Below are 65,650 nucleotides of genomic sequence, written 5' to 3'. Positions count from 1 at the left end.
TCAGTCAGAGATCAACCTTTATCAGACACCGGAGAATCCACACCGGGGAGACGCCTTACACGTGCTCCGAGTGCGGGAAAAGCTTCAGCCAGAGCTCGACCCTCATCACACATTGGAGAATCCACATGGAAGAGGCCCCCTACGCATGCTCCGAGTGCGGGAAACGTTTCAGTCACAGCTCTGCCCTTATTAGACATCTGAGGATCCACACGGGAGAGACCCCCTACCCGTGCTCCGAGTGCGGGAAACGTTTCAGCCACAGCTCTGCCCTTACCACGCACTGGAGGATCCACACGGGGGAGACGCCCTACACGTGCTCCGAGTGCGGGAAACGCTTCAGGCGGAGCTCCGGCCTCCGCACCCACTGGCGGATCCACACGGGGGAGACGCCCTACATGTGCTCCGAGTGTGGGAAAAGCTTCAGCCACAGCTCTACCCTGACCACCCACCGGAGAATCCACACCGGGGAGACGCCCTACGCCTGCGCCGAGTGTGGGAAACGCTTCCGGCAGAGATCCAGTCTCATCACGCACCGGAGGATTCACACCGGAGAGACGCCCTACGCCTGCGCCGAGTGTGGGAAAAGCTTCCGGCAGAGCTCAAACCTGATATCACATCAGAGAATCCACACGGGGGAGACACGCTGAACGGGCTCTGAGTTCAGGAAAAGCTTCCGTCATGAGTCATCTTCTCTTAGACACCAGAGAATGCCCACGGGGGACAGACTCTATACATGCTCCGAGTGTGGGAAAAGCTAAGCCCGGCCCTCCTTAGGCATCTGAGAATCCACACTTGAGAGACACCCTACATCAGTAGCTCCCAACCAGGATGACGGAGGTCTTCCAGGGGGACATTAACTCATCTCGACAGTTGCCTAGCCTTACAACAGGCGACGTAAAAAGCACGAGCGAAGTCAGGACACACTAAAATTTCCTACGGACAATGACTTGTTTGTACGGCTCTATAGGCTGTACACTGAAATGCAAGGACCATATTTATATTCCAATTCATTTATTTCATGATGCTATGGTAAAAAGGAGAACATCCGCACATTTTGAGTATTAGTGTGGCTGGGACACTTTTGTATTTGTAGCTCTGGTTTTGTAAGCATGTCGTTTTTAAGTGAGGGGCAAACTGGCGGGAGGCAAGAGAAATCCGACTCCGGAAAGGGGGACAGGGGTCTGCACAGAGGGAGAGCCCTGCCCTATGGAGAGCTCTCATCTTATCACAAATCAGAGACTCCTCATGGGCAAGAGACCCAACGTAGGCCGGGGCAGGCTGTGCCTCCCCAAATAAGCCCAGCGTGGCTCCACCCACGCTCCGCCCAGAAGGCCCCCTCCTGCTTGCCCTTCCCCCTGGGCCATAGCCCAGGCAGGCTGGTCGCTCCTCTTCAGGGAAGCGTGCTGGGGCTGGGGATAAGGTGAGGGTGGCCATGGGCGGCCGGCGGACAGGACTTGGGGTGGCTGGGGCCACACAGCACTGAGGGGCCCCGGGTGCTGTCAGGGGAAGGGGAGCAGGAGGAGCGGGGCCGGCCGGGAGCTAGCCTCCCCATGCCCACAAGCAAGTCCGCACGGGAGAGGAATGCCACGAATGTCCCGACTAAGCCTCGCCAAAGATTTTTTTTTTCCCTTTTAAATGCATTTGCTCATTCCCACACAGCACCCGGTAAGGCTCTTTGCACCATTGCCTGAACCGTGGCCTCTCGTCTCCTGCAGGTGCATGGCTAGGCTTGACCACAACGAGCTCCACTGAGGTGAAAACGACCTGTCCCTTGTCTCCACTCCGCTTGCACGTGGAGTTAGCTGCTGACGTGAGCTATCGTGATGTGAACACACACATGTAGCTGCAGTGCGGATATAAACCCCGGTACAGAGAATGGGGTTCGCTTTCCCCTTGACCTGACCTAATCCCCATGGCTTTTCCTAGTCTGGACAAACCCTGAGCATCACATCTATACTGTTCCCCATAGTCACAGAGATCTCCCTTTGGCGACAGAAAACAGGTACCAGTTTTCTAATGGGCCGGGTGGGGCTCAACCCCGGCTCTGCCCCAGGACCCACCCCCTGCCTCTTTCCACCCTGCCCCGTCTCGTCCCACTCCATCCCCTTCCCTCCCCCAAGCATGCCTCACCCTCGCTCCCCCCCCCCCCAGCACCTCCTGCACGCCGCAGAACAGCTGATAGTGGCGGGCGGGAGGCACTGGAGGGAGGGGGAGGTTGCCAGTGGGTGCCGAGCACCCACCGTTTTTTCTCCACGGGTGCTCCAACCCCAGAGCACCCACGGCGTCGGCGCCTGTGGGACAGAATGTCCCATTCCCAGTGGTTTGCGCGTTGATCGGCGTTGTGGGGAAAGATTGCAATGTAACGAAAAGCAGCACAGGGGGTAAGCGTCATTTCAGCCTCTCTTTCCCGAGGGAGATCCGGGATTCCCTCCTTCCACATCACCATCAAGATCCCACTTCCCCAGTCTCTGCCCAGCCATCCGCACCAGCCACAACGGAGTTTATAATCCCCACTTTCTACCCCTCCAGCTCCTGCACTGCCACGGGATACACCGTTCGCAGTGCTCTGCGGTGAGTTATCACGCGCTGATCCTAAATCAAACTCACTGAGGGCAGGCGGGAGGTGAAAACGCTGGCGGGGGGATTTGAATGGATCCCAAAAGCAGAGTAATCATTCCCTCTTTTAATCCTGGTTTCCTTCCATCGGAAAAGTATTTCTGAGCTTTTTCCTGCTGAGCCTGCTTCTTTGCAAGGTGGGAACGTTGGCTGTTTTCCCCCATTACCATGATGCTAAAATTTAGGACTGCTGAATAATAATGAAGTGGCTCAGAGTGAAGCAGGTTTGAATGCATCAGAGGAGAATACAATGGGAGAATCTGTTCTGATTTTGAGTCATCAGATGTCACCTGCTCTGGAATTTCATTTTATATGAAATTGAAAGTGTCTGACACCCCTTTGCGTTATGGGGGGGGTGTCCTCTCTTTCCTGATTGGTCAAATATTGGGGTATTAGTTTTGTTTGACAGCATCAGCTCAGATTGATGGGGGGCTATGAGAGAAACGATCATTCCCTTAAAACACACTGACGCCCGGATATTTGCTTCCCAAAGCTGTTGCGGCCCAGAAAGTTACTCCTGAAAATATCACCTTCTTAATCAGATGCTGTTTGCCTATAATTTAGGGTGGCCATGCAATCCCCATCTATATGGAGATGGAGAAAATGGAATGAGCCGTTTTGTGGCGCTTATCCCTTGTAAATGCTGCAACCGTGTATAAAATGAATTGAGTGTTGAATGTGAGAGAGCTCCTGGATTCTGCCTCTTTTTTCATAGATACCCCAGCTTTGGTGGCTGACAGGGACTGTGATCCAGGCCTGTGTCGAGTCCCTAACTTAGATTTGTGCCATCAGATTAAATAAATAAACTGGACGTGTTTGGGGAAGCCGTTCCTCACGATTACTCCTGAGATTTGTGCGGATTCTACTCCTGAGAAATATGAAGTTACCCCCAACCAAGGCCAAGGATTAGACATGAATTTCCGTAGAAGTAGCAGGTATTCAAAGTTGTCCTATGGCCAGGTAAACTCTTTGTATTTAGAACCTGACTCCCTAGCTCAGTGATATTGATTACGGTCCCACAAGTTGTCATGTTTCAGTGGGGAGTGATTGTCCCCTTCCCATTTGGATCTGAAGTGTCATGAGATAATGAGAAACGATTGATATTTCTTCCCGATGAGTCCCAATCTGGCTGCCTTGTTGGACAAGAAGCACGGCCATGCTACACAAGTGATGGTCGCCCACTGGGGAAGGAATTTGTAAGACTCTGAACTCAGGTTGCATGAATGTTGTATTCTACTTCTCTGCTCTTGTCTCTTTGTTCGGCTCTTGTGGTTTATGGATTGGCATCAATTCTCTACCTCCTGCTCCTCTGAATGATTAGAAAGTGTGGAAACAGAGTCTGAGTGCTTTTTCTCATTGTGCCAACCTTCCCACAGAGGGGGAGGAGACTTTCACCCATCTTTAGGGCAAAATACCTGGAGATAAATGAACTCACAAGAAACGGATGGCACCTACATTAGTGCGGAACCCAACTTCACCCAGAGTTCCCGTGGAGGAAATGGGGAATACGAGAAAACTAACACACATGATCCAATTTTGCAGCCTTTGAACGTGTTGTTACCAGTGCAAATGGAATTAAAGATGAAGTGATTTATTACAGAATAAGACACGGATTATGTGATAGATACACTATCATATGGGTTCACAATGAAAGTTATCTTGGGTTCTCTGTTTCTTTGTTTGTTTTCAGGCCTATAAGAAAGGGTGGCTAATCCTGAAAAGTGTATTTGATGTCGTTTACTCCCCCTGGATTAAAGACTTCTGACGTAAAACCTGACTCCAGAGAGGATGAGATGGGGAAATATGAGAACAAGCAGACAGTATAGTACAGACCCGGTATGGCCTTTAATGATTTCAAATGGAATTGATTTTGATAAGCTTGAAAACCAACATTCATGTAAGAGAAAAACGAATTAAGGAGACAAGCCAGGTAGCCTTTGACCAAGTTACACAGCAACAACCACTGAGTTCCCCACTTCTCTTGTTCGCAAAGCAAAGAGAAGAACATCAGAACGGCCAGACTGGGTCAGAGCAAAGGTCCATCTAGCCCAGTGTCCTGTCTTCCGACAGTGGCCAATGCCAGGTGCCCCAGAGGGAATGAACAGAACAGGGAATCATCCAGTGATGCATTCCCATCCCTCAGGAGATGTCGGTATTTAAAATGGCAATGGATCCATGATGCTGGCTTTTCTGTTTATATTGCAACCAGTTATTTGTGTGGGTGCAGAGCTGCCTTTTCCTTTTAAGGAGGCCAGATTTTAGAGCACTGCTGTTTAACCGTCAGGCCAGGCTATGGAAAAAAACACCCCATAATTGACCTTGTGTTTCTTTTCCTTTTGATATTGTGGGGTTCCCACATCCACACTGCATGTGGTTTGCAACAACGGATAGTTTAAGGAAACTACTGTTGTGAAGGCCAAGACTATAACAGGGTTCAAAAAAGAACTTGGTAAGTTCATGAGGGATCGGTCCATCAATGGCTATTAGCCAGGATGGGCAGGGATGGGGGCCTGAGCCTCTGTTTGCCAGAAGCTGGGAACGAGCGACAGGGGATGGATCACTTGGTGATTCCCTGTTCTGTTCATTCCCTCTGGGGCACCTGGCATTGGCCACTGTCGGAAGACAGGACACTGGGCTAGATGGACCTTTGGTCTGAGCCAGTCTGGCCGGTCTTATGTTCTTATGCTGGGCTAAGCAGGACTTTTCCAAATTGACATTGGCTTGAAAATCATCAAGGATAAAGATGAAGGGAAAAGCAGAAGTCCTTCGCTTTTCAGGTCAACAAGCTCTGGAAGAGAGGATGACTTTTCTGGACCCCCTCCCCCAGACTCATCCCCTTTTATGGAAGGAAGTCACCGCATCAAAGGCAGGCCAAGCCAGCTTTGACTAGAGTCTCTGTACCCGAAAAACCTCATGAGCCTGAAGCGCGGGGTCAGCTGCCCCTGGTTCCCCGATGGCAGCTCCAGCTCCTACTCCGGGCGCGTCCAAAGAACGGGAATGCCACAGAGGTCCGACCCCTTGTCGTTATCGGCGCTTCCTGAACTTTCTTCTTCTTCTTCTCTTCTATTTTTGGTCTTTGTTTTTTATTAACTGGGAGACAGCTCAGCGTTTCTGTTATGTTGGGGTGGGGGGGGGGGTGCGCTCAGCATGCGCATGCATGTAAAAGCACCTGTAAAATCCATACAGGGAACGCGATAGAAGGAATAGTTATGCAAATCGAAGGGCTTTTTCACACCCCCGAGCAACATAAATTACATCAACTTAAGCCAGGGTCACCAAACTGTGGGGCGCGCCCCCCTAGAGGGACATTCTGGGGTGGGGGTGGGGCATGGCAGGTCCGGGCCAGCCCCCTTGGGGTGGGGAGGGAGCACCACTCAGCCCCGCCCCGCTCCCAGCTCTGCTCCAGCCCCGTCCCCCCCAGCCACAGTCCTGACTTCTGGCCCCACGCCTGGCCCTATCCCCAGCCTCGGCACGGCTCCACATTGGGCTGTGGGCCCGGCTGCCCGCCCCCACTGCGGCCTGGCTGCGGCTCCTCTCCCACCCCCAGCCTTGGCCCCTGGCTGTGGCTACGGTCCTGGACCCACCCCCAGCTGTGCCCCCAGCCTTGGCCCCTGTACTCCTGTCTGTGCCCCCTCGCCCCCTCCCTGGGAGCCATGGCCCCGCTCCTGGCCCTGGCTCCGGGGTGGGGGCAAGGGGCATGGACAGGGGGAAGAGGGGTGCAACCCTCAACATTTGGGGACCAGTGACTTAAGGGGTAGTGGAGACAAGCCCTTAGTGGTTCTAAGTCTCTGCCCTATGAAATGACTGAAGCTATGATCCTCCTCTGAGAGAGCATTCAAATGCTCTAAGTCGCTGGGTATAAATTGTATAAAATGTGTAAAGTCGCCATGAGATCTGTATCTATATTGGCACATTGCTGGGGGGGGGGCAAGGAGAAGGATTTGTCTACACGGCACTTCTGTTGATACAACTTGTGTTGTCTGGGGAGTGAAAAAACACACAACCCCGACCGACATACGTTTTACTGACGAAAAGCGCCGGTGTGGACAGCACTTTGCCAGCGGGAGATGCTCCCCCCGCCACCCCCTGACAAAGCTACCGCCGCTCATTGAGAGTGGTTTGATTTTGCCGGTGGGAGAGCTCTCTCCCGCCGGCAAAGTCCAGCTACACGGGAGAACTTACAGCCGCACAGCTGTCTGCGGTAAGATAGGAAGTGTAGACAGAGCCTACGGAAAAAACAACCAGGAGTCGTTGTGGCACCTTAGAGTCTCACAAATTTATTTGGGCATTAGCTTTCGTGGAATAAAACCCACTTCATCAGATGCATGGAGTGGAAAATACAATAAGCAGTATATTTGTCACAGCACATGAAAAGATCGGAGTTGCCTTACCAAGTGGGGGGGGGGGTCGTCAGTGTTAATGAGGCCAATTCAATTAAGGTGGACGTCACCCATTCCCAACAGTTGACAAGAAGGGGTGAGTATCAGCAGAGGGAAAATTACTTTTTGTAGTAACCCAGCCACTCCCAGTCTTTAGTTAGGCCTAATTTGACAGTGTCCAGTTTGCAAATTAATTCCAGTTCTGCAGTTTCTCGTTGGAATCTGTTTTTGAAGTTTTTTTTGTTGAAGAATGGCCACTTTTAAGTCTGTTATCGAGTGTCCAGGGAGATTGAAGTGTTCTCCTATTGGTTTTTGAATGTCACAATTCTTGATGTCTGATTTGTGTCCATTTTTTCTTTTGTGTAGAGAATTCTTCTGCCCAAATAAATTTGTTAGTCTCTAAGGTGCCACAAGGACTCCTTGTTGTTTTTGCTCATACAAACTAACACGGCTACCCCTCTGAAACCTATAGCCTAACGAAGAAGCTTTAACTGGCTTTGAGGCGGTTTAAATGTAAGCACTGATTTGGTTTCCGTATTGGGATATTCAGCCAGCCACAGCTGGATTGTACTGCCTAGATAGAGATCACTGATTAGAGTTTATAACTAAATACGCAAGCCTGCTCTTGGGTTCCTGTTTTAGATTTGATCAGGGTTGAATTTCTCTGGTATTAATCTGATGGCTTGGCTTAATTGACGACTGGATTCCAAAGCAATCAATGTACTACTTCGACCTTAACCTGTGTGCCGGTGTAATTTAACCCTTCGTGCGTGGTGTCGTGTGTATGGCAGATTAGCCTTCGTGATGTGGGCACTTGATTTTATTTGTTCACCATTTGAATAAAATGCCTAAAATGGATAATCGAGTCCTGTTTCTTTGAATAGGCAACACGGGCTAGACCCACAGAGAATCGACGCCATCCCAATTAACCATTCGGCACTAACAGAGGGCAGTTGCAGAGCACCTTTATCAGCTCCAGCTGCACCCCATGGGGCCCAGAGCATCAAAAGGGACACTAAACTCCGCACCCAGAGAGTGTGGGTGGGGCCAGTGTTGTTGAGGGAGGTGATCAGAGGGTGTCTCTGAGGAGCAGGGGTGTGTGGGGTGGGGGGTTGTGCCCCTGTGTGGATTAGGGTCAGTGCGTGGTCAGACCTGGTTGGGGGCTCAGGTTTGAAGGGCTGTAAATGGAGGTGAAAAGCTTGTACATTTCATCCACAGTAGGGGGTCAACCATGTAAATGTATGTGTGTTAACGGGGAAGTTCTGAAAGAGGGCAGAGTTAAGGTTATGTGGGAAACCTTAACGGTGTATTTCATGAGTGTGAGTTTTGCTGCAGCTGAGGTTCTGGAAGGGCCCAGTACCCCACCAGGCAACTTGAACTCTGCACTGATGACACTTTTTGCCCTTTAATGCAAGGAGGGGAGGCACTGGCTGCCCACTAGACATCAGCCAGGTATACTCCAGGGCTAAACAATTAGCAAGAAAACAGTAACATTACTCACCAACAAGGACTCCTTTAAAGCAAACCACATAATACCTAACTTCACCGGAGCAGCAAAGGAAAGTGACTCAAAGCCATTCCCTCCGGGGAGAAGTTTCCCCACCTCCATTATGGGCGTCTTTGCTACACGGAAGACGAACAAGAAAAGCAAACTGAATTCACAGGAAGACGTGGGGCAGAGGGGAGGGGAGGGGACAGAGAGGCGCAAGCAGCCGGCGGAGGGCAGGGCCATCTGGGGAACAGGCGGAGCCAGGACAGGAAGAGGGGGAGCGAGGGCGGGGCTTAACCTCCCCTGGCCTTTTATACCCGCCGCCCGCAGCTCGAAGAAAGCCTTTCGTGAGGAGTACTGGATCTGGCCCGTTGATTTCAATGGCACTGCAGTGATAGACGCCAGCCAGAGACCTGGCCCAGATACTTCTTCCCCACTCCCAGCCGGCAGCCCCCAGGAGCGGCTGAGGCCCATCAGCCCCAACGCGTGAAGGCTTTTCACTCTGCGTTGCCTCGTTCCTGCAACTCGGAGGGACATCAGCGCCCCTCTGTCATTAGGGGCTTTCCCTCCCGCTCCCAGTCCGACTCCTAAACGTCCGTGATGCTGGCAGAGCAGGTCCCAGCTCGTGCCCAGTTCCCTGCGCCTCAAGGGAGCCTCCCCGCAAACCTGTCTGTGTCAGTATTGTTAACACCGGTGTTCGATGTATAGCCTGTCTTTAGTGATTAGCCCTGATGACATGCCTGTAAACTGCTGCACGCGACAATCTCACGTCTGATCTCCGTATCCCACGTTGTGAGGTGACATTGACGTGTTTGTCCCTGTGAAGGTGTTGGCTATGAAACCGTACACCACCGGGCAGGAGAGACACAGCATCAAGTGTGAAAGACTAGTTTGCCTGAGCCCGTGTTATCGTGTGTGTGTGTGTGTGTGCGTGCACGTGTGTGTGTGTGTGTGTGTGTGTGTACACAAGGCACAACACATTAATTTAGTAACCCTGAAAACGGTCCCTTCCACCTCCAGGCCTGCTGCAGAATCACTTTCCGCTGGGTAGATTAACCTGCCCCCCCGCCCCCCAATCTCTGTTAGGAAAAGAAAGTTTCTGTGAAAAAAGCCATGTTTTAAAATCAAAGGGCACGACACAAACCGGCCACACGGTGGCGCCACACCATCAGGCGTGAAACGCACCAGGCCCCAGTCTGCACAGTCCTGGTGAAAAGGTGGTGAACTCCCCTCGCCCCTCTTCCCAGATGTGTTTTCCCTCCAGGCCCCAGTCAAAATGAATTCCCGGGGCTGCTGGAAGGGGCCGTTGGGGCTGATGTCCCTCGGCGCACATGCAGCTTTGGCTGGTGCCACGAGCACCCTGGGCCACGCCGGGAACGGAGAACACCCCTCCTCGTGAAATAGTGTTTCCTAATATCCAGCCTAGACCTCCCCATCTGCAACTTGAGACCATGGCTCCTTGTTCTGTCATCTGCCACCACTGAGAACAGCCGAGCTCCATCCTCTTTGGAGCCCCCTTTCCGGGAGTTGAAGGCTGCGATCAAATCCCCCCTCACTCTTCTCTTCTGCAGACTAAATAACCCCAGTTCCCTCAGCCTCTCCTCGTAAGTCCTGTGCCCCAGGCTCCCTGATCATTTCTGTTGCCCTCCGCTGGACTCTCTCCAAATTGTCCACATCCCTTCTGTAGTGGGGGCCCCAAAACTGGCCGCAATCCTCCAGGTGTGGCCGCACCAGTGCCGACTAGAGGGGAATAATCACTTCCCGCGCCAGCGCTCCTGCCAATGCAGCCCAATATGCCGACATATTGACCAGTTTCTCTGGCATTGGAGGCGATCAGGGACACAGCTGTGATGGCCGAGTGGTTAAGGCGTTGGACTCGAAATCCAATGGGGTTTCCCCGCGCAGGTTCGAATCCCGCTCGCAGCGAGGCCTGTGTTTTAGCCACGGTAGCTCAGCAGGGGAATGCGTCCACAGGATTCCCAGAGACGCTCTCAGTTCGCTCCCCAGCCCAAGCAAACCCCCCTCTGCACCTGGGACCCTGCCTCACCCCATGTCCCTGAGCTGTCCTGCAAACTGCCCCGAGGAGCCTCTGCTGCCCCATGGCTCTGCCCTAGCCCTGCCTGCAACTGCTCTGAGTGTGTTGGGAGCTGGGGCAGTGCAGAAACCTCACATGAGAACCGGGGCCTGAGGCTCCGGGCGAGAGACACCCGTGGTGGAAACCACGCGGCCACCCCCTAAATCAGGGGCCTGGTTCAGCCACGCGTCTGAGCTCCCGGGATCCCTCCCACAGAGCCCCGGATCACAGCCTGAAAATCGGCAGGTGACACTGTCCCCCGTTCTCCCTGCCTCAGAGAATCACCCCGGCGGGGCGTGCGGGCACCATGCCTGGCGTGAGCTCTCCTCCCGGCAGTGCTGGGCCCGGCCCAAAGCCCTGAAAGGGGCCGTGCTGCGGGGCTGTTTGCACCATCACCGTGCACGTGCGGCGTGGCCCAGGGTGCTCGTGGCACCAGCCAACGCTGCGTGTGCGCCGAGGGACATCAGCCCCAACGGCCCCTTCCAGCAGCCCCGGGAATTCATTTCAACTGGGGCCTGGAGGGAAAACACATCTGGGAAGAGGGGCGAGGGGAGTTCACCCCCTTTTCACCAGGACTGTGCAGACTGGGGCCTAGTGCGTTACACGCCTGATGGTGTGGCCCCACCGTGCGGCCAGTTTGTGTCATGCCCTTTGATTAAAAATGGCTTTTTTTCACAAAAACTTTTTTTTCCTCACAGACACACAGGGGGGCAGGCTAATTTACCCAGGGCAAGTGATTTTGAGGCAGGTCTGGAGGTGGAAGGGACCATTTTCAGGGTTACTAAATTAATGTGTTGTGTTGTGCCTTCTGGCCACACACACACACACACACACACAAAAAATAAACTTAATTATATGAGCTACCAACACACGTCCCAGAAAGAAACGAACCCCTTTGTGTTCAACGTGAAATGTGCATTTAAATAATTAAATAGAAACTTGGCTCAATTTCCCCTCCCGCCCGGTCTCTTTTCTCTCCAGATCTAGAGCTGGGTGGATTTTCTCTTCCCTTGAAGAATATATTTTTAAATTTTAATCGAAATTTTCAGCAGTTTTTCTTCTTACTTTTTGTTCTGAAATGGAACTCGGGATTCTTGTGTTTTGTCCACTGAAAACTTGAAAGAGTTTTAGGGGGGGTGGGGGCGGGAATATAGAATCTCTGCCACATTGTGTTAATGTGTTTGGTTTATTTCTAAAATGTTCTTTCTGTTCCTTCACTTCCCTTTCCTTCTTCTCATTATTACTGTACTAGAGAGGTGGGCCCAGTCTCAGAGGTTGCAGGGTATCCAGGAATGGACAGTTGAGTTTGACCTTCAGCGCATGAAGAGTTTCAGAGTAACAGCCGTGTTAGTCTGTATTCGCAAAAAGAAAAGGAGGACTTGTGGCACCTTAGAGACTAACCAATTTATTTGAGCATAAGCTTTCGTGAGCTAGTGCTCACTTCATTGGATGCAGGTGATGAATCCGATGAAGTGAGCTGTAGCTCACGAAAGCTCATGCTCAAATAAATTGGTTAGTCTCTAAGGTGCCACAAGTCCTCCTTTTCTTTTTAGCGCATGAAGAGTTAATGACACAGTGCTTCTGTCCACCACTAGGTGGTGCTGCGGTTCCCCACAAGCAACTTTCCCTAAATATTAAAAACATTGATTCTAGCAGAGAGGTACACAGTCTATAGAAGGGGTTCTCAGACTGGGGGTCGGGACCCCGCAGGAGGTGGTGAGATTATTACATGGGGGGGCGGGGGCTCGCGAGCTGTCAGCCTCCGCCCCAAACCCCGCTTTGCCTCCAGTGTTTATAATGGTGTTAAATATTTTTAAAGTGTTTTTAATTTATAAGGGGGTGGGGATGTCGCCCTCAGAGGCTTGCGATGTGAAAGGAGTCACCAGCACAAAAGTTTGAGAACCACTGGTCTACAGCTCTCCAGACGCCCAGCTCTGAAGCGGAGACGTAAGGGTGGCAATACCGTACTCACCATCACCACATTCCTATTACTCCTCTGGCATTTTGGGCAGCGATGAAGCGCCTCCATTCCTGTCTGTTTCTGGCAAGTCTCTCAATGGTTCCCCAGCCGTGCCCCACGTTTTTCAGCTCGGCTTCCACAGCTCTTCGCCAGCTTGTTTTTGGGCGGCCTCGTTTCCGCTTGCCTTCAGGTGTCCATCTTATCGCTACTCTGGTGGTGGAATCAGTTTCCATCTGAAGCGCACGGCCGATCCATCTCCAACGCCTCCTGGAATGATGGGGCTCAGATCCCCTTGGCTGCACTGTGTCCACAGATCTTGGTTTGAGATTGTTCTGGGCCAAAAGATATGGAGGATTTTTCTGAGGCAGGTTGTATGGAATGAAGACAGTTTGGACAGGTCATACTTTCTCATTCCCCACCATTCTGTGCTATAAAATAGTCTTGAAAGTACACAGCTCTGATAAATCTTGAGTTTGGTTTTGGTGTCGTATTTTCATGATTTCCAGACTACATTTAAGCTCCTGAAGGCGCTCCTGGCTTCATTGGTTTTGTTCCGGATGTCCTGGCTTGTTCCGCCGTCCTGGCTGATGGTGCTGCCCCAGTATGTGAATGTTTCTACATTGGTGAGAACGATGGGGAGGCAATAGTAAAGGACATGATCTCTGTCTTATTGTGGTTGATGTTCAGCCCAATTTGCTGGCTGAATGCCTTGAGTCAAGTTGTTTTTTCTTGTAGGTTGTGTTGGGTATGTGATAGGAGAGTAAAATAATCTGCAAAGCCCATGTCTTCAAGGGATGAGAAGAGTGTCCACACGATGCCATCCTTATTTCTGCACTGCTGCTGACAGCAGCTCTGCCTTCAGAGCTGGGCCCCCAGCCAGCAGCCACCGCTCTGCCTTCTCCTGCCCCCCCAGTACATTCTGCACCCCCCCCCCCCCAGTCTGAGAACATTGAGATTCATGGTTTTCATCCAGGTGACTCTTGTTTGACTCCCAATGTGGGGGGAAAGAAACGAGATTTTGCTCAGAGAGAAGGCAGGCAGTGCGGACATCAGGTCCATCTGGCCATCCACGTGTCTCATGACTGACTGGGGTCTGTGCGGTCCCTGGCACGATGGGGTCCCTGGGGTCTGTAAAGAAGGCCCTTGTCTCGATCAGTGTGTGAAGATTGTGTCCTTCATCCTGATAGGAGTTTCTGCCGCACATGATGCAACAGAGACCCTGATCTCAGTCAAGGTCTGTGCTGGTCGGTTATTATCCCCACTCAGTGCCGATGTACAGAGGAGGAGCAGTAGCAGGTTCAGCGGTTAATGGCTACACTGAACTTGGACTCCCATTCAAATTTCGATTGGCCGCAACACCCCCAGCTTTTTTCCTTTCATTATTATCATCGTGATTTTGCCGCCCTCTCTGGCGTAATCTCGGTCTTTTCCTTACCAAAGCATATTAAAAAAACAACAACCCTCCTTTTATTTGTATTCCCCCACTCTCCCTTTTCTTCACTTTGTTATTGGTGTATCTTAAGGAACGTGCAACCACACAAAACCTTTGACTGCCCCGTTCTGGGCCCATCCAGCACCTCCTTGAGCAGGATTTGTAGCACTGCAGACACCAAGAGACACCAGATGCATGTTCCCCCAAGGCTCGCTGTCTTTCTCAAATGACCCCAGGGTGACACCTACAAGTTCCAACTCCTTGTAATCACGCCTGGCTTGCAGGAGACAATGCTGCGCATTCCCTAGGGCAGAGGCTCTCAAACTGTGGCCTGTGAGCTCCATTCAGGTGGTCTGCCGAAAGTTCCCTCTAAGGTGCGCACCTGGGCAGTTGCACACAAAAGAATAAAGGGCCACCCGTCTAATTAGTGGAGCCCGGGAGAGACCCCCCCCCCCTTCCTAAAAGACTCAGTGGCTGCCGCGGTGGGGGAGAGAGGGCACATCCATCACATTAAAGGTAAGACTACTGGTATTAAAATATGAGTGGTGTGCTTTCATTTGTAGAACAAAATAAGTTCATTGTAATTAAGGGGTTTTTTTCATACCGTGCTTTTATCCAAAGCGCTTTACAATAGTTAGCTAACGGTACAAACAACATTTGGAAAGATCATTAAGTGGCCCCGCCGGGACCCTCGACAATTTTCAAGTGGCTCGCGGGAAAAAAAGTTTGAGAACCACTGTTCTAGGGGCATCTGTGAGACACTGGGGCGGGATCTGTACCCCGAGCTCAGGAACAATCTACTTCAGTGGTGACGTGGTAAGAAAAGCTTTCTGGAGACCGGTTCATAAAATGGAATTGGACAATGGTCATTTCAAATCAGTGATTTCCCCCCCTATTTATTTCTTCTCTCCCCCTCCTCAGTGATTCCTCTCATACCATTTGACAAGGGGCCCAAACACCATTTTGTGTGACTGTCTTTTACAGGGCAGGGCGTGTGGGGGAGTGGAAATGCGACCGGGTGCTTTTCTAGGAATTGTCTCTGGCTTTGTGGGAAAATGTGAATGTAGCAAAGTGCAGGGATGAATGTAGCTGCCAGCAGAATCATAAAATAACTTTTGTCGCCCGAACAGGGACTTGAACCCTGGACCCTCAGATTAAAAGTCTGATGCTCTACCGACTGAGCTATCCGGGCTCACAGACTGAAGGGAGAGACTTTGTCTTTTTAAAGTGACGTTCTGCGCTCTGATTGGGCAAAGATTAGCCAATCAGTGGCTGGCCACTGTCCCAGCAAACTGAATCCCAGTGCAGAGGTGTGACAACAGCCCAGGAAAGGGGCTCTTGGGGGTGCAAATCTCTGCCCTTGTAGCTAAAGGCGGGAGCCTGGGGGGCTGTGATCCTGCTGCTCAGCACTTAATCATTAATTACCCTTCGAGCAGCAGCCTAATTGCTGAGGAGGGAAAAGGACTGAGTGAAGAAAGGAGGTGATTTGTCCAGGATTGCCAACCCCAAATGTTCAAAACTGATGAGTCCGGCTCATCAAAAACCACCAGCTTGACTTTAAAGTCATGAGATTATGTAAAAATAAGAGATTTCTGGAGTTCATTTGTTTGCCTTCTGCTTTTGGAGCCTTTAAGGTGCCTAAGGGGTGGGGTGTGTGTCTCACGTTTTGAAGCTTTCTCCACAGCCACCAGGGCTAGAAACGTTAGGTTTGCTTTAAGAAGGAAGGCTGAAAGCATCCCATTATTCACTTGACTCCAGGAGCTGGGGCTTTAAAGAAAACAATGATGATTGGGAGACAGATGACAAAGTGATGAGAGTTGACAGCCTTGCTTTTCGGTATTGTAACAGTATCAAGGTAAAAAGGGTGTTAGCAAAGACCCTAACACAGTAGTAGGGTTGTTTCCGAGTAACAGCCGTGTTAGTCTGTATTCACAAAACGAAAAGGAGGACTTGTGGCACCTTAGAGACGAACCAATTTATCTGAGCATAAGCTTTCGTGAGCTACAGCTCTAGTGCAGGGGTTCTCCACCAGGGGTTTGTGTACCCAGAGGTCTTCCAGGGGGTCCATCAACGCATCTAGGGATTGGCCTAGTTTCACAACAGGCTACAGAAAATGCACTAGCAAAGTCAGTACAAACTAAAATTCCATACGGACAATGACTTGTTTATACCGCTCTACGTTCTATGCACTGAAATGCAAGGACAATATTTATATTCCAATTGATCTATTTCATAACGATATGGCAAACTGTGAACGTCAGCCATTTTTCATCAACCGTGTGGCTGTGACACTTTGTATTTTTATGTCTGATTTTGTAAGCAAGTCATTTTTACAATGAGGTGAAACTTGCCGGGGGTGTGTGTGCGCACCAGACAAATCAGACTCCTGAAAGGGTGGGTACGGTAGTCTGGAAAGGTGGAGAGCCACTGGGCTAGAGTCACTCCTTAGCGAACCATCATCACTGCAGCTACAATGCGTGCAAAACACTGAAATAAACGTTTCACATGTTAGGGCTTCAGAATCAGGGAAAATTGAGGGAAGGTTGCCAGTCCAAACTACTGGGCTGAATTGTGTCCGTTTAAAAGAACTCTCCAGGAAGCAAACATGTACTATTTGCTGTTCCACACCAGGAGGAGCTACATTATTGCATCCCAAATGCTTGGGTTAACAATGCAAGTAATTGAAAGCACATAGAAGAGTGAATATTTAAAATACATTTAATATTGACTTTTTGCTAAATAAACCCAGCCCTTTTGGTGTGGCAGTGAGCCAGCCTTCAAGACCCCTTTCTTTGGGTCATTGTTTCTTTTTGCAACAGGCTGAAGGTTCAGCCCCCCCCAGGTGTAACCCTGATATCTGTTTCAGAGTAGCAGCTGCATTAGTCTGTATCCGCAAAAAGAACAGGAGGACTTGTGGCACCTTAGAGACGAACACATTTGAGCATAAGCTTTCGTGGGCTAAAACCCACTTCATCAGATGCATCTGTGTACACCCCCAACCCAAGCACTACACACACACTTTTATCTTAGCCCAGTCGGTGTACAATGCCGCATCCCAGATCGCATCATTCTCTAGGACAAGCCTCAGCCCTCCCTTGCTCTTCTGCATCTGGGGGGTCGATTTAGGATTTCAACCCCAATCTGAATGGGCTAAAAGCAGATCTTAGGCCTGGTGATACCCTGAACATTGCCCTGAAGAACTTCGCAGGGTTTTTAGTGCCTTTTTTTTTAAATTAAAAATAACCTTTACCTCCCTTCCCCCACCCAAATAAAAATAAAAGTAGCAAAAAAATAGATAAAAACAGCACTTGATTGATCGGGCATATGCAACCCAGTCAAGCCAATCCAGGTGTTCTTATCCATGGTAATTGACGGGAGGAAAGGCCTCTATAAAGCGGAGCCGTTTGGGTCCTGGTTTAAGGCTGGCTGGCCGCAGACAGCGTGGATGTAATGGGATCAGAGGGAAAACCGAGGTGGAAAAGGTAAGAAACCCTCCCCCCCACACCACACACACACAAACGCGTTTCCTTTCCGGCCAATCAGATCGTACCGCGTCCAATCAGAGCCGGCCTTGATCTTTGAATGCGGGCAGGGGAGCCGCCCGAGCGCTTTAGTGTGAACCCCCCGCACACAGCCGACGTAACTGGGGGGGAGGGTCCCCACGGAGTGGGGTCCTCGCCAGTCATTCAGGAAAAAGCACCCTAGAACAGATTTAAGCTTTGATTCCCTCCCAAAAACAGCCCCATTTGTTGCACGTTAGTGGCAGGGGTCCTAACGCAGCAGAGGAGATTTCATTGACGGGGATTTCAGGTCTCTCCCTTTCCCCTTCCCAGCGTGGGAGGTTGTCCACGCAAGTGGGGACTGGGGCCTTCTGGCAACTCCACGAGTGTCACATTGAGGCTGGCAGAGGGAGAGATTTCTGGTTAGCCGTGGGGCAGGGCCCTGTTGCTGACTTCGGGCTCGGGGTGGTTAGGCACGGTATGTCTCCTATGGCCTTAACTTTGGCTTTGCGAATAAACTAAGCACGGTACCCGCCAGACAGACTTTCAGCTTATATACTTTAAAGTTAACGTTACAAAAATATTTTAAATTTGATTTTAAGCACTTTGTACCAGGTTTCCCTAGGCCTTTTATTGTACAAAGCAATAGCAAAAAAAAAATCTAATTATTCAATCCTGCAGAATCTACTGAGTGATTAGAATAAAGGCTCCCCAAGGCTACAAGGTTTCGCAGCCCCGCCGCTAAAGAGCAAGGTAACCCCCCCCCCAAACTTCCAGGACAAAGCCGCAGACTACTTAATATAAACGAATAGGCAATTAAATCCATCAAGGCGGCAATAAAGGCTTGCTAAAGCACAACCCGCACCGACCCAGAAAGCCCCAAAACAAACAGGTTAAATAAAAGAACATGCAAATAATAAGAGCCAGCATACACTTTGCCGGGCCTTGCCTTCGCAAGGCACGGAGCTCACACGACGTGCCATGTTTACAGCTCTCTCCTGGAGACAGTGGGTGGCTCTTAAAAGAGCCTTTGGGTTTTTTAAATGGACGCCTCTTGGCGAGAAAGCCACAGAGCAGTTACTTGGAGCTGGTGTACTTGGTCACAGCCTTGGTGCCCTCAGACACGGCGTGTTTGGCCAGCTCCCCGGGCAGCAGCAGGCGCACGGCGGTCTGGATCTCCCGGGAGGTGATGGTGGAGCGCTTGTTATAATGCGCCAGGCGGGACGCCTCCCCAGCAATGCGCTCGAAGATGTCGTTGACGAAGGAATTCATGATGCCCATGGCCTTAGAGGAGATGCCGGTGTCGGGGTGAACCTGCTTCAGCACCTTGTAGACATAGATGGAGTAACTCTCCTTCCTGGTCTTGCGCCGCTTCTTGTCCCCTTTTTTCTGGGTCTTGGTCACCGCTTTCTTGGAGCCCTTCTTGGGCGCGGGAGCAGATTTCGCCGGCTCAGGCATCTCGACCTCTATCGACAACACAGAACAGAACCAGCAACGCAATAATCCGCCCGGCCGAGAGTCCTATATTTATAGCGCCCGTATGCAAACGAGGGTAGCCTAATTCCACCCTTCCTATTGGCTGCTTCCATATCGGGCGGCCATTTGTAGTTGTGACCGCCGATGTAAATGAGCTTCCTCGAAATGCTGCGCTGCGATTGGACGACAGCCCCCTCTTTCTTTCCCGATTGGCGGGGTTGCGAAGTGTCTTTCCCATTGGGTGTTTTGGAAGAGAAGCATGACGCAGCCAATCAGGAGCCGCTCACCCCATCCCCGGGAGAGAATAAAAGGCCGGGAGCTCTGCACTTTTTCTGTATTATTGTGTGTTTGATCGTTTGGGCAGGTGTTTGGGGTTCTCCGTCATGTCTGGCCGCGGAAAGCAAGGAGGGAAGGTGCGGGCCAAGGCCAAGTCTCGCTCTTCTCGTGCGGGGCTGCAGTTCCCGGTCGGGCGGGTGCACCGGCTGCTGCGCAAGGGGAACTACGCGGAGCGAGTGGGAGCCGGCGCCCCCGTGTACCTCGCCGCGGTGATGGAGTATCTGACCGCTGAGATCTTGGAGCTGGCTGGCAACGCCGCCCGGGACAACAAGAAAACCCGCATCATCCCCCGCCACTTGCAGCTGGCCGTGCGCAACGACGAGGAGCTGAACAAGCTGCTGGGGGGAGTCACCATCGCCCAGGGTGGAGTCCTGCCCAACATCCAGGCGGTGCTGCTGCCCAAGAAAACCGAGAGCCACAAAGCCAAGGGCAAGTGAGCGTGGATACTAATCCCCCCCAAAACCAAAGGCTCTTTTAAGAGCCACCCACAATTTCAGAAAGAGCTGGGAGTCGCTCCGTGTCTCGGGGAGGTGGGGGCAGCTAGGGAAAACGTTGTCTACTCTCTTTTGGTATCCCTATATACCACTTTTTCTGGAACCTGGTTTTGCAGTAATCGGATCCCAGAGCTGCACATGTGGGTGGGTAGTTGCAGCTTCTGTAACTCCTTTACCCTTTCCAAATAATGAATCCTAGAGTTTTCAAACAGCAACCCACACCGAGAAATAAAGCATTTAGAACTCCCCAAAGGCAGTGTTTGGGTTCACTTTTGCTCTGCTGTGCAGTGTGATTATTTTCATCTGGGATCCCTGTGCTGAGGTGCTTATAAGCATCACAGCCTGCAAACATTGGCCTAAGTGTCTTTCCTAAAACCACACAGAAAATTGATAGTCAAGATGGGAAAGGAACTAGGCACCTGGAACTCCAGCTGTGTTTTAAGCCCCAGACCAAGGTTACCTGGCAAAGGGAAGGTGTAATTCAAAATAGCTGTTGGTCTCAGCATTGCAAAAAATTTGAATGTCACAAGTTTATCTGGCTAGTTGGCATGTTACTTTTTGTTTTACTGGATTTTATGCATTATTTTTGTTCGCTGTAGGCTAAGTTATCTGGCAGGGTGTTTGATACATTCAAGTTAATTACTAGGGACAATTAATTGTAAGGGCGGCAACTTTCTCAAGTAGCTGTTCCCTATTTTGCTACTTTCAAAGACTGATCAAATCACCCCTTAATCTTGTCTTTATTAACCTAAATGGATTGAGCTCCCTGGGTCTATCACTAGGGAGAAAAATTATGCTATTATACAGAAAGTGTGTCTAGCCATTGTATGCAGTCTTAAAGATTTGCAGCTATGTTTACATGGTAAGAAGTTTACTGTGGACACAGACCATTCACTCCTCATATGGTTACATTACATGTAGAAATCTGATACTAAACTCTTATGCTAGAATCTGGAACTCCAGAATTATGATATGGAACTATCCTATAGCAAAGAGAATGAGGACACAATTACTGCTACTCTGTCAACCCTAGATCAGATGTGTTCTATTAAAAGTAAAGGGGAGGTGTGTGTGTGTGGTGTGAGAGATGAGAGAGATTTCTAAGAACACAGCAGGAAGAGAGGTACACAATACAAAAACCAGGGTCCACCCAAGGAAATTAATATTCAGCAGGTTTAATACAAATAAGAGAAAGTACTTTTCCCACACAACATGCAGCTAATCCAGTGCCATGGGATGTTGTGCTGCACAAAAGCATAACTTGGGGGTCAGAAAAGAACTGAATACATGTAGGGAAGATAGGCCTGTCAGTGCAGCGTTTCTCAAATGCGGACAGCGGGGGCTATTTTTGCAGCCACAGCCTCCTGGGCTGTGATTTGGGGAGGGAGCAAAGCACTGGCCGTCTCCCAAGGCTGCCAGCAGGGGTTGAGCTCTGCCCCCCTCTGAAGACACAAATGCTGGAGGTGCAGGCAGCTGGTCACTTTCCCGCGGGGGGAGCAGACTTCAGCTTCAGGCTCCATCCATGTGATGGCAGGCTCTGGCCCCAGGCTCACCATCCCCGCCATGGTCCCTGGGCCCCACTGCCTCCTTGCCCATCTCCCCATCCAGGGCTTAATTTGTCCCAGGGCTTGCTCGGGCTGAGTAAGGTTTCTGCTGTGAAAAGTGATATTTGTATGTTTGTTAATATCACTTTTCACAGCAGCAGACTTACCAGCTAGCAAGTCTTTTTTTTGTTTTTGTTTGAAGCAACCAAAAAGGAAAAGAAACAACAACTGACAAGAACATGCAGAGCGCCTTATTTGTGTTTCTATTCTGTTTAGGGCCAGTAAAGAATGGAGATAATTGCACAGTGTTATGATGTCCGAGTCTGAAAAACCCTACATAAATAAATTACAATGATTTGGACATGTGTATGTGCATATTTATTTATCCTAAAGTTAATTAAGTATTTCAGGAAAAATTGTCAGCGTGGCCACCAGCAAGAGTTGGTGGCCGTACTCTGTGGCCACCAAAAAATTTGTTGGGAGAACCCCTGCACTAGTGACTCCAAGTGACCCTTACCCTCTGACTACCATGAGCCAGGAATGGAAGCCAGGGTAGATTACTCTGGGATTGCCCTGTTCTGTACACTCCCTCCTGAAGCTCTGGTATGGACCACTGTCAGGGATAGGATATTGAGCAAAATGGACCATAGTCTGACCCAGTGTGGCAGCTTTTATGTTCTTGTTACTGTCATTCTGGGTGGTCACAGTTACAGAGGGGATTACATTTTGAGAAATACAGGGTTTCTTCTTTTCCATTTTTGTTTTTAACTGAAGTAAGAGGAGCTATTCTATAGGGTGTGGCAAAGTGTGTAGTTTAGGCGTGTTATGGAAAGCATATTGATTTTACTGTGCTTCCATTTAAAAGGCCTGGGCTTTCTCTCACTAGGGATGTGGGGTAAACAGGAAAATCCCACTCAGAACCTAAACTTTGTTGTGTGTTACTTCGGTTCTGAGACGACTTCAGAATGTTTTTACCTTAACTCTGTTATTTACATCACTTTGGCTTGGAGCAAATCCAGCTCTTTCCATGCAGCCAGGGAAGGGCTTTTAAAGATGGAACATCTACTTTGTGGGTATGGCTGAGGGTTCAACCCCCCCAAACCCATGTAAGGTGGGACCTTGATGTTTCAATGTATACACCACATCCATGGCCTTCATGGTGTTTCTCTTCGCACAGTAATTCTCAAACGTTTGTATTGGTGATCCCTTTCACATAGTAAGCCTCTGAGTGTGACCCCCACCTATAAATTAAAAGCACTTTTAAATATATTTAACACCATTATAAATGCTGTAGGCAGAGCGGGGGTTTGGGGTGGAGGCTGACAGCTCATGAACCCACCCCCCATGTAATTACCTCACAACCCCCTGAGGGGTCCCAATCCCCAGTTTGAGAACCCCTGTCTTGGCATGTTCTGAGTGGATCACATTTGCCAGGAAAACCTTGAGCCCTAGAGTTTCTTCGTGCATTAGAGTTGCCAACTTGGCTTGAAGCTATTCCAAGAGATTTCCCCTCCAACATGACAATATCATTTCCTTAAAATATCCTACTAAAATCTCCCAAATTGCTTTCAATACTCACCAGGAGATCGATGCCAATTCCTGGAGAATTGGCAACCCTAATTAGCCCTGAGATGACCTTCACACTCCACCCCCATGTGTGGCAAGAAAGACACACTCAGGTTTGCCAATACCCTAAATATTGGACAGTAATCCAGATTCCCTCTGAATTTTGCAGTGCCCCGTCCCGACCAAGGGAAAAGGGAGAGGGAACAAGACGGGCAGGAGAACTACCTACCTGTATCAGAGTAGCAGCTGTGTTTGTCTGTATTTGCAAAAAGAAAAGGAGGACTTGTGGCACCTTAGAGACTAACCAATTTATTTGAGCACAAGCTTTTGTGAGCTACAGCTCACTTCATCGGATGCATAAAAGTGGAAAATGCAGTGAGGATGTTTTTATACACACAAAGCATGAAAAAATGGGTGTTTATCACTTCAAAAGGTTTTCTCTCCCCCCACCCCACTCTCCTGCTGGTAATAGCTTACCTAAAGTGACCACTCTCCTTACAATGTACCTATCTGTACTTCAACTCCCCTTTTGCCTCCCAATCCCTAGCTTCTCCGCTTCCACCAATAAGACCTCTTGCCACGCTGGCCAATCAGCGTACAGTCTTTCATTTAAAATTAAATAGTAAAATTTGGCGCCTTATCTGCCCCAGAGCATGCGCAAAAGGTCGGGGGGGGGGGAAGAAGAGTGTCATTTTAGCATTAGGACTTTCGGAATTACATGTTGCCGCTCAGCGTTGAGTTCATGGTCTGCGAATCATGTCAGGGATCTCTGAGCTGAGGCAGGCCGCAAAGTGAGTGTTAGAGGAAGTGTGGGTGTCCTTTAATTGCCCTTAGGCCCCTGCATTTTTGGCTCCGTCGGGTAACAGACGTCAGGACTGCATATTCCCCGCCCTTAACTTGGAAGAGATTTAAAAAGTCCCTTTTGGACTCTGGAAATGGGTTATTTGTCACCAGAAAGTATCACAAAGGTTTGGGGCTGGAGAGGTGACGGAGCACAAATGGATCCACCCCACGGCCGTGCAAATGGGGCACTTTGTTCTTTCTGCCGCGTCCTGGCATTCAGTTCCTGAAGTCTGCCCTGCCCCAAACTTTGCAGAGGGGGAAAAAACCTCCCACGGCGCCACTTGGAGGGAATACAGCTTTTTCATCCTCAGCCCAACGGCGGGGTGTGTCCCCACTCCCCCCCAATTCACACTTACGAGCATCCTAAACACCTGGATATTTGCAAACGTCAAGTGACCTTTTGTCTCCTCCCCACTTCTCTGGCCGAGAGAATCACGTTGGCCGCAGTTTGGAATCAAAGAGTGTTTGAGCTACATCCCACCCCCCTCTCTTCGAGACCCTTGGGCTGCCTCGGTGCAGGTGACTCCCAGGTCAACTATTTAACTTCCATGTGCTGGGGGGGGGGGGGGGGGGTTAATATGAAAAAATAAATAAAAATATCGCTCCATGTCAGAACTGGAAAGGACAGAAAATCCTCAGTGTCTCTTACAGTTTTCAGAGTAGCAGCCGTGTTAGTTTGTATTCGCAAAAAGAACAGGGGGACTTGTGGCACCTTCGAGACTAACCAATTTATTTGAGCATCAGCTTTCGTGCATCCGATGCAGTGAGCTCTAGCTCACGAAAGCTTATGCTCAAATGAATTGGTTAGTCTCGAAGGTGCCACAAGTCCTCCTTTTCTCTTACAGTTGTAAGGAGATGGCAGCTTATACTAAATGTGGTATTTTGTTAAAAGGCTGGAAGTGTACACTACCCTTACAATATACCTTTCTCTGCAAAGATCGAATACCAATTTGTAATTTGACTTTTCTATAAAAGCAGCTTCAGGTTATTTCACAATGGTTTTAAGTCTTGGGGGAAGTGAATATGGGAATATTTATTCTAATGGATTCAAAGTTTACAGCGAAGGTGTATCAGTTTAACATTAGAGATGTTATTTTACTCTAGGAATACAATTTTCTTGCAGTTACAAAACTTGGGGGGGTTAACTCTAGATAAAAAAAGCAAACAATTAAGGGTAAAACAGCGACTAAAGCCTCTTTCACTGAGGACACAGATATCACAAGAATGGATGCCTCCCCAAATAACTAAATGGTGATTTTTAAAATTAACATTCATTTTCTAATTAGAGAAATCCAGTCTGCATGTTTACACTCATAATGGCTTCAGGCCTCTCCTTCCCCAGTCCCTTTAAGTATTTTGGTGCCATTTGTTTTAGAGCTATGAACTAATCCCTTCTGTTTTCAGAAAGATTCTGCTTTTAGATGGAGATGGTAAGAATTTTTATTAGGGAAAATAAACTAAAAAAAATCTTAGTATTTTATAAAAATTGATATTTTCTATTGCATAAACATAAAGGTGTTCAGATGCCATTGCTGAATAGTAGACATTAATAGGACAGAACATTTTTATCTATTCTAAAAATTAGAAGTAGTTCTAGGTAAACATCTATTTTGTGTTATATATCAAACCCTGAGACAATAACTTTCTACAAAAGTTCTCATTGCTCATATAAACATCTTACATATAAGTTAATACCCCTATAAAAAGATGATCAACGCGTTTTAGAGTATTAGCTAGGACTCTCAGCTCTCTCATGGAGAAAGTGGGTGGCTCTTAAAAGAGCCTTTGGGTTCATAGTTGAAGTCTCTTGGAGAACACAGAGCGGTTACTTAGAGCTGGTGTACTTGGTCACAGCCTTGGTGCCCTCAGACACGGCGTGTTTGGCCAGCTCCCCGGGCAGCAGCAGGCGCACGGCGGTCTGGATCTCCCGGGAGGTGATGGTGGAGCGCTTGTTATAATGCGCCAGGCGGGACGCCTCCCCAGCAATGCGCTCAAAGATGTCGTTGACGAAGGAATTCATGATGCCCATGGCCTTGGAGGAGATGCCGGTGTCGGGGTGAACCTGCTTCAGCACCTTGTAGACATAGATGGAGTAACTCTCCTTCCTGGTCTTGCGCCGCTTCTTGTCCCCTTTCTTCTGGGTCTTGGTCACCGCTTTCTTGGAGCCCTTCTTGGGCGCGGGAGCAGATTTCGCCGGCTCAGGCATCTCGACCGCTATCGACAACACAGAACAGAATCAGCAACGCAATAATCCGCCCGGCCGAGAGTCCTTTATTTATAGCGCCCGTATGCAAACGAGGGTAGCCTAATTCCACCCTTCCTATTGGCTGCTTCCATATCGGGCGGCCATTTGTAGTTGTGACCGCCGATGTAAATGAGCTTCCTCGAAATGCTGCGCTGCGATTGGACGACAGCCCCCTCTTTCTTTCCCGATTGGCGGGGTTGCGAAGTGTCTTTCCCATTGGGTGTTTTGGAAGAGAAGCATGACGCAGCCAATCAGAATCCGCTCACCCCATCCCCATGAGGGAATAAAAGGCTAACAATTCAAGAAGCTAGATATTGTTACATTTCGTTCTTGTGAGAAAAGTTTGAGCAAGTTGTCGTCATGTCTGGCCGCGGAAAGCAAGGTGGGAAAGTGCGAGCTAAGGCCAAGTCTCGCTCGTCTCGTGCGGGGCTGCAGTTTCCTGTGGGCCGTGTGCATCGGCTGCTGCGTAAGGGGAACTACGCGGAGCGAGTGGGTGCCGGTGCCCCTGTTTACATGGCCGCGGTGCTGGAGTATCTGACTGCTGAGATCTTGGAGCTGGCTGGCAACGCCGCCCGGGACAACAAGAAAACCCGCATCATTCCCCGCCACTTGCAGCTGGCCATCCGCAACGACGAGGAGCTGAACAAGCTGCTAGGCAAAGTCACCATCGCCCAGGGTGGAGTCCTGCCCAACATCCAGGCGGTGCTGCTGCCCAAGAAAACCGAGAGCCATAAGGCTAAGGGCAAGTGAGGCCGCTGCGTCCCCTGGGGGAGAAGTTTCCCCGCGACTCGATCTGCGTGAACCCAAAGGCTCTTTTAAGAGCCACCCACAAATCCATAAAAAGAGCTTGTCAGTCCCTTATAGTTTCTAGGAAGTCTGTGCTACACTATAGAGCTGTGGTACTGAAATGGGACGCTTAGTGTTCGTGGTGTAAACGGAACAAAGTCTGTCCCAATTCATACAGGGCGAAAAAAAAATCGATAGAGGTTTCGTTTTAAGGGTTTGAGGGGATAGATGAAAGCTGTGAATTAGTTCTCTCCCAGGTTGTGAGGTCAAGAGCTGGAGCTGCCCCAGGAGTGAGAAGGCCAACAATGTTAAGAGTAAATGAATAGGACAGGAGATCCCTCATTTCTGTCTTTGAAACACCCTTCTCCTTTGGCCTGGCTCGCAATGAGCTGCAGCCGGCTGGAGAAGAAAGAAAACATTGTTTCCAAGGGCGGAACTTTCCAAACCTCTTCAGACCTCCCGCCACGCACACATCCCCTCCGTTCTCATTCAGCAGCCACAAAGCGAATTCACTCCTTAGAAAACGTGCCCCTTTGGGGGGGAGGGAGAAGATCAGAGATGCTAAAAGACATGCAAAGGGTCACACAAAGCAGCCTCTCTGGCATAGAATCCAGATCTCGGGACATGTTGTGCTTTAATCATTAGATTATAACAACAACCACCCAGATCCTGCTTCTACGGGGGTCAATGAAGCGGGGGATCAGGACAGAACAAACCATGTGGTTAGGAATAAGAGCTTCCCGCCTGCCCCATAGTCTAGCTCGCCTTTTGCTAGAGCCTGTATCAAAGCCCCCTACCCTGTACTTAGGACTTCATATCATATGTTGCCATGGAAATTATTGTGATCTTCATACCCTTGAAAAATTCAGACTTATGGATCATATTCTCCTGTGGATCTTGCTTTCATTCAGTGTTTATGACATGGAGCCGGAGGGGCGGGAAGTGCATTCAGACGAGAGGCACAGATTCAAATGCAAGCCGGAGGTTTGTTTCTAGGTGGGGTTGCAGAGGGGAAAACTGCCCCCCCCCCCCCGGTGTGGGGCCGACAGAAACGTTCTGCACGCGTGGCTCACGTTAGGAGTCGCAGTTTCAGTCTTTGCTGCCACTGCATGGGCAGAGGGGAGCCCGGGGCCCGTTGCAGGGCCGGGGTCCCTGTGCACGGTGCACGAGCCGCTGACTCACCCCCATCCCCCTTTAGCGCCGACACCCCGAATTTAGCAGCAGAGATCAAGGACCAGCCTGCCACAGCGCTTCGCCACCAGGGAGCCTTGTGTCTCCCCGGGAGAGCGACGGGGGGGAGGGGGGGCACATAGGTCCACGGGCACCTGTGGACAAACACGCGTGGGCGTAAAATCTCCAGCCAATCCCTGTCAAGCCCGGGAAATTCAAATACTGGCCAGCCAATCAGAGGAGGGGACTTAGTTCTAGAACCCCTCCTTGACACACCTGACCCCCGCACTCTTGTAAGGAGGTGGCGGTTTTCAAGTTCCAGCCAATCCCCGTGCCCCAGAGATCAGTCCCCTCCCCCCGCACTTCCAAAGGCGGGAAGCGCTCAAACCCCAGAAGCCTCATGAGCCCAACAGAGGGAGCAGCCCCCTATGGCCAATCCGTGATGAGCCCGGGAAATTTAAACCTCTCAACGGTCGCCCTGCTGCTCCTAGCCAATCAGGAGCCAGGACTGGGCTATAAATGGCTCACAAGAGGGGCTAGGTGTTTATTGCTCTGTGGCAGGACTGGAGAAAGGCAGGTAGCGAGCTGCAGCGAGCATGGCCCGTACCAAGCAGACGGCTCGTAAATCTACCGGTGGCAAAGCGCCCCGCAAGCAGCTCGCCACTAAAGCTGCCCGGAAAAGCGCCCCCGCCACGGGCGGGGTGAAGAAGCCCCATCGCTACCGCCCCGGCACCGTGGCCCTGCGGGAAATCCGCCGCTACCAGAAATCCACCGAGCTGCTGATCCGCAAGCTGCCCTTCCAGCGCCTGGTGCGGGAGATCGCCCAGGACTTCAAGACGGACCTGCGCTTCCAGAGCTCGGCCGTCATGGCCTTGCAGGAGGCGAGCGAGGCTTATCTGGTGGGGCTCTTCGAGGACACCAACCTGTGCGCCATCCACGCCAAGCGAGTCACCATCATGCCCAAGGACATCCAGCTGGCGCGCCGCATCCGCGGGGAGAGAGCCTAGAGCCGCTCCCCTCGGAGCCCGCCGGCTCCCAAACCAACCCCCCCAAAGGCTCTTCTAAGAGCCACCACGTGCCCACGCGGAAGAGTTGAAATTCACCCTTTATCTGCCTTAATCAGGGTTACATTTGCCAAGTGGTTTTTTCCCTAAACACGGAGTTTGTTTAGTGCAAAGCTTCGTGTCCTATAAATGTTGCGATTAGGTCAATCTGCAAATGTGATCTAGCTTTGATACCATTAGCTCACCGGAAAAGAAAGTTACTTAAAGATGTTCAGACCTTAATCGTAGCCGGGTTTTTAGCCCATTTTGTAATCCGACCATGCTGGAATTGGGGTGATTCCATTTACCATTGAAAAGTTGGTAGTGAAAGGCAGACTTGGCCCAGGGTTGGTTGACGGATGTAGGTGGCAGGTAGCCGCGGGGGAGATGAAAAGCACCCAAGGAACAGCATCTTTAAAGGCCTTATTAAGTGACTCCCCAGTCCGCCCCCTCCTCAATATCTGTTCCAAGGCCGAGTCCCTACTGTGGCGTTTATATATAGAAACTCAAAATCTGTTCTTGGATTTCTAGGGAGAAAAAATTTCGGTGAACATAAATCTATTTAAAAGGAGTCGAGCGAGATGGCCACAAAGTGGCGCCATATCCTAAGGCGTGTCATGTCTTTGTACCTTGACGCTGAGAACCGACTTTTTAACCATCCATCCATTTATTGCCACGAGGGGGGCACATAGGAGGCTAAACTAAATGGCCAAGACAAATCGGTGTAACCAGAAAAGATCCCCAACTGCTGGGAAGTCAACAGACTCCCCACTCCTGTGCCTGCGATTCCAAGGTTAATCAGGGGGCTAGAGTGTGGTGTAGATACGGCGCAGGTTATAAGATAGTCCTTGTGTGAACCATTTGGATAATGTGACAATGTAACAGCAGGCGCAAATGTGCTTGGAAGTTGTTAAAAGCACCGGCGGTTTAAATAGAACTCGTCCCTGGGTGGGCTCGAACCACCAACCTTTCGGTTAACAGCCGAACGCGCTAACCGATTGCGCCACAGAGACATCTGCTTGCTGCGCGCACGTACCTCGACTTCCCTTTCACACGTAGCATTATCTATTCGTGGCTTCTCCTTTGGGGCCACTGACTCTTTTCTACTACTGGAGCCGATGTAATTTCTTCTTCATTGTACGAAAGCTCAGCGCTGTGAAACCACAACCGAGAAGGCGCAAGGACCGCTGGGGCTACAGGGGAAGACCACCTGTGGGGGCAGAGATAAGCAAAGGAAAGCTAGCGAGGGAAAGGACCAGGTATGGATGGGGCTGGAAATACGAATCAGTGGGTCAGGTTAGAGAATGACCCCCAAGCCGGCTGCAGCTCAGCGCAGGACGAAAGAGGAGCTTGTACCTTGGAGTAGTTGTCGCCTTCTTTGCGCAGCACAGTCTCGCATACAGCAAAAGGCACCAGCGCTTTCCTGCCTGCCCTTGTCACAAACTCTTTCACGGCTGCTTTGAAGGCCGGAGGTTGCAAGAAGCAGGGTCACCCTTCCGTGACTGGGGCCTTATAAACAGGAGCTTGCTTGGGACTCCCCTGCCGCCCAAAGCACAGCCATGGGGGGATCGTGAGCCCACAGTTTGGTGCTGATGTGTTCCACCCCAAAAAAGTAACTAAAGCAAGGGGACCGACGAGGATGGGATTCGAACCCACGCGTGCAGAGCACAATGGATTAGCAGTCCATCGCCTTAACCACTCGGCCACCTCGTCTTCTGCGGAGAGTTGAAGTCTGATTTTCATGGACATCATATCCTGGGTGCTGGGCGCCCCAGCCCAGCGCTGGAAGCAAATCTGGTGTATGGGAAAACAATTTCCAGAAGGGGATGTAGCTCAGTGGTAGAGCGCATGCTTCGCATGTATGAGGTCCCGGGTTCAATCCCTGGCATCTCCATATTCTTTTTCTCTCCCTAATTATGTGGGGGAGGGAAAGGAGCCGGGGGCAGACAATGGCCCCCGATCACACTCCCCCCCATGGGCAGACTGCCTCAAGTGGCAAAGTGTAGCCCATGTTTCTCCGCGGCTCTGCTCCCAGGGAGACTCCCCTGAGTGGTTGTAGCCATCTGCGAAAAGAAGATCAAAAAGCGAGCCACGATTTATAATCCGGAGTTACCCTTTAAAATAAAGTAATTTCAATACAGACGGAAGAGGGAAGAGCCGCTGAATTCTTCCCCAGAGTGCTGGAAAACAGAGGGGCGCGGCTGAGCCTAGACGAGGGGACAGCCAGGGCTTTCTGCTCCAACCTCCGGCCAAGAGGCAGGATTTGTTGGGTCTGCTGTCCAAGACAGAGGCTTAGCCATCCCCCCTTTGAAAACGTCTAGTGAAGAGGCATCCACCAACTCCCAAACCTGTCTGGGCCATCCTCCAGCTGAATAGCAGCAGGGTTAGAAAGCTTTGGCTCAGGGATAGGTTTCAGGAATTTTTCAGGGGGGTGGGTTGGTTGGTTGTTTTTTTAAAAGACTCCTCTTGCGAGCAGCAAAAGAGAAGTAACAGCACCAGTCGCACAGGGACCCAGGCCGCTGACCCCTGCTGGCTGGTTTGAAGCAGGCAGGATTGTAATAGGCCCATGGGCGGCCATAGGCCACTGACGGGGAGTTGCACAAGAAAGGCAGAAGCAAATTGCTGCTCGTCTGCGTTGGTGGTATAGTGGTGAGCATAGCTGCCTTCCAAGCAGTTGACCCGGGTTCGATTCCCGGCCAACGCAACACCCAATTCTCTTTTATTAAAAGAACAGGACGTTAATGGGGTTAATTTCACACCCATGTTGCCCTTTATTAGTAAAGCAACATACAAAGACTGCAGAAAGCAAGGAGCTCCCAGCACCCCAAAAAATCCCACTGCCGAAAGCAAGCCCGGAACCCGGCTGGTCATGCAGGCATTTCAGTGGGGACCGTGAATTAAACAAGGCAAAGCCGCCACCCGATAGTTCTCCTGGCAGGAGACTCTTTGTTGTTCTTGCCAGCGACCCTGTGCTTCAAGAGAATGAAAAGGAAACCGTGTTAAACTGGATCTCTCGCCTTTTGGCCCTGGTGCAAGAACACACACATGCATGACATCCATTTACACAAACCTATGTCACCGCCTAGCAGAGTGGCGCAGCGGAAGCGTGCTGGGCCCATAACCCAGAGGTCGATGGATCGAAACCATCCTCTGCTATCTGCCTTTTCTTCCCCATCCCCAATAGAACCAGAGCATTTTTCTGGTTTGATTTGTTCTGCATAGCACAAAAAACACACATTCTCTGAATACTTCGTGTTTGGCAATAAGAAAAGACAGGGTTGCCTATATGGCAGAATGTCTTTTAGTGTCCATTTTTTTATTTTTTCAGTCTACGCTGTCTTGTGTCCACAGAGAAAAGTTCGATTTTTTTATCGGTTGCTTTCTTCTCTTGCTTTAGCTAATGAGCTTGGAAGAGCTATAAATCTATTTTGAAAACGCCATACCACTGTAAGGTGTGTGCTCACGCTGTGGTATTTTGGATTGATTAAATTGCTTCTGCTAGTCCACACCCATTTTGCATTTTTTTCACATCTGGATGAGCCTGGTGGGTTACTTGTGTGACTTCCCACATCCCCCTTTATGATTCCAGCTCATGTCAGGTACATAAAGAAGGAATACCTAGCCCTGGGGGCGGGGCTCTTAAAGCTGCAGCCAGAGCTATTTGGGCAGCGCTTCACTGTGTACATGGACCACTCGCCCTGCCGTGGCTGCACCAGATGCAAGGGGCCAGTGTCAAACTCCTGAGGTGGACTCTGTCCCTTCAGGAGTATGAGACGGAGGTGGTCCCTGTTAAGGGGAGTACAAATGTTATAACTTTGATACTTTGTCCCGGAGAGGGGGGCCTGAATTTCCCCAGGCCACTGGCTAAAGTGACCCCCCACTCAGTTCCGTCTCAAACCGGGGAGAGATGTGACAAAGTAGGGATTTCCCCTCATTATGTTGTATGTGAGTCCTACTGTTCAGCCTATGTGAATTTTACTGTTTTGCATGAATACTGTGTATGCCTCAGTTTCCCCATGTGCTGTACTAATACCCCACTGGTGGGAATAGGGGTGTGTGCCTTTGGCTGAGACCTCTGGGGCAGGTGAGGCTGCTCCAGCTGCCTGTTTGGATGCTACGACGGGTGCCCTTCCTAACCTGAGACCCAGGAGGGGGATGTGACCAGGGAAGCGAGACAAACGCAAGGAGGAGCAACAGGGGTGTCTGAGGTTGGGTGGCTGGAAGCTGGGAGTCTGTCTGTGGGGAGCCAAGGCCGCCTAGCCCAGGACTCCCCAGGATGGAGTGGATTGAAAGTCAGGGATTTCTGCGCTAACAAGTCCTGTTCTATACTGTGTTCTTGTTAATTAATAAACCTTCTGTTTTACCGGCTGGCTGAGAGTCACGTCAGACTGTGGAGTTGGGGGGCAGGACCCTCTGGCTTCCCCAGGAGCCCCGCCTGGGCGGACTCGCTGCGGGAAGCGCAGGGTGGGGCAGGGGAGGCTGAAGGCTCCGAGGTCAGACCCAGGAAGGTGGAAGCCGGGCAGTGTCTTGCTCTGGGGACAGGCTGCTCCCAGAGAGGAGGCTCCCCCGGAGTCCTGCCTGGCTTCTTAGGGAGCAGATCCAGAGCATCGCCCGGGGACGCCGTGACACAGGTCTCCAGTGGTCCCCTCAGTACTAGAGGGAAATAACAGCTCCCTCCTTTTACAATGGAAGAGATGCTGGGGGCTCAAGCTCTTTTTTTGCATTCCTATCTGATGCAGGAAGCCTAGGGGTGCAAGAGCTATGAACTGCACGCGGGCGCGCGCGCCAAAATTCACTCTTTTGCATTTAAAGTAGAATTCTGGCTCAGGACTGGCTGGGGTGCGATGCGCTGTGTCTCATTGGTGGGAGGGGAAAGAGCGTCACGCGGCTGGGCTGAGAAGCGGGCGGGAGAGGGCGTTCCCGCCGGCTTCCCTCGCAGTTCTCCCTCTGGTCGGATCCCAGCCTAGTTAAGCCCTTGGCTTGGCCCAGAGGGCACTTTCCTTTTTGTGTTACTTAAACTCAGAGTGGAAATGTCGGGCCGTGGTAAGGGCGGAAAGGGCCTAGGTAAGGGAGGTGCTAAGAGACACCGTAAGGTATTAAGGGATAATATCCAGGGTATTACTAAGCCTGCGATCCGCCGACTGGCTCGCCGCGGCGGGGTGAAGCGCATCTCGGGGCTGATCTACGAGGAGACCCGGGGGGTGCTGAAGGTTTTCCTGGAGAACGTGATCCGCGACGCGGTGACTTACACCGAGCACGCCAAGCGGAAGACGGTGACTGCCATGGATGTGGTGTACGCCCTGAAGCGCCAAGGGCGCACCCTGTACGGCTTCGGGGGTTAAACTGCCAGCCCAGGAACCGGTACGGCTGCTACAACCCAAAGGTCCTTTTAAGGGCCACCCACTTTCGCACAGAAGGAGCTGGGTTTGCTGGGCACAGAGGTCTAGTTGTACGTGTTTTAAATTACAGTTTACTAGTTTTCCGAGGACACTTATTTTTATCCAAATTCGTTTGTGTGGCGTTGTATTAAGGGGTAGTTCTTGATAACACGTGTTTTCTTGAGTCTCCTGAGCACTCAGTTTTTAGGTTTCCTTCCAATTTAAATCCTTTTGAGTTCACTTAAAAATAAACCGGCTCGTGTATACCACTGGGTGATACCATATAGATAATTGTGGATTTTACTACTCAGAAGAAAGTTTTAATTCATTTCTAAAGCTCTTCTGATCTCTTTTTTGAGATAATGAAAGAACGATTTCCTTGTGGCTGAATAGATGAAACCCTGTGGGGGGGTTATGACTGCTCGTAAATGCTCTTTTGATTTCTCTGTAGAAACTGTTAGGAGGAGTCTGCTTGTGATGTGAAATCCTTGTGCAGCTAACCCTAGCTGTGGATCGTTGGATTCGTGGCTAACGTCCGGCTTTTATTTGGAGGTATCTTCCTTCTCCGTTGTCCTTTTCTGAAGCCCTTTGATACTTTGTAACACAGCAGCTTCCTTGCCTTCAGCAGGAAACTGCCTTTGCGTGACAAGGGAAATCTGTTTTCATAGTAATCTAATAGTGACTGAACTGAAATACTAGAATTGTCATGATTTTCCTTCCTCCCGCCAAAGACTGGTCCCTTGCAAGTTGTCCTCTTTCGGTAAGAGTCAGTATGGGAGGATTGAAGCTGCTCAAATTCCTCTAAATTTCCTCTTCCAACCTCTCATTTGTGATCAGATGCATGTATCACTTCCTTTCCCCTCAGCTCTATAAACCTGCTGTAAAAGCTTGTTCTGCGCAGGGGATGTGACCCCCAACATTGCAATTGTCTTGTTCCCAACTTGTGCAAGTACCCCTGGTTTGTGACTAAGCAAAACGGTTGTCTAATACAGCTTGTAACTGAGACTGGGTTAGTTCCTTCTCAGCTGTTTAACAGCACTTTTTCTGCACCAAATAGAGTTCTCATTGAAAATTCAGACCTTAAGTTGTCAAAGACCATCCCACTGCCAAAACAGACCGGTGTCCAGGCTAAAATGCCATTGATGCAAGATAGACCCATGTGATTTCTTTAGCTAAAGAACCTCCTGCTGTCAACCCACTCTCCCATTTGAGAAGACTGTTTCAGGCATTCAGTATCATTGCTTATCTACATGCAGCATTGATAGGGCACTTGTTTGTTTTATAAACATGCCTAGCTTTGGCTTATTTGAGGGCTCAGGTTCTCCCCCCCCCCCCATGTCTTCTAGCATTAGCTGAGGCATTCTTTCCCAGTATCATGCACATAAGAGAAATCATCCTAAGTATACTATACAAATAAATCATTAAGTTTCCCTTACCTTCTTGACCACTTAACAGACTTTAAAGTGGCCATTCAACCAAAAAAACTTCAACACCAGACTTCAATAAGAAACTGCAGAACTGGAATAAATTTGCAAACTGGTCGCCATCAAATTAGGACTGCATGGAGACTAGGAGTAGCTGGGTCACTACAAAGTAATTTTCCCTGTGCTGATACTTACCCCTTCTTGTCAACTGTTGGGAATGGCTGATGTCCACCTGGATTGCATTGCCCTTGTTAACACTACAAAAGTAATTTTCTCTCCATATTCAACCCTTCATGTCAACTGTTGAGAATAGGCCACTTCCACCTTAATTGAATTGGCCTGGTCAGCACTGACCCCCAGTTTGGTAAGGCAACTCCCATCTTTGCATGTGCTGTGATATATATTCTGTTTACTGTATTTTCCACTCCATGCATCTGATGAAGTGGGTTTTAGCCCACGAAAGCTTATGCCCAAATAAATGTTAGTCTCTAAGGTGCCACAAGGCTGACTCCATTTTCCTTCTTCAGCAACGCAGTTCCTTTAAAAAACAGTATAGCTCTGTTAAGTATTATTGGTTTATACCCTCGAGTTGTATCATTATTGCAACAGTATCGTTAACATTGTAACAAGGAGTCCGGTCAATTCCAGGAGAGGCGAACTTGCTTTTGTAGTGAGCCAGCCACGCCCAGCCCCTATTCAAGCCCAAATTAAGAGTGTTAAATTTGCAAATTCTCCAGTATAATAATGCCTGCATCTGTAATTTTCACTTCGTGCACCTGAAAGGGGGCTTTTTAGGCACAAAACTTATGCCCAAATAAATCTGTCTTTAAGGTACCACCGGACTCCCCGTTGTCGTTACAGACTAACAGGCCTACCCCCGGCTACTTGACTAACATTGCAGTAGCTTAGTTGAAAAAAGTACTTGCAGGTTAATATCCAAACCAGATATAAGCACAATGTTAATATCCGTGTAACCGTACACAGCAAGACCAACTCTTTCTATGCGGGAATGAGTGGCCCTTAAAAGGGCCTTTGGGTTGAATCATTTTTGAGGATCAGCCCCCGAACCCGTACAGGGGGCGCCCCTGGCGTTTCAGGGCGTACACCACATCCATGGCCGTCACGGTTTTCCTTTCGACGTGCTCGGTGTAAGTCACCGCGTCCCGAATCACGTTCTCCAAGAAAACTTTCAGCACCCCGCGGGTCTCTTCGTCGATCAGCCCCGAGATGCGCTTCGCCCCGCCGCGGCGAGAACAGACGGCGGAACGCAGGCTTCGTAATGCCCTGGCTGTTGTCCCGTAGGACCTTCCGGTGCCTCTTAGCACCGCCTTTCCCCAGCCCCTTTCCCGCGCCCAGACATGGCGGCGCTAACAGACCAAAACACCAGCCCTTTTCAGCGCCGCTGTGAGCGGACCAGAGGGAAAACCTAGGAGCGGAGCCGGCGGGATCTCTCTCCCGTCCCCTTCTCAGCCCCACCGGGTGCGGCGACTCCCCATCCACCAATCGGACACCGAGTATCGCACCCCTGCCAATTATTCGCCAGCCATTAAGTTTAAATTTGGCGCCCGGACTTATTCCTGAGCATGCGCAGAAAGGAGCTGCAAGACGCGAGGGAATAAACACCCCGCTCAGTCTCAATAGGCAGGATGGGGGAAAAGATATTTCGGCCGCAGGCTTGTCGGACCCAGGAGACCCCCCTACAGTATCTGGCGGGAGAACGGCTGCTGCAGCCGGCTCCGTGGGGCAAGCCGCTGTTGGAATATCAATTTAACTGGGAAGGGGAAAAACTCTAAAACAGAGACACTCAGGGAATCTGTCATCGTGCCAAAACTTTTAATGTCCCTCTCCCCAAAAAGGCTCCTGGGGCAGTATTGCATGCAAGGCCGGGGCTGCACGTCCCCTTTCTTCTTCGTGCACAAATCGAGGCGTTTTCGTTCCCCTTTCCAGCTGTGTAAACGCACAGCGTTCTGAATGCTACTCCCAGCACTATAGGTTCAGTGAGTTGAGTAAATCGAAATCCTTCCGAAAGAACTGTTCGCAAAACCAATCACATCGCTGAAGTTTACAGCCTCTGCTGGGCTGGACACAAGAGTTTTTAAAAACCCATACACAAAAAAACAAAAAAGTTCCCTTATTGCGACTAAACGAACCCATTACTACATCCCTATAAACCACTTCACTTCAATGACAACGCAACCAGAAATGAAACAAGCTCTTTCCGTGCGGAAGTGGGTGGCCCTTAAAAGAGCCTTTGGGTTGATCAAAATGCAAGTCACGCTTTAAAAAAATCAATCAGCCTCCGAAGCCGTACAGGGTGCGCCCCTGGCGCTTCAGGGCGTACACCACATCCATGGCGGTCACCGTCTTTCGCTTGGCGTGCTCGGTGTAAGTCACCGCGTCGCGGATCACGTTCTCCAAGAAAACCTTCAGCACCCCGCGGGTCTCCTCGTAGATCAGCCCCGAGATGCGCTTCACCCCGCCGCGGCGAGCCAAGCGACGGATCGCAGGCTTCGTAATGCCCTGGATATTATCCCGCAGCACTTTGCGATGTCTCTTAGCGCCACCTTTCCCCAGCCCCTTACCGCCCTTGCCGCGACCTGACATGACTACAAAACTTACAAATCACACACAAACAAACAAAATGAAATGGTATTTTCAAAAATCATGGGTTTATATAGGCGATGTCCGACCGGAGTGAAAACCGAGAGGCAAAAAGGCGGGCCGCAGCATCTCTCCCCTCGCGCCCGCCCCGCCCAGGGTGACGTTGGCTTTCTCGCTTACCAGTGAGACACCTAGTATCGCTCCCTGGCCAATCATTAATCAGCAGTTAACTTCAAATGCAGCTTTGGCCTCTCCTCTTTGCACCTTCACCACAGTGAGCGAAGGATACAAACAATGCTCCCCTTTGGGATGGGGCCCAGGAAAAAGCAGGAAGGAGAATATATTTCTTACTGACCCAGATCCCTGTAGGACAGTAATTCTCAAACGTTTGTACTGGTGACCCCTTTCACTTATCAAGCCTCTCAGTGCGACCCTTATAAATTAAAAACACTTTTTTATATATTTAACACCATTATAAATGCTGGAGGCAAAGTGGGGTTTGGGATGGAGGCTGACAGCTCACGACCCCCCACAGAATAACCTCATGACCCCCTGAGGGGGTTTGAGAACCCCTGGTCTAGGTAATACTTAGTCCTGCCATGAGTGCAGGGGATTCGACTGGATGACCTCTCGAGGTCTCTTCCAGTTCTATGACTCTATGAACATTCTATTAAGCTAAACAAAATCACACAGTGGGATAGAAGGGTGATAAGCCTCTTCTATCAGCAGACCCACCAGCTGGCTCTCTAACACCAAGGGTAGTGTGGGGATCCACATGTCGGGTGGACTGCAGGCTCAATTGGAGGCTGACTGCAAACTCCCTTCTGTGGGTTTTTGAATGGGAGAACCGCATCATCCGATTGTTCAGAGTCAAGTCAAACATTGCTCCCAGCTGCTGAAAAAATCTTTGCAGCCTTGTCTTTTTCATATGTGTCGGAACTCAGGGTGATGCTGCACCCCCCTGGCTTGAAATGGTTTCCATCACATACAGGGTTTACAGTTTGGTTGAATGGCTCTCAGCACCCCACACTATACAAATTGTTCCAGAACACAGAACCACTGCGTCCTTTTGGTCTGCTGCCCACATGGCTCATTTCCTTCAGGGCTGGTTCCCAGGTTCCTACAGCAGGGGTTCTCAAACTGGGGGTTAGGACCCCTCTGGGGTCAGAACTTGTTAGCACAGAAATGATGTCCAATTTGTGTCCATTTATTCTTTTATGTAAAAGAATAAATGGACACAAATTGGACATCAGGAATGGTAACACACAAAAGGCAGTAGAAGAACATCCTGGACAGTCTATAACAGATTTGAAAGTAGCTATACTTGAACAAAAAAATTTCAGAAACAGACTTCAAAGAGAAACAGCAGAACTAAAATTAATTGGCAAATTTAACACCATTAATTTGGGCTTGAACGGGGACTGGGAGTGGCTAGCTCATTACAAAAGCTGCTTTGCCTCTCCTGGAATTGACACCTCCTCATGTATTGTTGGGAGTAGACTACCTCCACCCTGATCGAATTGGCCCTGTCAACACTGGTTCTCCACTTGTGAGGTAATGCCCCTCTCTTCATGTGCCAGTATATTTATGTCTGCATCTGTAATTTTCACTCCATGCATCTAAAGGAGTGGGGTTTTTACCCACGAAAGCTTATGCTCAAACAAATCTGTTAGTCTTTAAGGTGCCACCAGACTCCTTTTTGTTTTTGTGGATACAGACTAACACGGCTACCCCCTGATACTTGATACAATGGAGGAGATTCCACAACCTCCCTAGGCAATTTATTCCAGTGCTTAACCCCCCTGACAGTTAGGAAGTTTTTCCTAATGTCCAACCTAAACCGCCCTTGCTGCAGTTTAAGCCCATTGCTTCTTGTCCTCTCCTCAGAGGTTAACAAGAACAATTTTTCTCCCCCTTCCAGTTGTAGCAACCTTTAATGTACTTGAAAACTGTTATCACGTCCCCTCTCAGTCTTCTCTTCTCCAGACTAAACTAACCCCATTTTTTCCAATCTTTCTTCCTGGTTCATTCCACATCAGAAAACACCAGCTGTACCAGTGATCCCATATCAGTTTCCCAAGTCTATATATGCTTATATCAGCTCTGTGTGTGTGCATGCACACACATGTTAAGAAGATTGTTTCCAAGAATATCTGGAGATGTATAGGCATGAAGGCACCCAAGATTGTTTAAGATACAGCATCATTGATTAAATTCCTGAATAGGGTTACTTGTTGGTCAAGGACCAGTGTTCTGAGCCTTCAAATTCAGACATACTCTTTGTTGAAGGCAGAGATTCTAAAGAATAGTTACCATATACATGGATGAAATATGCAGAAAGAAAGAACGGAAAGGATTAATATTTACCAGCAGGTACTAACAGTGTGTGGGGGAGAAGATGGGAGAATGAGAGAATGTAGCAGTACCTAGCCGCCATGATATGGGTTGCCCATATGACTGCACAGATCCTGTGAAGGTAAATACCACAAGACATACTGCCTGGAAAGCCAGACTGACAGCTTCCGTTCTGGCCCTTGGTTGGTCCAAGCACTTTATTTAAGCCCAGGAGTGCAACAAGATGGACTCTCTTGCCAATGATGCACTGGCCTATTGATTGGCACTTGAAAGCCTGACTCTGACCCTTAGCTACAGGGGTACTGGGACAATTTGTACAGTGGAGGTGCTGAGAGCCATTGAACCAAACTGCAAACCCTGTGTATGATGGAATCCACTTCAAGTCAGGGGGTGCAGCAGCCCCCTACTTCCAGCACCTATGCACCCTACGCACCATTGTACTAATCTTTGTGCAAAACATGTATGCCGTGCGAGGTGTGTCATTTGAAAATGGTGTGCAACACCATTCTACGTGAAGTTAGGATGATGTTGGTGGCACGGATGCAAACCCGCCTGGCCTGGATTAGGCAAATCTGTTCAAGCAGGCCTTAAACAAAGGGCAAATTGACCCCCTCTGTCACAGAGTGCGGGGGAGTCAGAGCCCTGCACCCCCACTTCCTACAATTCAATGTGACTCTCAGCCAGCCAGTAACACAGAAGGTTTATTAGATGACAGGAACACAACCGAAAACAGAGCTTGTAGGTACAGAAAACAGGACCCCTCAGTCAGGTCCATCTTGGGGGGGATGGGAAGCCCAGACCCAGGTTCTGGGCCTCCCCCTGTCTCCCCAGCCAGCTCCAAACTGAAGCCCTCTCCAGCCCCTCCTCTGGCCTTTGTCTCTTTCCCGGGGCCAGGAGGCCACCTGATCCCTTTGTTCTCCAGCCCCTTCAGCTGGAACCTTGCAGGGGAGGGGCCCAGGCCATGAGTTGCCAGGAGATGGGGTGTCGGCCATTCTCTGTGCAGACCCCCTCACACCTGCCCTCTAGGGCTTTGCAACAATCACACCCCCTTTTTCCCCCCCCACCTAGATCAGTAGTCCTTAACCTGGGATGCACACATCCCCTGGGAGTGTGAGATGCCCTTTCTGGGGTGCGAGACAGGCCAGATTTTTTTTTAGAAGCTAAATCATCGAAATCACAAATTAAGCACAGGCAGGTAAGTACAACTACTTTGCTTCTTCAAAGCTACGTATTTATTAACATGATACTTTTTTTAATGATTATTGTAATATACCAACAAAAAATATCTCTAGGCTTAAAGAACTGACCTACTTCAACGATTTTTGATAAGGGGTGCAAGAACAGATTTTGGGAACCAAAGGGGTGAAGGTTAAGAACCACTGACCTAGATACTTCAAAAATGCCTAGGGGAAACTGAGGTACCCGCACAGTATTCAGAGAAAACATTGCGAACAGGCCCACTTCCGCACACCCTCTAGCCAGGTGTCATCCAAGGGCCTTTCTTTGGCAAGGAAACAGAGACAAACAGAGCTGCGTTATTAGCAAGGGCTCGGACACCAGTTCCTGAGGGATTTAAAAGGTTCAGTTCATGACTGGATAAAGTTATTAAAACTAAACTGGTCAGTCCTTGTGTCCCAGAAACTCAGCCAGTTAGATTCTTCCCCGACCAGATACACGCCTAGGAGGGATTTAATTCCGGCAGTCACCAGGGGAGGATTTACAAGTGTTTGTAACCGGCAGAAGGGGCTGAGATCTTAGGCACGGTGCAGAAGCTGCGCCCGGCGAGTCCCTCTCGCAGCTCCCCCATGCATGTGCCCAAATGGGGGAATGGGGCCGCTTGGCATTAAGGAGACAATTGCGGCCCTTTCGCAAGCCGGCGCCGTGGCTTAGTTGGTTAAAGCGCCTGTCTAGTAAACAGGAGATCCTGGGTTCGAATCCCAGCGGTGCCTTTTCATCAAACAAACCTTTACTCGCCATCGCGCCCCGCACACGCGTGTGGCCACCGCTCCCGCCTCCCTTCCCCTTTTACGGGGCCCCGGCGCTTGGCGAACAAGCCGCTCGCCGGGGCGAGTTTATTGCCTGTCGGGGACTCCTATAGATCGGTCTGCACAAAATGCCACAGGGCAAAAATAATGGTCTTGGGGAAAAAAAAATAAAACAGAACTCCTTCCCTGACCGGGAATCGAACCCGGGCCGCGGCGGTGAGAGCGCCGAATCCTAACCACTAGACCACCAGGGAGGCGATGCAGATTTTTCTCCATAACGCGCTATACAAGGTAAGGAGCTGGAGTTCGCAGCTCCGAGTGAACACACGCAGCGCCGCTGACCGAACACGGATTTAGACCTAGCCCGGCTTTAGCACTCCGCCAGCGAAGGAATAGAGTAAATGCAGGGATGAACCCTGGCAGCAGCGAGAGCACCTCTCCCTTCCCACCCCCCCGCACAAGTCTCCTTGTCCTCCCTGCTGGTGCGGTTCAGTCCAGGGAGGAAAAACACTCCGCAGGGGGACACGGTCACCCCTTTTCCCCACTCCCCTCGGGAGGATTCGGGCGCGGGAACCGGATTAGAGAGAGATGCTGGCAGAAGGGTAGGAGGTGTTGTGTTTCAGGGTGTTTGGTGAAGGGGTGGGGGGTTGGGAACTGACTTTGTTTAGAAGCCTCCGTACCAACTTCTCGGGGTGCTTGATTGAACTTGGGGGCAGCAGTGGCGGGCAGCGGACCGGAGAGTTGCTTATTTTCTGAACTTCCGCAATTAGTTCATCTCTGTTCCCCCCATCCCCAGTCATTTGCATATCAAGCCACCGCCTAGGGACGGGGGCGGTGTTGAATAAAACAGCTTCTTTTATTTCAAAAGGAAAAAAAAAAAAAACTTTTCTCCAAACAAGAGAAGTTGCAAATACGGAGCCAGACCCTTGTGCTCAAACCGACTCCGAATCTTCACTCAGTTGTTGCAGGCCAGAAAAAAGATGGTGATAAAACAAATATTTGATTGATTCGTTTCCGCGCCCTAGAGAAACTCTGTGGCCGCTGCCTTGCTCAGGTTTCTTCTTCCCTGAACACCAGACCCCATGTGGGCAGGCTGGTTTGAGCATTGGAGAAGCTACGTTTTCAAAAGGGGCGTTTTAAAATTAAAATGGTCATGTTTGTACTGAACTCCTGCCTCTACTGGGAAGGGGTTTAGGAACTGCGGGTACTGCCTTGTAAGGCCAGAGACTAAATTCAAGCTTTTTTTCCCTCGTTTGTGATTATATAAACAGATTCGTAATTGCAGAACCAACTCATTGCGACATTATCTAGGAAGCGGAGTAGCACAAGTGCTGCAATGATCTGACTCCGGTGCCGAGAAGGCACTTAGCCAGTGTGACCTTGTTCTAGGAGGCAGATAAAGGGTGAATTTCAACTCTTTCGCGTGGGCACGTGGTGGCTCTTAGAAGAGCCTTTGGGGGGGTTGGTTTGGGAGCCGGCGGGCTCCGAGGGGAGCGGCTCTAGGCTCTCTCCCCGCGGATGCGGCGCGCCAGCTGGATGTCCTTGGGCATGATGGTGACTCGCTTGGCGTGGATGGCGCACAGGTTGGTGTCCTCGAAGAGCCCCACCAGATAAGCCTCGCTCGCCTCCTGCAAGGCCATGACGGCCGAGCTCTGGAAGCGCAGGTCCGTCTTGAAGTCCTGGGCGATCTCCCGCACCAGGCGCTGGAAGGGCAGCTTGCGGATCAGCAGCTCGGTGGATTTCTGGTAGCGGCGGATTTCCCGCAGGGCCACGGTGCCGGGGCGGTAGCGATGAGGCTTCTTCACCCCGCCCGTGGCGGGGGCGCTTTTCCGGGCAGCTTTAGTGGCGAGCTGCTTGCGGGGCGCTTTGCCACCGGTGGATTTACGAGCCGTCTGCTTGGTACGGGCCATGCTCGCTGCAGCTCGCTACCTGCCTTTCTCCACTCCTGCCACAGAGCAATAAACACCTAGCCTCGCTTGTGAGCCATTTATAGCCCAGTCCTGGCTCCTGATTGGCTAGGAGCAGCAGGGCGACCGTTGAGGGGTTTAAATTTCCCGGGCTGAGCAGGGATTGGGGAGAGGTGACTTAACCCCTCTGTTTCCACTCCCTAGAGCAGAGCGCTAAGCGCCTGGCCATAGAGCGGACCCTGGTGTGTGCTCAATGCCTGGGAGGGGATAGAGGGACACTGGAGGGGGGAGCTTGCCAATGCTCAGTGCCTGAGGGGGAATGGAGGGGACACTGGGAGGGACTTTCCTCAGTGCCTGAGGGGCACTTGGGCGGGGGGGGGGGAAATAGAGGGCCATGCGGGGGGCTTGTTCAGGGCCCAGGCGGATGGAGGGGACACTGGGAGGGGGTCTGCTCAGAGCCTAGGGCAGTGGCTCTCAAACTTTTTTACTGGTAACCCCCTTCACGTAGCAAGCCTCTGAGTGCGACCCTCCCCCCTTATAAATTAAAAACCCTGTTTTATATACTTAACACTATTATGCATGCTGGAAGCAAAGCAGGATTTGGGGTGGAGCTTGACAGCTTGCGACCCTCCATGTAATCACCTCGCAACCGCCTCAGGGGTCCCGAGACGCCCAGTTTGAGAACCCCTGACCTAGGGGGATACAAGGGAAGTGGGAGGAGTGCTCAGTGCCTGCGGGGGAGGGCATAGAGGGGTACTGTGCGGTTTTGGGTGCTCACTGCTGGCAGGGATAGAAGGGAAGGGGAGGTCTTGCTGAAGTGCCCCTGATCTGCGCGTTCTGCGCCTCCCGCGGATTTTCAGTAACTCGCAGCTGGGGTAGTTGAGCTTTTTGAATTTCCCGGGCTGCCCGGGGATTGGCGGGAGACACAACCCTCCCCGACCCTCCATCCCACACGGGCGTGCGGGGGGTGGGAGAAGGGGGCGTGCGTGCCCTGGGCCCCCTTCGCTGATTTGCTGGCAGCATGGCGCGCAGCCGTTTGTACCGTTTGAATTTGCCGGGCTGGGGTGAATTCCGCCGCCCTCCCGATTCCACCCGCTTTCCTTCCCACTCTCGGAAGACCGGACACTGGGCCAGATGGACCTTTGGTCTGACCCACGGTAGCCGTTTTATTGTTCTTCGCCCTGAGACAGCCTAGCAGCCCCTACAGCACGGGAAAACGCGCAACCCGCCTCCAGCACTTTGTCTTCCTCGATTTATTTAGATAAGCTATTACCAGCAGGAGAGTGGGGTTGAGAAAACCTGGATTTGTGCTGGAAATGGCCCAACTTGATTATCATACACATTGTAAGGAGAGTGATCACTTTAGATAAGCCATTACCAGCAGGAGAGTGGGGTGGGGGGAGGTATTTTTTCATGCTTTGTGTGTATATAAAAAGATCTTCTACACTTTCCACAGTATGCATCCGATGAAGTGAGCTGTAGCTCACGAAAGCTTATGCTCAAATAAATTGGTTAGTCTCTAAGGTTCCACAAGTACTCCTTTTCTTTTTGTAAAATTACTACGTATGTCGCCCCCACACCTGGCAAAGGACCTTGTTTTCATTTCTCTGGAAAGGGATCAGGAGAGGTTTTCTACCCCTGGGGCGTGTTTATATAGAGAACTATGGGTCTCCTGTATATTCTTAAGGTGCCACAAGTACTCCTTTTCTTTCTATATATTCTTGCCACCCGTTTCCGACCGGGATAGCAACCTGGCCGTGAGTTTTTACTGAACTGCTCCATGTTCCCTTCGCAATACCCCCATAAAAGCAACAACCCCAAAGCGACACAACAGGGATTAACAACTCTTAGCTTGACATTGTGAGTGGCTCTGAAAAGAGCCTTTGGGGTTGACATGCTCTGAGTGGCAGGGATCTCCCTCGCCTGGAAGGCAGCAGCAGTAGCCTGCTCACTTGCCCTTGGCTTTGTGGCTCTCGGTTTTCTTGGGCAGCAGCACCGCCTGGATGTTGGGCAGGACTCCACCCTGGGCGATGGTGACTTTGCCCAGCAGCTTGTTCAGCTCCTCGTCGTTGCGGATAGCCAGCTGCAAGTGGCGGGGGATGATGCGGGTTTTCTTGTTGTCCCGGGCGGCGTTGCCAGCCAGCTCCAAAATTTCAGCAGTCAGATACTCCAGCACCGCGGCCATGTAAACGGGAGCGCCCGCGCCCACACGCTCCGCATAGTTCCCCTTGCGCAAAAGTCGGTGTACGCGGCCCACGGGGAACTGCAGCCCGGCCCGAGAAGAGCGAGACTTAGCCTTAGCCCGAGCTTTGCCTCCCTGCTTTCCACGGCCAGACATTATTAAGCTTCTTAACCAAAAATGAACACTGAACAATCGCAATAAAAGTGCAGTAGAGCAAAGCACGTTCTTGCCTTTTTATGCTCTCGTAGAGATCAGGCCAGACACTGGTGATTGGCCAAGCAAAAAGCTCCTGAAAGACCCAATGGGAAGCCGACTTCTCAATCTGACCAATCGAGAGGACTATGCTATTGTGATAGCCAATAGGATCGCGAGACTTGTCGTGGCACTTTATTTGAATACGAATTTGTAATAGAGAAAGGCAGCTCTGTAGTTAGTATCCAATAGGAATGTAGGAATTAGGCTACCGTCATTTGCATACGGGCGCTATAAATAAAGGCTCTCCTGCACCGGCAGCTTACCATTCAGTTTCTTGTATCAGTGTTTTAGTGAGTGAGCTGCTACGAAGCGAGAATGCCTGATCCAGCCAAGTCTGCTCCTGCGCCCAAGAAGGGCTCCAAGAAAGCGGTGACCAAGACCCAGAAAAAAGGGGACAAGAAGCGGCGCAAGACCAGGAAGGAGAGTTACTCCATCTATGTCTACAAGGTGCTGAAGCAGGTTCACCCCGACACCGGCATCTCCTCCAAGGCCATGGGCATCATGAATTCCTTCGTCAACGACATCTTCGAGCGCATTGCTGGGGAGGCGTCCCGCCTGGCGCATTATAACAAGCGCTCCACCATCACCTCCCGGGAGATCCAGACCGCCGTGCGCCTGCTGCTGCCCGGGGAGCTGGCCAAACACGCCGTGTCTGAGGGCACTAAGGCTGTGACCAAGTACACCAGCTCCAAGTAACTGGTCTGTCTCTGAAAAACAAAATACAACGGCTCTTTTAAGAGCCACCTACTTAATCCATGAGAGTTCTAGTCACTTTCACTGACAAAGTGGTTAACATCTAACTTTCAGATGTACGTGAGTCTATAACTTTTGTAGCAGTCTATCCCCAGACTCCACTAATTGGTGTAACATCCTGGCAAATCACAAACCTAGCTGATATCAGAGCATGACATAGAACTTATATGCAGTGAGTGTGTGACTTTACCCTTCACTTGAGTAAAGGGGCTTGGTAGTTGAGTTAATTAGAGAAACAGATCAGAACTTTCTAAGGATAACTATTAAGGAAACAGAAAAGGAGTACTTGTGGCACCTTAGAGACAAACTTATTTGTTAGCTTATGCTCAAATTTGTTAGTCTCTAAGGTGCCACAAGTATTCCTTTTCTTTTTGCAGATACAGATGGCTGCTATTCTGAAACCTGTTAAGGAAACTGTATTCAATATATTTCTCCCTCTGTATGACTGGAGCAGTGTTAATCAGCTTAAACACTATGTTCCATTTTATATTTAGTTGTGACACTCTGCAAGTACATTTTCCAGACCTGAAGAGCTTTGAAATCTTGTCTCTCACCAAAAAAAATGATTTCTTGATCGTTTGTATATTTTCTGGAGTCGGGTCCTTCTCTCTAGAGAGACAAGATGAGTCAGTTAATAGAACTGAGTCTCAGCAAATATATTACCTTGTTTCAAGGGCATTTTTATAAAATAGAAATATTCCTTTTTCCATTTTATCAAATTTAAGGCGTTTAAAGACATTCAGCAACATTCTGGATGGTATCCATTTCTTCCCAAATTATCAATTCAGTGGTTTAAATTAATTTATTATAATTTTTCAAATAAAAACATCTTTAAAATTTCTATGCTGAGGGATAGATTACTGGTTGCTGGAAAAAAAATTAATAGAGGGGATTGCAACTCATAGACCTATAGGAAATGACACTAAAATGTTTCAAAGGGACAAAAGAGCAGAAAAAACCTGGAGAGATTTGAGATGGTGAATATGCAGACTGGAGTGATGAAGGAATGAATGTTAATGAAAACATTTTTAATTTAGCTAGAGGTGGAAACTATATTCTTCATTCGTTCTTGAAAGAGTCTGAGTTGAAAGAGCTTTAATCAGTGCTTTTTACACTACGTTCTATTGTTAATTTCTTTTAACTTGAGCTCCTTTTATTCTTGAACAGATGAGATCAATGAGCCGCGGAGCAGGGCTGGCGCCAAAAAGCAAATTTTTGAATTTGAAGTTAAGAACTGGCTAATGATTGGCCAGAGTTCGCTGTGCGGTGTCTCATTGGTGGGAGCGAAGGTGCATCATATTATAGTGCGGGAGAGGTGGAAGTGGGTTCGGCCGTCTCATCTCTCAGTTCTCAATTTGGTCGGGACCCACCCACACTAACTCTGCTCTGTATCCCTCCTACCCTTCCCCCCCAACACACTGCAAAATAACACGGTTTTTCTTATATCCCTGGTCTGCACGCTTTCCCCAGCTGTGTAAGGCAGCTTTTGATGTTACAACAGTAAATGGACAACCTTTCAAGGGAGCAAGTTCCCTCTCTTACTCTGTTTAGAGTAATAGTTTTTCCTTACTACATAGGGAATCAATTATTTGTTGTCAAGGTCCAGACTCCAGAGACAATAATACAAAAATAACAGTAGTGATATGTAAATAAGATTTCAGTCTGTTCAAAGGTGTCTGTCGGCCTGGATTTGACCCACTGTCCTCTGCTTTATTGCGTGCTTAGTTTTCTCAGATCCCCGCATCTAGAGTCTAAGGTAGGCCTCTCTTGTTTTCCACAGCATAAGCTGATATAATAGAAGCTTTTGAATATTTGCATATGTTCCTATTTTCCAGGAGATTGTACCCTGTCATCTCTCTCAGCAATAATTAACGCTAGTCTTTCAAATGCTTAACTCTGTGGCTGAGGTATCTTATTGTACAGAGCGTCCTGACTGGCTGTATCCAGCTGATTCATTATCATTTAACCCTGTTATTGTACTAGTGCCTAAGGGTGGTCTCCACAATGCTACCTGCTGCACAAATATAAAATAAATGATCATCTCTTAGGCAGTTACAGGAAGAGACTAGTTTCTGAGATTCAAGGGGCAGAAGAGACCATTGTGGTCTGAATTCTAGTGTAACAGACGCCAGAGGCCTTTCCCAAAAATCCTGTTTGAACTAGAGCACAGCATTTAGTAGAAAATCATCCCATCTTGATTTTTAAATTGCCAGTGCTAGAGCCTCCACTATAACCCTTGGTAAACTGTCCCAAAGATTAACTACCTTCACGGTTCTAGATAAAAAAAAAAAACAGGAGGACTTGTGGCACCTTAGAGACTAACCAATTTATTTGAGCGTAAGCTTTCGTGGGCTACAGCTCACTTCATCAGATCCATTCAGTGGAAAATACAGTGGGGAGATTTATATACATAGAGAACATGAAACAATGGGTGTTACCATACATACTGTAACCAGAGTGATCATTTAAGGTGAACTATTACCAGCAGGAGGTGGGGTGGGGAACCTTTTGTAGTGATAATCAAGGTGGGCCATTTCCAGCAGTTGACAAGAACTGCTGAGGAACGGTGGGGGGAAATAAACATGGGGAAATAGTTTTACTTTGTGTAATGACCCATCCACTCCCAGTCTCTATTCAAGCCTAAGTTAATTGTATCCAGTTTGCAAATTAATTCCAATTCAGCAGTCTCTCGCTGGAGTCTGTTTTTGAAGTTTTTTTGTTGAAGAATTGCAACTTTTAGGTCTGTAATCAAGTGACCAGAGAGATTGAAGTGTTCTCCGACTGGTTTTTGAATGTTATAATTCTTGACGTCTGATTTGTGTCCATTTATTCTTTTACGTAGATACTGTCCAGTTTGGCCAATGTACATGGCAGAGGGGCATTGCTGGCACATGATGGCATAGATCACATTGGTAGATGTGCAGGTGAACGAGCCTCTGATAGTGTGGCTGATGTGATTAGACCCTATGATGGTGTCCCTTGAATAGATATGTGCACACAGTTGGCAACGGGCTTTGTTGCAAGGATAGATTTGTTCTAGATGTATGCCTTATTTCCAGTCTAAATTCATCAAGCATAAATTCCAGTTACTGGATCTTGTTAGAGCTTTGTCTGCTAGATAAAGAGCCCATGATCAAATATTTGCTCCCCATGTAGGTACGTATAGAGCATAGGGGATACAAGTCACCTGTTAATCTTTGTTAAACTAAGTAGATTGAGAGACTCAAGAAGTGCACTCAGGGGTGATGGAACAATGTGTATAGTGGGGGTGCTGAGAGCCATTGAAGCAAACTGTAAACTCTGTATCTAATGGAAACCACTTTAAGCTGGGAGGGGGTGGCGACACCCCCCGGCACCCTCAGTTCCAGCACCTATGCTCTAATACATTTTCTGATCTTTTAATCATGCTTGAGCTCTTCTCTGAACTCTCTCCAGTTTATCAACATCTTTCTTTAATCCTTTTCGGATCCAGAACTGGACACAGTATTCGAGCAATGGTCACACCAGTGCCAAATAGAGAGGTAAAATAACCTCTCTACCCCTACTTGATGTTCCTGTTTATACATCCATAGATCATATTAGCGCCGTTGGCCACAGTGATGCACTGGTTTCAGAGTAACAGCCGTGTTAGTCTGTATTCGCAAAAAGAAAAGGAGTACTTGTGGCACCTTAGAGACTAACCAATTTATTTGAGCATAAGCTTTCGTGAGCTAAAGCTTATGCTCAAATAAATTGGTTAGTCTTTAAGGTGCCACAAGTACTCCTTTTCTTTTAGTGATGCACTGGGATCAGATGTTCAGCTAATATCCACCATGACACCCCCCCAACCACTATTAACATTGTGGCATCCCAGGATCGAGTCCCCCATTCTGTAAGTATGGCCTACATGCGCCCTTTACATGTGTCTGTATTAAAATGCACATTGTTTGTTTCTACCTATGCACCAAGCAATCCAGAGTCCTGGCATCACCCCATACTCTGTATGGAGCCAGCCTGTCTAGGTGACTTCCTGGACTGGACCCTGTTGTTTAGGGTTAATCTGTCTGAGATGGGAATAACTTCTGACCTATTGTCTATGCCAAGGCCACTATGGGGTCTTCCCCTACCCACCTCCCCCCAATTGGCTGCCTAGCACCAGGATCAGTTGCTCCTGATAATGGTCTGATCATGTTCACATGATAAATCTGGTTAGGCAAGAGCCATTTGAAAGCACAATAGCATGAGTTCCACCTCACTCAAATGCCTCAAAGGGTTCCTCCTGTTTTTTTCTGTGCAACAGGGGCAGGCTAGAATTTAATAAGGTGACACATGGGTCTCTGGTGCTAAAGGCAGGAGGTGTGGGTTCCCGCTGTGTGGTAAGGTCTCTGTGCCTAGGGAGAGGCAGAGGCTCATTCCACAGTAAATAGAACAGGATTATGGGCTGAGCTGATGAAGGCCTTACACACAACTTGATGGCAGTTGTCTGTCTAACATAATACAGTTGGAATCCTGCATCCAGTCAATTTCAAACATTCAGGAAATAGAAATAGTCCAGGCATCAGTGATTAGAATAATTTTTTTTTTTTTTGGGGGGGGGGGGGAGAAATCAGAAAGCCAAAACAGGGAAACCTTAAGCTCCTACCAATTCTTTAGCACAGGCCAAGCCTCAAGAATTTCTGCAATTGTCAGATTAAACAACTGGTTGATAGTGTTCATTAACCCCCTTCCAGCATAACCATACACACACACACCCCATCTTATTCCTGCTTTTCCTCCATAAAGCCTCCTGTTTTACACTGGCTGAGAGTTGCTCCAGTCCAGAAAACAGGGTTGCATTATTCCCTCTAGGAGTGGAGGCCCTGGGGGTCCAGAGCAAGTGGACTTCTTGAGGGGACCCATGGTGAGAGACAGGCCTGCTAAGGCTCAGAAAGGTGCGGTTCCAGGAGCAGGAGGGGCTTAACCCCCAAGAAGGGCTGTTGCACTGAAGGGGGTTCCCCCAGGGACCACACAGGAGTAAGAGTGGGCACGACCTGAGAGTCCGTTGACACCTCTCAATTAACATGTTGATACGGCTATGCCAAATGACTTCTCTCCCACACAACAAGAATAGTGTGTGGGGGTGGGGAGGCATGGGGAGAATGCACAGCCCCTGGCCTGGGAGGAGTAATGGAGGACCCTTGTAGTGGGAAAGGAGGAAATGTGGCACGCAGAAGCCCTCACATGAGAAGGAAGGAAGTAGGTAACAGGCATTCACTCAGGGCTCCTGCGAGGGGAAGGAGGAATGGGGACACACAGAACTTGTGCCAAAGAATGGAGATTGGAAGGCTCTGATATAGGGGAAAAGGGAACAGTGGAAAAGGGGCATGCTCCCCAAACCCCATACTGGGGTGTACTTCATTATGGTGCAACATTTCCATAAAGCATTTCAGTGTGGCCGAGAAGAGAGAGGCTCTTCCCCTCCTCTGTGTTTTCTCCATCTAAACAAACATACATCATACATAGGAGATATTTCACTCAACACAACCTATAGAACTTATTGCCAGGGGATGTTGTGAAGGCCAAAACTAGAACAGGGCTCAGAAAATTAGATAAATTCATGGAGGATAAGTCTGTCCACTGGCTATTAGCCAAGAGGGTCAGGGATGCAACCCGGAGTATCCCTACCCCTCTGACTACCCAAGACTGGGAGTGGGCAAGGGATGGATCAATTGATTCCCTCGGAAATGCTAGTCACCAGCTACTATTGAAAGACGGGATAGTGGGCTAGACAAACCATTAGTTTGAAGCAGTATGGTCATTCTTGTTAATTTCCAGGTTTAGATTTTAATCTGAGAGACTCATTGCAATCAGACACACCCAATTTATTTCACATATGGTCACAGTAGCATGGTCTCAGCTTGTGAATAAAATTGTAAACTAAACCATTTACTTTGTGGTTTCTGTATGAAAGCAGGAAAACCGGGATAGATTGTGCAAATCAATATCCTCCCTCTCCCCCTCAGCTAGAGCTGTTATTCATCTCCATCCTGCTCTGAGCCAGAACAGAGTCTGTGAAAGATGCACTTGCACGAAAGCAGAAACAGGGATTAATCCTTGCATCTGCACTCACATCCCAAAATACAGAACAGAACCATCATTTCATCCAAACCACTTTATTCTTATTTTTCCTTAAAAATCTATGAGATAAGGAACAAAGTAAGGCAGTAACTTCACTGCAAAGATCAAGTACAGATCATTTTCCATTTTAGTTGATATACAGATGTTAATGCATTTTCACTCCAAACCCCTTAGAAATGAGATTGCAGGTAGTTTGTTTCTGGAGTGTTACCAGAGAGCTGAGATTTGGTGTCAAACTTGTTTTTTCTATTAAAAGAGCAATCTGTTGCATGCCTGTTCACAAACCGATACTTACACTTATGTTTTTTCATCTCTCGTATCATTTTCCAAGATTAACAGCTCTTTTTGAACTCGTGGGTGGCTCTTAAAAGAGCCTTTGGGTTCAGATAATTCGAATACTAACAGCCTTCTCACTTGCCCTTAGCTTTGTGGCTCTCGGTTTTCTTGGGCAGCAGCACCGCCTGGATGTTGGGCAGGACCCCACCCTGGGCGATGGTGACTTTGCCCAGCAGCTTGTTCAGCTCCTCGTCGTTGCGGATAGCCAGCTGCAAGTGGCGGGGGATGATGCGGGTTTTCTTGTTGTCCCGGGCGGCGTTGCCAGCCAGCTCCAAGATTTCAGCAGTCAGATACTCCAGCACCGCGGCCATGTAAACGGGAGCGCCCGCGCCCACACGCTCCGCATAGTTCCCCTTGCGCAAAAGCCGGTGCACACGGCCCACTGGAAACTGCAACCCCGCCCGAGAAGAGCGAGACTTGGCCTTAGCCCGAGCTTTGCCTCCCTGCTTTCCACGGCCCGACATCACGACACTGCACAATACAACTATTAACACCCCTTTGCCATCCAACACTTAAAATTATGCGGGCCCTGCCTTTTATAGCCTCGGGCAGATGAGCCGCGCGACATCTGATTGGCTCTGCCTGTATCACCCAATGAAAAAGCGACTTCTCCACCTAGCCAATGGGAAGAGAAGATGCTGTGGCTATCCAATAAGAAGTGCAAGAAATTAGAGTCTGCGTTCTTTGCTGCTGGGTATGCCGCGGGGTTGACGTCTTACTTGCTATCAGCCAATAGGAAAGCAAAAATTAGGCTACCTCATTTACATAGGGGCGCTATAAAGAAAGGGCCACCGGGACCGCGTGTAGTATTGCGATTTGTACGTTCCTTGCAGTTTTCAGGATGCCTGAGCCAGCCAAGTCCGCTCCCGCGCCCAAGAAGGGCTCCAAAAAAGCGGTGACCAAGACCCAGAAAAAAGGGGACAAGAAGCGGCGCAAGACCAGGAAGGAGAGTTACTCCATCTATGTCTATAAGGTGCTGAAGCAGGTTCACCCCGACACCGGCATCTCCTCCAAGGCCATGGGCATCATGAATTCCTTCGTCAACGACATCTTCGAGCGCATTGCTGGGGAGGCGTCCCGCCTGGCGCATTATAACAAGCGCTCCACCATCACCTCCCGGGAGATCCAGACCGCCGTGCGCCTGCTGCTGCCCGGGGAGCTGGCCAAACATGCCGTGTCTGAGGGCACCAAGGCTGTGACCAAGTACACCAGCTCCAAGTAAGCAGAGGCTGTGCTCCCTCCGGGAAGTCTGACACCTAAAACCCAAAGGCTCTTTTAAGAGCCACCCACTTTCTCAGTGAGAGCTTCAATCACTGTTTCATTAGCAGAAAATAGCTAAAACGCACAATCCCTTAAAACACGCCTTGACTATGTAAGGTAGATGTTAATTACTTTCCTTGAGCTTAACACCTAGTAAAGCGCATCGTGTAAGCGGATCTGGGGTAAACCTAGCTAATAAGGGCCTTCTAACTGCTGTGAATATAAAAAGTGTTTTTTTTTTTCTTAGCTACTTTTTTCTTAGCTACTTAGAATATGCATTGGTTAAATACATGTAGCTTGTACAAGCAAACTCTGAACAGGAACTGCAAAACCCTCGGTCCTGGCTGACACACGTTTCTTACTAAGCAAGCGAGGGTGAATGAGCACGGAAAGGACACAGAGGGAGAAGTCTTCACATTTTACACAGCTGCGGAAGAGCTCCCATCTTTATTCCTTTCATGCCTGAAACCCAGTGTGTTCTATGGATGGTCGTTCCTAGACCAAATAAACCCGTTTTTTTGTTTTAATACCAGACTTACCGGGGTAGGCTGAATGAATTCTATCCTAAACCAACTTCTCTCTGCTTCCCTTGGACGGGGAAGAGCTGTTTATTTTCCTGTCTCCTCAGCTGGTTATTTATCTCCATTAAATCTGCCTTTCTAAAGCCGGATTTGAGGGCTCGGGGAACCCGGAGCCTGGAAGGGGAGCAGCTAGTTTGCCTTTCGTACAAAAACGGCGCCAAAACTGGACCGGGGGAGGGAGGGAAATCTCCCGTTTGCGACTATGTGGCAGCTCCGGTCCGCCTAGGGAACTTCAAGCCTGTCCGCCCCAAGGAAGCCGCTCACCCCAACGGAGAGAAATATCAGCGAGAAGGCCAATCTTGGTGACCTCAGTCTGACCAGCCCCAACTGTTCAAAAAGCCGGAGTCACCTCAGAGCACGGGATGGGCTTTAAAATCATGTAAAAATAAGAGAATGTTTGTTTGTCTTCAGCTTTTTGAGCCTTGCGGGTGCAGGGGAGGTGGGGCGTCACATTTTGCGGCTTCCTAGGGTCGTCAATGACTATTAGCCAGGAGGGGCAGGGATGGGGGCCCGAGCCTCTGTTTGCCAGAAGCTGGGAACGGGCGGCAGGGGATGGATCACTTGATGATTATCAGTTCTGTTCATTCCTTCTAGGGCACCTGGCATTGGCCACTGTGGGAAGACAGGACACTGGGCTAGATGGACCTTTGGTCTGAGCCAGTCTGGCCCTTCTTATATTCCTCCACACGCACAAAAGCTACAAACTTATTTTTTCTTTAAGAATGAAGGCTGAAATCATCCCATTGTCCCCTTGACGGCTGGGCTGGGCAGGGGGGCTGAGAGGAACTTGGGGAGGGGGGGCTTTAAGGAAAACAATAATAACCAGACTCATGACAAAAGACTCATGAGAGCTGGCAACACTGTGTAAAAACCTCTCAAGGCGGGAGCCTGAATTTCCACCTTTGATTCCCGCAAAACCCCCGGGTCTGGAGTCGCCCCAGGACGAGGGACAAAGCACCAGTAAAATGCCCGGTTTCTAATGCACCAATAACAAAGCGTTTGAAAGCAGGAAATCGATCACCCCCCTCCTCGGGAGGCGCAGGGAGGAAAAAAGGCGAGGGAGAGAAATCGGGGAGCGATTTGTGCACTGTGTAGTCCAACTGTGAGCTGGGGCCCCGGGGAGCTGACCTGCACGAGCCTCTGTGGGGAAGGAAATTAAATTGGTTTTTATTTCCAAGTGTGCAATAGGTAAATATTCAAAAGCGGGGGGTCTCCACAGCCACTGAAGTGCGGGGGGTGCAGGGATGGTGGCTCACCGGCTTTGGGTGCTGGTCAGTGAGAAATAAACCTCTCCGTCCCCTACAGCTTTTGGGGGGGGCATGAAGGGGCTTTGCCTCCCAACCCTGTTTGCCGCTTCTCGCTGTGCCACACTCGAGCGCCAAACTCCGCTTTTTGAATTTAAAATTACCCGCGGTGTTCTGATTGGCTGAGAGGCGAAGGCCGCCGTCTCTCATTGGTGAGAGCCGGAAGCGTCCTTCTGTCAGGGCGAGGGGAGGGAGACGCAAGGGGTGACTGCAGTTTTCACTCAGGTCGGACTCTGTGCTATATAAACCCTCGCAGGCCGTCAATTCCTTTGCATAGCAGTGGTGATATTCGTTCTGTGTTATCAAGATGTCTGGACGCGGAAAGGGTGGTAAGGGGCTGGGGAAAGGTGGCGCTAAGAGACATCGCAAAGTGCTGCGGGATAATATCCAGGGCATTACGAAGCCTGCGATCCGCCGCTTGGCTCGCCGCGGCGGGGTGAAGCGCATCTCGGGGCTGATCTACGAGGAGACCCGCGGGGTGCTGAAGGTTTTCCTGGAGAACGTGATTCGGGACGCGGTGACTTACACCGAGCACGCCAAGCGGAAGACGGTGACTGCCATGGATGTGGTGTACGCCCTGAAACGCCAGGGGCGCACCCTGTACGGCTTCGGAGGCTGAGTCGGTTCTTAACCCCAAAAACTCATTTAACTTTTCTAAGGTCCTTTTAAGGGCCACCCACCGGTACACGGAAAGAGCTGGGTTTGCTCGGACTGGGCAGGGGGGAGGGTTGTGGGGTTTGTGTGTAAATTACAGGTCTGGCTGGCTTTACAGGATTACACCCTGTTTGTATTGAGCTTTTTCTGGTTAAATAGGTTTCTTAAATGCTGCAAATCCAGTGCACAATTAATGCTTTATTGCTACTTCTTCAGGAGTCTCTGGTGTGCTTTTGCGCCTGTTATTTACTATTCACAGTTCTCTACAGTAGTTCACTCTGTCCCTGCAAAACATTAGTCCTATATGCTACCCAGAGATCCACATTCTGCTGACTGGGATATGCTACCCTGTTGGCACATCCGTGCAGTGGGAATCTGTTCCCTCTGGGACCTGGTCCAGCCACTGATCCTGCAGCTGCACCTAGCTTCCTGCGCACTCCGTGGGTCAGTTCCTTCCAGACCCAGGAAATTCAAACTCTGCCTCTGGTTACATTTGTGCTGCTATGAAACCTCTTAAAGCAGCTGGTGAGGGGTTGTTTTGCCCCAGCACCTAGGAGCTTTGGCTGCACCCAGAGCTCCCTTGGCTTTTCCATACTCCCACCTGAGCTGCTGGGGGTGGCTGCCAGGCTCTGCTCCACCCCCTCACTCCCCTGGTTCCTCCACCAGGCACTGGGGGGAGCTCCTATGTCCCTGGGGGCCCAGGAAGGTGGCTGAATGGCCTGGTGCAATGGAGGGGAGTCTGAGACACTTGGAAGCATAGCACAGTGGGGAAGGGCTGGGTCCCCTGGTGAGCCCCTGGCAGTACAGGCTCCCAAGGGTGAGGTTTGCACAGAACAAGCACTATTCTGGCACCCCCTTGTTGCCTCTGTCCCTAAAACTGGGCACCCAAATTCTCAGTAGAACTGCCTAGGTGAGTCCTGGGGTTGGACGGGAAGGGGGTGCCAATGGCTGATACATGACAGCATCAAAAGTGCCCGTTGACCTGTAGGGTTGTTAGCGTGTTCATGATTCAAATCCACATTAAACTTGAAGCTGGCCTGGCCTGATTAAAAACATGACCCACCACTTCCCAGTGAAACAGAAAACTTTATTGGGGGGGCAGGAGGGATGAAAAACCAAGTGCAGCATGAGGAGAAATCGGGAGCCAGAAACAGGTTCCCTCCTTGGGACCAAATCATGTCACCGGACATCAAGGAGCGTTTAACAGAGACCTGCCCATCATTGTGCCTTTCGATACGGTACAATACGGATTTCTATCAAATACTCAAGGCCCCAGCAGAGGGTCATTTTCCACAAGTACCTACAGGCAGCTGGCTGGGGGGGGGTTGCAAAGACACAGAGGGGGGGGAAAACAAAGCACTGTCCGAAATGCATTGTTTTTGTCATTGGCAGCATGTTGAAGCAGCCAGAAAGGAACTGTGGGAGTTTGATCAGCGGCAACGCCTGCGTGAGGAACTGTCCTTTCGGAAGAATGGGACCAGTTCACAGACTCAGGTTTGCCCCTGCCTCTAGGGCCGAGCCTGGCCCTGTCTTCATACGGCCCCCCTGCAGCACTATCGGGCGAATCCTCTGCTAGCACCGGACCCCTTATGCAACCTGCTGGCTGCACTGGGATACCGGCTGCCACCCACATTTAAAGCCCACTGTCCCCCAGCTTTGCACAGGCCCTCTCTAATGTACACGGTGCTAAAAATCTGGCCGCAGCTGGCAGCCCAGGGCTCCTGATGCGACTACCGCAGAAGGGAACAGGCTTGCAAACCGCCCCCCGCCCCCTCCCACACACACACACTAGAGACGGGGTTGACATGGGGAACAGTCATGGAGCAGGGTGATGTATCAGGGACCGAGAGCAGGGAGGGAGAAAACGAGCTGCCAAGCAGGAAGATGAGATGCAGAGACGCTCCTAGAACCGGGAACAAGGGAGGAGGTGAAATAAGCAGCCCCAGTCCCTAAATACTACACCCCTGGACCAGCCCCCCTCTCCCCAAATAGCAGCCCTTACCCAGAACGCCCCTGACCAGCCAGCTGGGGGACCCAGTGCGGCCATGTCTACACTACAGCTTAGGTGGGTGTAACAAGTCGCTCAGGGATGCGGCAAAGCCACACACCCACACCCCGAATGCCCTAAGGTACACCGACCCAAGCGCCGGTGTGGACCGACCCAAGCTTCTCCCACTGACCCAGCTACCACCGCTCGTCGGGGGCGGATTAATTAAGAGCGCTCGCCCGCCGTCGGCTTCGAGCAGCGCCTGAAAATGGGCCCTGACTCTGTCCGCTGGGCAAAAGGGGTGAGACGAAGCGAGCAAGACAGCGTGCAAAGAGGCGCAAGCAAGCGAAAGACGGGGCCTGGCGAGGAGAGAAAAAAGAAACAGCGGCACAGAATTCATGTCCCCCGCAGATTTTCTTTTCCCCGCCCCGTAGAATAATCAATTCTGCCGGGGGGGGCGCGACAAGGCCAACGTGCCCCCTCCCTTGCCGCAGCTGCTGCTCCAGCCCCTGGTGAGCGAAAGGTGTCACTGCAGCGCCTCCCCGGCCGAATGGGTTATTCTACGGGGCAGGGGAAGGAAAGTCCGCGGGGGACGTGAATTCTGCGCTTATGTTTTTGTGAAGAAGCCAGTGGGAACAACCCTCCCGCTTTCAAAGGGAGCCAGGAGCGAGACAGAGAGAGAGAGAAAGCGAGCGCAGCAAGGCGGGACGAGCAAAAGGGCCGAGCAAGCGAGCAAAAGAGGAAGAGCACAACAGGAGAAAGCGAGCGAGCATGCAGGGGGCAGGTAAGCAAAGGGGCCAGCAAGATAGGGCGCAACAGTAGAGCAAGAGAGAAAGACCGAGCAGCGGGGGGAGCAAACGGGAGCAGAGACAGAGAGAGAGCCAGCCAAGGGCGAGGCAAGTAAAGAGCAAGCGGAGGAGAGCGAGCGGCAAGCAGGGGAAGAGAGCGCAGCAAGCAGAGGCGAGCGAGCGAGTGCGTCGCTGGGTGTGCAAAGGGGCCAGCATGCGAGAGCGAACGAGAGCGGGCTGCCGGGCAAGCAAACAGCAGCACCGAAGACAGAGAGCGAAACGCCAGGCCGGCAAAGGCGTGAGGCCAGGGGTCAGTAAAAGGTGGAGCAGGGGCAAGAGCGAGAACGTGGCAGGACGAGCAAACGAGTGAGCGCATCTGAGCAGCCTGGCAAGCGAAGGGGAGAGCAAGCGAGACCAAGGCCAGGCTACATCACGGCTGATTTAAGCGCCGGTGTAGCCAGCGCTGTGTGGCCAGAAACGAGCCAGACCGGCAGGGTGAGCAAAGGCGGGGATGGGTGAGGGCACAGAGAGCAAGAGACAGGCTGGACGAGCAAAAAGGGTGCGTGTCGGGGCTAGCGTGCGGGCGAGCAGGCACGGGAGAGGGACTGGAGCGGAGAGGCGCGTGCCGGAGGGCGAGCGGGCTGCATGGCCGGCGCTGGGAGGAGACGCCAGGAGAGAGCAGGGCTCAGTCAGCGAAGGACACGCACCATCGCAGGCGAGCAAGCGGGGGGCGAACGGGCTGGAGCTAAAGCGAGGGAGACATAGCGTAGGCAGCCGGGCGAGCAAAGGGGAGAAAGATCCCGAGGGGTCCCTGCATCGCCCCCCCTCCCTTGCCTTTGCCCGAGGGTTTGTCACACATACAGCCCCCCCAGCCGGCCTGGCCCACTGTGAAACAACCCACAAAGCAGGAAGTGCTGGGGGGGGGGGCAGGATGAGAAAGGCCACACCCTGAATGCAGGGTGGGGGGACGGGACTGCTGTCAGTGACCCCACGGGGGCAGAAGGGAGTAAAGCCCTCCATGCTCTCAATTCCCCAGGGTCTGAGCCTCTGGGCCCACAGAGGCAACCTCACGGCGGCGGGCACCTGAGGGCCATGGGGCTGGGGGGCAAACCCCGCCGGGATGGGGCACTGACGGGGAGCGATGCAGCCAGGAGCCCTACACCAAGGACAGGTCTATCCCGGTTGACCGTGTGGCTTTCCTGCTCCATACGACTGGGGCAGCTTGTGGGGGGGACCCTACATCTCACCCGCCCCATCCTGCCATGAGCTGGGTCCTGCTCCCAGGTGGCACAGGGCAGTGGGGGCTGCGCCCGCCTGCAAACACCAAGACAGGCCTGGGTGGAGCCGCTAGGGGGTTGACCTCGCTGTAATGTCCTGCGCCGAGGGGCCTGGACTCCCGCCAGGAACCAGCCGCGGGAGGGAGGGACAGAGCAGGGAGAGGCGAGAGACAGAAACACAGCTCGAGAGAGACAGAGTGTGAAAGGACAGAGAGAAGAACCGAGATCAGAGCTTTATTACAACACGAGAAAACGGGGAAAGGAGAAAGACTTTGGCAGTCGCAAGCTTTCCCTGAGAGACTGAGCTGGGGCGCGAGGCCGGGAGAAGACCCTGAAATCCGCCACGGTTCAAACACCTCACTACTCAACCTGCTGTCAATGCGACCCCCAGGCAGGGACACCACATCAGACAGGCTCCCCTACCTAGTTCGTTGCTGAGCACAAAAAACCCCACCCCACAGCACCAGTGCGGAGCCGAAAGAGCGCAGGACGCATGCGGGAGACAGGAGCAATGCAGGTGGGGAGAAAGCTGCAGAGAAATGGAGCGAGACGGGGTAGGGGGTGAACAGCGGGGAGAGCTGGACACTAGCTGGAAAAGCAATTCAGTCAACGTCAGGTCCCAGGGGCCAGATGCTGGAGATTCAGTCCCATCTTCCCTGCTTAGCTGAGGCCTCTGGCCACGATCCTGGGCCCTGATGGGATGTTAGATGGGGTGGGATCTGAGTTACTACAGAGAATACCTTCCTGGGTGTCTGGCTAGTGAGTCTTGCCCATATGCTCAGGGTTGAGCTGATCGTCATATTTGGGGTGGGGAAGGAATTTTCCTCCAGGGCAGATGGGCAGAGGCCCTGGGGTTTTTTCGCCTTCCTCTGCAGTGTGGGGCAGGGGTCACTTGCTGGAGGATTCTCTGCACCTTGATGTCTTTAAACCACGATTTGAGGACTTCAGTAGCTCTGATACAGGTCAGGGGTTTGTTACAGGAGTGGGTGGGTGAGATTCTGTGGCCTGCGTCGTGCAGGAGGTCAGACTAGACAATCACAATGGTCCCTTCTGACCTTAAAGTCTAGGAGCCTATGAGCCCCAGGTTTAGAATTTCCCTGGCTTTTCTTTTTTCGCCAGCCTCTACGGCAGTGGCTCTCAACCGCGGGGGGGATGCTGAGGTCTTCTGGGGGGTACGTCCACTCAGCTAGCTAGTTGTCCAGTTTTACAGCAGGTGACATAAAAAGCACCCGCCAAGTCGTTAACATTTCATATAGAGGAGGCCTGGCTTATGCTGCTCTCTAGACTGTATTCTACGGTAACGTACCGCGGGGATTCACACTGTATTAGACACGCATTTGGTGTCATTTATTCATGTGTGCAAGCCAGGGCTAAAAGTCTCAGAGAGTATGTCCCTCCCATGCCCCAACATGCTCTAAAAACCCCAGAGGGGTTGGAAATATTGACCAGAGCAGCAGCTGAGTGTAAACCCTGGGGCGAGCACATTCAGCAGGTTGACGTCGTTTTTAAGAGGGGTGACACGCGGGGGTAGGCAAGACAAATCGGACGCCTGAACAGGGTACGGTCAGCAGGGAGGGTTGAGAACCACTGATCGAAAAGACCGAGCCCCACTCGGTGACCCCCTTACGGCCCCGGGTGTGATGCAGGCGTGGGATATTAAACACTGGCCAAATTCACCCTCATCTCCACTCCCTGGTGGGCAGCGGTGTTCCCCTCTCTGCACGTACCAACCCCATTGTCTCTATGGCCAGGGGACTGGGGCCAGGCAGGATCTGGGTAACAGGTGGAGTTCCCCAGGGGGATTTGGTGTAACGGGTCTGGGGTGCTAGGGCCGGACTGGGTGTCCCGACCCGTCCAGGACACTCTGTGTTGGGAGCAGGGGACTTGATGTAAAGTGCCCCCCCCGGCCTGTCCCTATCCACACCGAGATCTCAGAGCCCACTGCCCAGGCCCCTTCCCGTCACGGCCGCCGGCCTTCGCAGCCCCTGGTTCCTCAGTACGGCGTGAAGCGGTTGTACCCTCCGCGGTACAGGCTGGCCTGCCGGGGCAGAGAAGGGTCCATTAGCATCAGCTGCTCGGTGGGGTGGGATGAGAGAGGGAGGGCGCACAGGCAGGGCGGAGTGCGTGTCTGGGGGCGGACTGCCTGTCAGGGTCTGGGGGGAACGGTCTCGCAGATGGGACTGGGGTTCTGGACAGGGTGGGGGAGGCCGCCAGGCTGGGCTTAAGGGCATGAGCGGATCTGTCCAGGCAACCACCTCAGGCCGTGAGCAGAGCCCCCTTCCTGGATAGGACCAGTCTGTCGGCTGGGGGCCGTGCTCAGGGAGACCCTCTGCCAGGGAGGAGCAGGGCCACCCGTGAGGCAGGGAGGGGGCGAGGGCGCCGGAACGTGCCAGCCTGACGTGGGGTGAGACAGGGAGAGAAACGGGGAACGGGGCTGGGGGGCAGTCCCGACGCGGGCCGGGGAGTCCCGCCGGCTGCTGCTCACCATGGCTCCGACGCCGTAGGCTGGAGCGACGGCGTGGTGGTAAGGATCCGCTGCGGTGTAGACCCGGCCGTACCTGGGGGAACCGAGCAGAGGCCGGTGTTCGGGAGTGAGCACGGTGCGCACGCGCGGGTGACCACGCCCGCACAGCCAGCTACGCAAGGAGGAGCTGGTCGCACCGGTGCCAGAACCGGCGGGGAATCTGCCCCTCCCACTCTGAAAAACGGGCCCCGCACTTTTAAAAAAAGGAACATAAGGGCTGCATTCGTGTCCCCTCCCGATTACTTTCTCCCCCTGCAGAACAATTGATTCTCCCGGGGGAGGCGCTGCAGTTACAGCTTTAGCCCACCAGGGGCTGCTGCGGGCGCCAGAAGAGAGGGCAGCCGGCACACCGCCGGACTGGGGACGGGGAGGGGGCGCACTGGCCTCGGTGGGGCGGGGGGCCCCCGCTTCTACGGCGCCCTTGGCTGGTACTCCCCTCGCCCCGACACTTACCCGTCGGTGTACGCCGCTGCGGCTGCGGCCGCCCCGGGGGGCTGTGCCACCCGGTACGCTGCATAGCCCTGAAACAGCCGGGAAGGGGGGTGAGCCCTGGGTCCTGAGCCCCTGGGTCCTGCACCCCTCCCACCCCCACCCGCGACAGCCTCCAAGGGCAGAGCATGGCGGGGGCGGGGGGCAGCTTCCCTAATCGCTCCTGTTCCACAACGAAGGACCAGGGCTCCGTCCGCCAGCTCATTCCCAGGGAGCAGGAGTCTCCGTGCACACCCAAGGGAGGAAAGGGGCACCGAGGGCACTAATGGGGTGTGTGCGGGGGGGGGGTCCAGTCTCAGGCTGTAACCCCTCCCCCTTTCCTCCCTCTGAGGTTGAGACAGATGGAGCCCTGGCCACTGCGGATTCCCAAACCCCAGCCCCATACGCTGGCACAATCTGAGCCGCCCCCTCCCCCCCCCCCACACACACACACACACCCCTCCCCGGAGTGTGGGGCAGAGATCCAGGAGGCCGGGATGACCCCGCAGCAGCCCAGAGAGACAGGGGACCCGTGGGGGAGGGAGGGGGGGAGACGTGCCAGGCACTGGTACAGTCTGGGTA

At 51.0% G+C, this 65,650-nt stretch overlaps 15 protein-coding genes, 9 non-coding genes and 1 pseudogene across 24 annotated transcripts in view; 13 read left to right on the top strand and 12 right to left on the bottom strand.

Moving 5' to 3' along the window:
• LOC141976416 (uncharacterized) overlaps positions 1-1,188 on the top strand; it is a 10,203-nt gene extending 9,015 nt beyond the window's left edge. The window contains exon 2 of the mRNA XM_074937408.1: positions 1-1,188. This exon is cut by the window's left edge and continues 921 nt beyond it. Coding sequence (XP_074793509.1) covers positions 1-647 — 647 coding nt within the window. The 3' untranslated portion in view covers positions 648-1,188.
• A 9,140-nt stretch (positions 1,189-10,328) lies between these two features.
• On the top strand, positions 10,329-10,410 carry TRNAS-CGA (transfer RNA serine (anticodon CGA)). Its single transcript has one exon. It is a non-coding gene; the product is annotated as a tRNA-Ser (tRNA).
• A 4,659-nt stretch (positions 10,411-15,069) lies between these two features.
• On the bottom strand, positions 15,070-15,142 carry TRNAK-UUU (transfer RNA lysine (anticodon UUU)). Its single transcript has one exon. It is a non-coding gene; the product is annotated as a tRNA-Lys (tRNA).
• Positions 15,143-18,432: 3,290 nt separating this feature from the next.
• On the bottom strand, positions 18,433-18,945 carry LOC141976321 (histone H2B 8). The gene has a single exon (XM_074937257.1). The coding sequence runs from the start codon at positions 18,906-18,908 to the stop codon at positions 18,528-18,530; it is 381 nt and encodes a 126-aa protein (XP_074793358.1). The 5' UTR covers positions 18,909-18,945; the 3' UTR covers positions 18,433-18,527.
• A 321-nt stretch (positions 18,946-19,266) lies between these two features.
• LOC141976294 (histone H2A.J-like) lies at positions 19,267-21,606 on the top strand. The gene is made up of 2 exons (XM_074937214.1): positions 19,267-19,695; positions 21,577-21,606. The coding sequence occupies exons 1-2, from the start codon at positions 19,310-19,312 to the stop codon at positions 21,596-21,598; spliced, it is 408 nt and encodes a 135-aa protein (XP_074793315.1). The 5' UTR covers positions 19,267-19,309; the 3' UTR covers positions 21,599-21,606.
• A 3,802-nt stretch (positions 21,607-25,408) lies between these two features.
• Positions 25,409-25,952, bottom strand: LOC141976329 (histone H2B 8). Its single transcript, XM_074937263.1, has one exon. It carries the CDS (start codon positions 25,913-25,915, stop codon positions 25,535-25,537), a length of 381 nt encoding a protein of 126 aa, XP_074793364.1. The 5' UTR covers positions 25,916-25,952; the 3' UTR covers positions 25,409-25,534.
• A 362-nt stretch (positions 25,953-26,314) lies between these two features.
• Positions 26,315-26,704, top strand: LOC141976308 (histone H2A.J-like). The gene has a single exon (XM_074937235.1). The coding sequence runs from the start codon at positions 26,315-26,317 to the stop codon at positions 26,702-26,704; it is 390 nt and encodes a 129-aa protein (XP_074793336.1).
• Positions 26,705-28,506: 1,802 nt separating this feature from the next.
• Positions 28,507-28,981, top strand: LOC141976362 (histone H3). Its single transcript, XM_074937311.1, has one exon. The coding sequence runs from the start codon at positions 28,507-28,509 to the stop codon at positions 28,915-28,917; it is 411 nt and encodes a 136-aa protein (XP_074793412.1). The 3' UTR covers positions 28,918-28,981.
• A 911-nt stretch (positions 28,982-29,892) lies between these two features.
• Positions 29,893-29,966, bottom strand: TRNAN-GUU (transfer RNA asparagine (anticodon GUU)). Its single transcript has one exon. It is a non-coding gene; the product is annotated as a tRNA-Asn (tRNA).
• A 618-nt stretch (positions 29,967-30,584) lies between these two features.
• On the bottom strand, positions 30,585-30,666 carry TRNAS-GCU (transfer RNA serine (anticodon GCU)). The gene has a single exon. It is a non-coding gene; the product is annotated as a tRNA-Ser (tRNA).
• Positions 30,667-30,775: 109 nt separating this feature from the next.
• TRNAA-CGC (transfer RNA alanine (anticodon CGC)) lies at positions 30,776-30,847 on the top strand. Its single transcript has one exon. It is a non-coding gene; the product is annotated as a tRNA-Ala (tRNA).
• A 738-nt stretch (positions 30,848-31,585) lies between these two features.
• TRNAG-UCC (transfer RNA glycine (anticodon UCC)) lies at positions 31,586-31,657 on the top strand. Its single transcript has one exon. It is a non-coding gene; the product is annotated as a tRNA-Gly (tRNA).
• A 380-nt stretch (positions 31,658-32,037) lies between these two features.
• On the top strand, positions 32,038-32,109 carry TRNAM-CAU (transfer RNA methionine (anticodon CAU)). Its single transcript has one exon. It is a non-coding gene; the product is annotated as a tRNA-Met (tRNA).
• Positions 32,110-33,953: 1,844 nt separating this feature from the next.
• On the top strand, positions 33,954-36,376 carry LOC141976344 (histone H4). Its single transcript, XM_074937291.1, has 2 exons — positions 33,954-34,314; positions 34,783-36,376. Exon 1 carries the CDS (start codon positions 33,984-33,986, stop codon positions 34,293-34,295), a length of 312 nt encoding a protein of 103 aa, XP_074793392.1. The 5' UTR covers positions 33,954-33,983; the 3' UTR covers positions 34,296-34,314; positions 34,783-36,376.
• Positions 36,377-36,810: 434 nt separating this feature from the next.
• LOC141976455 (histone H4-like) lies at positions 36,811-37,575 on the bottom strand (annotated as a pseudogene).
• A 6-nt stretch (positions 37,576-37,581) lies between these two features.
• Positions 37,582-38,359, bottom strand: LOC141976367 (histone H4). Its single transcript, XM_074937316.1, has one exon. The coding sequence runs from the start codon at positions 38,357-38,359 to the stop codon at positions 38,048-38,050; it is 312 nt and encodes a 103-aa protein (XP_074793417.1). The 3' UTR covers positions 37,582-38,047.
• Positions 38,360-42,586: 4,227 nt separating this feature from the next.
• Positions 42,587-42,660, top strand: TRNAT-AGU (transfer RNA threonine (anticodon AGU)). The gene has a single exon. It is a non-coding gene; the product is annotated as a tRNA-Thr (tRNA).
• Positions 42,661-42,878: 218 nt separating this feature from the next.
• Positions 42,879-42,950, bottom strand: TRNAE-CUC (transfer RNA glutamic acid (anticodon CUC)). Its single transcript has one exon. It is a non-coding gene; the product is annotated as a tRNA-Glu (tRNA).
• A 1,177-nt stretch (positions 42,951-44,127) lies between these two features.
• On the bottom strand, positions 44,128-44,606 carry LOC141976356 (histone H3). Its single transcript, XM_074937306.1, has one exon. The coding sequence runs from the start codon at positions 44,604-44,606 to the stop codon at positions 44,196-44,198; it is 411 nt and encodes a 136-aa protein (XP_074793407.1). The 3' UTR covers positions 44,128-44,195.
• A 1,924-nt stretch (positions 44,607-46,530) lies between these two features.
• LOC141976306 (histone H2A type 2-C-like) lies at positions 46,531-46,941 on the bottom strand. Its single transcript, XM_074937233.1, has one exon. It carries the CDS (start codon positions 46,939-46,941, stop codon positions 46,552-46,554), a length of 390 nt encoding a protein of 129 aa, XP_074793334.1. The 3' UTR covers positions 46,531-46,551.
• A 414-nt stretch (positions 46,942-47,355) lies between these two features.
• On the top strand, positions 47,356-47,736 carry LOC141976336 (histone H2B 8-like). Its single transcript, XM_074937277.1, has one exon. It carries the CDS (start codon positions 47,356-47,358, stop codon positions 47,734-47,736), a length of 381 nt encoding a protein of 126 aa, XP_074793378.1.
• Positions 47,737-53,902: 6,166 nt separating this feature from the next.
• Positions 53,903-54,727, bottom strand: LOC141976266 (histone H2A type 2-C-like). The gene has a single exon (XM_074937169.1). It carries the CDS (start codon positions 54,687-54,689, stop codon positions 54,300-54,302), a length of 390 nt encoding a protein of 129 aa, XP_074793270.1. The 5' UTR covers positions 54,690-54,727; the 3' UTR covers positions 53,903-54,299.
• Positions 54,728-55,066: 339 nt separating this feature from the next.
• On the top strand, positions 55,067-55,597 carry LOC141976320 (histone H2B 8). The gene has a single exon (XM_074937255.1). It carries the CDS (start codon positions 55,067-55,069, stop codon positions 55,445-55,447), a length of 381 nt encoding a protein of 126 aa, XP_074793356.1. The 3' UTR covers positions 55,448-55,597.
• A 2,049-nt stretch (positions 55,598-57,646) lies between these two features.
• Positions 57,647-58,106, top strand: LOC141976348 (histone H4). Its single transcript, XM_074937296.1, has one exon. The coding sequence runs from the start codon at positions 57,678-57,680 to the stop codon at positions 57,987-57,989; it is 312 nt and encodes a 103-aa protein (XP_074793397.1). The 5' UTR covers positions 57,647-57,677; the 3' UTR covers positions 57,990-58,106.
• Positions 58,107-59,096: 990 nt separating this feature from the next.
• Positions 59,097-65,650, bottom strand: part of LOC141976519 (RNA binding protein fox-1 homolog 1-like) — a 22,991-nt gene continuing 16,437 nt past the window's right edge. Inside the window, exons 10-12 of the mRNA XM_074937518.1 lie at positions 65,054-65,121; positions 64,562-64,634; positions 59,097-64,114 (exon numbers count right to left, since the gene is read on the bottom strand). Of these exons, the coding sequence (XP_074793619.1) occupies positions 64,070-64,114; positions 64,562-64,634; positions 65,054-65,121 (186 nt within the window). The 3' untranslated portion in view covers positions 59,097-64,069. The remainder of the gene's footprint in view (positions 64,115-64,561; positions 64,635-65,053; positions 65,122-65,650) is intronic.

Source organism: Natator depressus, chromosome 23 (assembly GCF_965152275.1).
Source record: "Natator depressus isolate rNatDep1 chromosome 23, rNatDep2.hap1, whole genome shotgun sequence".
NCBI lineage: Eukaryota > Metazoa > Chordata > Testudines > Cheloniidae > Natator > Natator depressus.
The sequence above is the reverse complement of the archived record's forward strand: the minus strand, read 5'-3'. Positions and strand labels throughout refer to the sequence as shown.

Bases quoted from the DNA above. Each gene is read 5' to 3' on its own strand.
- LOC141976362 (XM_074937311.1), top strand. From the start codon at position 28,507: ATGGCCCGTACCAAGCAGACGGCTCGTAAATCTACCGGTGGCAAAGCG.
- LOC141976356 (XM_074937306.1), bottom strand. From the start codon at position 44,606: ATGGCCCGTACCAAGCAGACGGCTCGTAAATCCACCGGTGGCAAAGCG.
- LOC141976308 (XM_074937235.1), top strand. From the start codon at position 26,315: ATGTCTGGCCGCGGAAAGCAAGGTGGGAAAGTGCGAGCTAAGGCCAAG.
- LOC141976344 (XM_074937291.1), top strand. From the start codon at position 33,984: ATGTCGGGCCGTGGTAAGGGCGGAAAGGGCCTAGGTAAGGGAGGTGCT.
- LOC141976329 (XM_074937263.1), bottom strand. From the start codon at position 25,915: ATGCCTGAGCCGGCGAAATCTGCTCCCGCGCCCAAGAAGGGCTCCAAG.
- LOC141976294 (XM_074937214.1), top strand. From the start codon at position 19,310: ATGTCTGGCCGCGGAAAGCAAGGAGGGAAGGTGCGGGCCAAGGCCAAG. The intron at 19,696-21,576 runs GTGAGCGTGGAT...TATTCTGTTTAG, and splicing joins AGCCACAAAGCCAAGGGCAA to GGCCAGTAAAGAATGGAGAT.
- LOC141976348 (XM_074937296.1), top strand. From the start codon at position 57,678: ATGTCTGGACGCGGAAAGGGTGGTAAGGGGCTGGGGAAAGGTGGCGCT.
- LOC141976320 (XM_074937255.1), top strand. From the start codon at position 55,067: ATGCCTGAGCCAGCCAAGTCCGCTCCCGCGCCCAAGAAGGGCTCCAAA.
- LOC141976336 (XM_074937277.1), top strand. From the start codon at position 47,356: ATGCCTGATCCAGCCAAGTCTGCTCCTGCGCCCAAGAAGGGCTCCAAG.
- LOC141976367 (XM_074937316.1), bottom strand. From the start codon at position 38,359: ATGTCAGGTCGCGGCAAGGGCGGTAAGGGGCTGGGGAAAGGTGGCGCT.
- LOC141976266 (XM_074937169.1), bottom strand. From the start codon at position 54,689: ATGTCGGGCCGTGGAAAGCAGGGAGGCAAAGCTCGGGCTAAGGCCAAG.
- LOC141976306 (XM_074937233.1), bottom strand. From the start codon at position 46,941: ATGTCTGGCCGTGGAAAGCAGGGAGGCAAAGCTCGGGCTAAGGCTAAG.
- LOC141976321 (XM_074937257.1), bottom strand. From the start codon at position 18,908: ATGCCTGAGCCGGCGAAATCTGCTCCCGCGCCCAAGAAGGGCTCCAAG.